Raw genomic sequence first — 60,948 nt, forward strand, 5'->3', positions numbered from 1 at the left:
AAGGTGCTCAGGAACTTTTACTCGTGCACCATAGAGAGCATCCTGGCGGGAAACATCTTAACCTGGTTCGGGAACAGCACCATGCAGGACAGACGAGCTCTACAGAGGGTTGTGCGGTCAGCTGAGCGCACCATCCGCTCCGAGCTCCCTGACCTGCACTCAATCTACAGCAGGCGGTGCTGGACCAAGGCCAGGAAGATCGTGAAGGACCTCAGCCATCCCAACAACAGACTGTTCTCTCTGTTGAGGTCAGGAAAGCGATTCCGCTCCCTGAAGACCAACACAGAGAGACTGAGGAGGAGCTTCTTCCCGCAGGCGATACGGTCTCTCAATCACACCACCACACAGTACTGACCCACACATATGGTTCTTACACACACACTGGACTTTCTGGACATTGTTTTTGCACAACACTGGTCACTATATTCTTCATTTCCAGTTAATACTTGTACAGCTGCTGTTATTGTGTATATATTTATTTATATTTATATTTCTTCATACATTCTTATATAGTTCTATATTGTGTATTTTGTTGTACAGTTATTTTATTTTCAACTTTAATTTATATATTTTATCTTATTCTTCCCAGTTAAATTTACCCTTCATTCTAATTTGTGTTGTACAGTTATTTCATTTTTAACCTTAATTTATATTTTATTCCTTCCTAGTTAAATTTACCCTTTTTAATTTTGCATATTTATTTCCTATCTTATTCATAGCCTTTCCTTTTTTTGTTTTCTTTAGGTCACGAGCAGTTGTCCAAGCATTTCACTACATATCGTACTGTGTATGACTGTGTACGTGACAAATAAAATTTGAATTTGAATTTGAATTTGATTTGATGTCGTGTGATGGGATTGTGTTCTTCAATTACATTTATAATGCGCCAAATTACTACAACAAACAGCTCAAGGCTATGCCATTAAGAGTAAGGATTTTGTTAAACACCATGTTTCTAAGATTTATATGACAGAGTACAATAATCTCATTTTTATCTGAATTTAGAAGCAGAAAATTAGAGGTGTTTAGGTGTCTAAGACATCCCTGCAGTGTCACTAATAAAAGTGGGTATTAATTACATAGCTGTGAAAATGGATGCTATGCCTTATAATGATACTGCCTAATGGAAGCATAAATTAATGTCTGATTATCTTTTCTGTGTTTCTTCAAGTTTGTAATGCTGCACATATTAAAGGATGAATTAGGGCTGTTTGGGACTGAAAGTTCACTGGAATAGTTTTAATTAGACACACGTTCACTGTTTTTCATCAGATTCTTGCTTCCATCACTGGTTTGTTCAATATAAAAATTATATCAGATAAGAAAATAAACCCTGTGTAGTTTAAAATTTTAATCAAACTGAAATGTCGCTGAACACTGTTGGACATATCTTTTAATCTCATCGACAAAATCTTTAAACACCTAAATGTGCCATTTACCATCTTGTAAAACTGTTCCCTCTGCTTCTCTTGCACATCTCCACTGACTCTTTCTTCTTCACCACTCCTGTGCACCCAGTCCAACGCTCTGGACTCCCCTGCCTCCCTAAACTGGTGTGTTTAAATCTCTCTAGCTCTGTTGTGAACTTCACACGAAATTTGTGGTAACAAAATCTAACTGATGCAGATATCCTTGGAAAAATACACACTGATGAAAAAAAAATAAAAAAATAAAAAAAAATAAAAACAAACTGCTCAAAGTAAAAGCAGAGCCCTCCCTTTGCACTGTGTGCTCTTTTAAATGCTGGTAGTACAAAATACAGTACCAACTCATTCCAAAGGGTGAGGCAACGTCTCACAAGAGGTTCACCCGAAACCTTGGAAGATTGGACCAACACCTGTTTCAAACCTTGACTCAAGTGATTAGGCGAAAGATCAATAGGGGGACACTCCCCTAGGGCTCAAAATCTGGGGCTCTCCACCAATTGTTCTTAGAACTGAAGAAGCTTCTTGGATGAGAGGTGAAACATCTTCAAGCAACTCCAGATGTCGTCCAGATACTTTTTTTTCCAAGCTCCTTAGACTATGATGAACCTGCACAGACATAATCTTGTATCGTTTAACACATTTTCTCTCTCTCTCTCTTACACACACACACACACACACACACGCATGCATGCGCACGCACGCACACACACACACACACACAAAATTAGACACACACACTTTTTGTCTCCAAAGTAAACTTTTTTTGCTTAAAATGACAACAAGACATCATTATAAATTATTGCTCCTTACCTAATTTAATTTCTATTACATATCTCATGTATGTTATAAATATTAGAACTTTATGACATGGGATAAAACGTATGACTGTCATAAATCTTTATTACTTCCAATCATAAATCATAGGGCCGTTACGCATTCTTTGACACAAAGTATTTCACATCACCCTCTTGTGGAATTTAATTTTCACAGTAAAATATAAGATGAAGTCTGTGTTTAGAACAGCTGTTCAGCTCACCACATGTCCAATAAATATGAGACTTACTTTAACTATACAGTCACGTGAGAGTCCTGTGAAAAACTTAAGCACATCCCATAAGTCATAAGCGCAGGACTTAAAGTTATTGTTTTCTGTGTTCTGTGTTTATAACATGGGTAACAAAGAAAACAGATTTTCTGCCAGTTCTCTGTGTTGGAAAATGTACACGTGGTAAATATTACAAGCACTAAAAATGATACTTGTCATCTTTAAATGCTTCAAATGGCTCACACGCCACAAATTCGAGCATCCTCTTTGTATTGGTTTAGGACTGGTAACGTCTCACAGTCACAGAGGGGCTTGTGCATGAATGAGCTTTGTGCTTCATCCTCTGTCTGTGATTTAACTTCAGTGTTTTCTTGAACTTATTAAAGAAAGGATCCAACACAACTCAGGAATCTCAATTTCAGCCTTTTTATTTTGTTCTCACTGTTTCTGTGATTGGTGCTTCTTATAGTAAGGCACTTTGCAGCGCTCCCAGTTCCGTCTCTCTGCTGCAGCTGCTCTCCTCCTCTTCCTCCTCCTCCCCCTCTCCGGCCTGGCCGCTACTGAAATAGGAAAGGCATAACTAGAAGATTCTCACCAGCTGCAAAACCCTGCCTTCCCTACCACCACGCCCTGAACCTACTGCTCAACTCCTTCCCTGCAGCCAAATCACCAACCTCACTCCACCACACTCTTATGTCACCTCCAAGCAGTAGTGATGACACTCATACATTCACATTTAGGAAAACACAGCAAAAGTGGAATCCATCTTTGAACGTACTTCACATATCATGTTCTTGTCACGTCATTTTAGGCTAAGTTGCATAACATATTTACTGTACGTAAGAGTGAAAATTAAGTTAGCAAGCAACCGAGTATACTCACAGGCTAGTGAATACACCTTCTGAATGTAGAGAACAAAGTTTTCATCCCGTCACACATAAAAACAAATGGAAATAAACTAATTTGGTTGAATAACAAAGCAAGGTTAATGGGGAAAAAATATGTCTACTGTAGTGACACTGAGGCATGGAAGGATTTGAATCATGTGAACTAAACATTCAAACTGGTGATAGTGATCATGATGTTTGTAAAAACAAAACAAAACAAAAAAACTTTAAAACACATCAGATCTCAGTGGTGAAACAAGTCATGCTGGATATCTAAAATAATATCGACGGGGTAATTTTTTAGCAATGAAAGGATAACAAATCATTGAATGGAAATGAAAATGGTCACCCTACAGAGCTCTAAACTAAAAGAAAACCCACAAATCAAAGTAAGAAATAATAGAGCAGGCTAGTCTATTTTACCGAAACTTCACTACAGTAACTCAAAATGTTACTAAGTAGTTTGTTTGGCCTTCACATGTCTGTATGCATGTCTGGCAACATTGGGGCATGCTCCTAATAAGATGATGGATCGTGTCCTGGGGAATCGCCTCCCAGATCTGGACCAGGGCATCACTGAGATCCTGGACAGTCTGAGATGCAACCTGGCCCAAAACGTAATGTCCCAGCGGTATTCTGTGGGATTTAGATCCCTTCATCCTGCACAAGCTGCCTGCATACTCTCACCACTGTAGCCCACTGAACCAATGTAGGGTCTAACAGTGGGTCCAAAGATTTCGTCTTGATTCCGAATGCAGTGAGGCTGCCGTTGCAAAGCCTGTAGCAAGGCCTGCAATTCTGCTATTCAATGATTTTTTTCATCAGAGACATTCACACCAGTGGCCTACTGGAGGTCATTTTGAAGCCCTGGCAGTGCTCACCCTGCTCAGCACTCCAGCTCTCCTAGAGTCCCTGTCCGTCTCCTGGAATCTCCTCCATGCTTTTGAGACTGTGCTGGAAAACACAGGAAATCTTCTAGCAATGGCACTTGTTGATGTGCCATCCTGGAGGAGACTCATCTGTGAAACCTCTGTAGGGTCCAGGTATTATCTTATGCTACCAGCAGCTAAATGCAAAACTAATGAAAAAACAGTAAGAAAAGATGAGGAGGTAAAAATGTGGCCTCCACCTGTAAAACCTTTCCTGTTTTGTGGGCTGTCTCATTGTTGCCCCTCTAGTGCACCTGTTGTTAATTTCATTAACAACAAAGCAACTGAAACTGATTAACAACCCCCTCTGCTACTTAATTAACCAGATCAATATCACTGAAGTTTAAATCACTTGGTACTATAATTAACTCATTCACTGCCATTGACGTCTATAGCCGTCAATGGCAGTGAATGAGTCAATGGGTTTAACTCATTCACTGCCAATGGCTGGCAGTGAATGAGTTAATTCTTTTGAGCAGTGTATAAGTTAAGGTAAACTTATTAAATTAATGAGGCAGTTAAAGGTTGTAAACCTTGAATGGAGAAAGTGCGGGACGTCCTGCTAATTGTGGTTTACCAACTTTGTCTTTCTCTGAAGCTGCTGTATTCACTGTTATTTATATTTACATATATATATATTTTTAAAGATTAAACAATTGAAAATATGGTGTGCATATATTATACAAACACAAATATTAAAACAATGTTTGTACACTAACGTTTCAGAAATTTTTTTAAGGCATATGTGTCGTCTTTCACGCTATTTCAACAACACTCAAACACAAAAATCCTCACCTTTGACAGTTTTCTGTCAGTAGGTTGTGGTGGTTTGCATGTACACGATCCCTGAAGGCTCTAGAAAGGGACTAAGTAAATATCCAGAACAAATTGAATTTGAATGCTGCTGCTTTGCTTCTGATTTAAATGACTTGGGGGGGGGGATGCCACACCAGAGCTATCCATCAATTTAGTTGGGACATAGATGGCAGGTTTTGCATGAAGCTCTGAATCACCACTGGTATCTTTTCAGACTTGTTCAGACTTGTTGCAGAGGGATCATAACCGGAGTGAATTTCAAAGCTTCCCTGCTAACATCTACCAAGGTAAGTGCTGCTGTACAAACAGGTCTGAGGAATGAATGGGAGAGACTAATATTTATAAAGAGATTAAGAGAAAACAGTGTGATAGCCACGTAAGTTTGGCTGATTTCAGTTTAAATCTGCTGAAACATTATGTTAAAAGCAGTTTAACTTCCTGAGACTAGCATGTATGCATGTACAACTCATTCTCTATTTTTTCTTTAGTCATTTTAGAGCAATTTCACTAAAACAACCATCTGAGACTTAGGTTAACACATTACGTCTTTGTCTGATTTTGATTTTGTTGTAATGTTTTACACTGACTGACAGCAAATAGTAGTAAAATTTATAGCTGACAAAATATGTAGTGAGCAAAGTGACAATAAACACAGCTCAACTGAAAGAGAACTGAATTGGTTTAACTCCTGTTTTCATGTCAGTGATTGAAAACCATGATTAATTAAACTGTCACATAGATATAGGAACAAGTATAGATAAAAAAATAATAATTAAAAAAGGCAGCTCATTAAAGAAGTATTCCTGTATAAACTGGACCACAGTCACTGTAGTGTCTGAAAGTACTTGGTGTCACACAACTGAACATAGTCTAACTAACGAGACACGGAACCAAGACAGATCATGACACTTAATTGCTAAAGAGTTATTATATCTACATTTTTGAAACAGCCGTTTATAGAGGAATTAACCTGAAATAACCAAAATGCTATTTATGTCATCAAAGGGTTAGTAGGGATAATTACAAAAGGCTCTCAAGATACAGGTTGGCAGATACACAAGTTTAACTGACGCTGATAGCTCAACGATCCAGCGAAGACTAGTGCAGACTCGCCATCTAAGTGGTGCAGTAATCAGCTGGGATCAGTGGCTGGTGCGGTGATGAGCAGGTGTGTGGGCTAGCAGCGGGAGCCCGCAATGAGCATCGCCGCGGCGAGAGAGAGAGTGAGAGAGAGCAAACAAACCACAAACATATTGCCCAATAGAGTATCGACCAGCGGGGCACAGGGACCATGACAATTTGTCATCAAAGATCCATTTAGACTGGTCTACACTGTTAGTGCTCTTTAAACATCAAAATAAACTAAAACTCAATACGATGGGTCAGATGACCCAAGATCGTGACAAAGGGATCAGACACTGAACACAGTGTATGATCCGCCAAAGAAGAACAAAAAACCAAAGCTATCTCACTATTCAGTTTGATCTCACTCGCGCTCTTATTTTGTAAATGTCATTACAACAATTTATTTAAATTAGTATTTCTATTGTTTTGTGTTCTTTTCTTTTTAAATAATAGGACATTTCACTTGAAATTTGAAATGTTTTATTGATTTCTTTAAACACACAAGCACCTATATCTGTGCAATTTACTCTAGTTGTGTTTAATGAAGAGTTTATTGTTCCCAGCATTTATCAGTAGAGCATTATGTGGACACAGCAGACGCTGCTCTTCCTCACTATAAAATTTCTGTTCTGTGTCCTGTCTGTGCAGGCTTTTTGTCCACTTTTCTCCTGTGAAAAACACAATGATGAAGCACGTTGCCCTCTTGCTCATTCTTTTCCCCGTGTGTGGACATCTGCTGGACATCAAGTTTTATAATAACCCTTACGAGTATACCTGGGAAGAGGCAGTAGCATTCTGCAGGAAGAACCACACTGACTTGGTCCGAGTGAGAACTGCAGAAGAGAATGAAGCTCTACAGCACTCTGGATGGATCGGTTTGTCCCGGAAGGATGCAACAAGTCCATGGAAATGGTCCAGAGGAGGCGAAATAGCCATCTTCACACCATGGGATGGTACATTTTCATACTATGTTTCTTACTCCTTAGATGTTACAAGATCAAACTTACTGGTAATTATACCAAACTTATTTGCATTGTGACCTGAAATCAATTTGAGACATTTTGAGCATTCAACAATTTGAGTGGTGAGAAAGGATCAGATTTACAGTGTGGAGCAGTGTTGTCTATCACAGTGTTGACTGTAGTGAGTTTCACGAAGTCCCAAACCAACTGTTTCAGCTGGAACTTCAGCAAGGAGGGTTTGTTACACACATAAACACTGTACTGGTAAAATGATTTGATACTGAATCTAGATAAAAATAGACCTTTAAAACATCTCTGAAATCCAGCCGTCTTTTTTTTGTCTATTGTACTTCGACTTCTTGCAGCACCAAAAGAGGATGAAAACTGTGTGAACAGAAAAAGCGACGGAAAATGGGAAAGCAAGAAGTGTGATGAAAAAAAAACGTTCCTATGTTATGAGGAAAAGCTGATTCTGGTGAAGGAGAATAAAACATGGGAGGAGGCATTAGAACACTGCAGGTCTCTGGATGGAGTGGTCACAGAAGATCCAGCCTCTTCATACAGGAACCACGGCTATGACCTAGCCTCCCTGATCACTCCAGATGACTACACCACTGCACGAGAGACCGCAAAAGAGGCTACCACTGATGAGGTTGGGCAGTTTTCTGCATGCGTTTGTGTTGGTGAGAGACTCATAACTATACTTACTGTAACTTTGTTTGTTTCTCTTTGTTTACTGTTGGCAGGTGTGGACAGGCCTGTGTAACCTGGCTGGTGAGTGGCTGTGGGTGGGTGGAGAAGAAATGCAATATGAGGATATCCCAAAATGCCCAACCGAGGGCCTCTGTGGCGTCCTCGAGAAGAATGGTAGTTCACCCTACGGCATAAGAAACTGCCAGCAGAAAAGGAACTTTCTCTGTTCCAAAATGAATTAAGTGCTGTACTTAAGTAAAAATTTGATATATCTGTACTTACCTTTCCATCGTATGATACTTAGATACATGTGTGTCAAAGTAAACAGGAGAAATAATCCAAAGCAGACTCCACAGACAGGGTTAAACAAAAATGAACCGTTACTCAGGTATATGAGTGAGTCCAAAATTAGAAATTCCAAGAACAATGGGAACCTGACCAACACTTTACACTACCAGTTAAAAGTTTTTGAGTTAGAATAATTGTACCTTCATTCATGATGCATGTTACAAATATATCAGTTAATATAGTCAGTACATTGAAAAGGTGAGAAATAGTGATGAGATGTTTTCATACTGTTAGATTATACAATGATGATAGATTAATGCAAACCAGAAAAATCATAACGTCTTGTTATATGTGTTATTTTCCTAATGTAGTTGTGTGACATGTCAAGTAAATACTGGACTATACATAATTTAAAAGTTGTCTCAAGTCAATAAAGATATTAAATAAAGATTAATGTGCAGTTAAGCAATTATTTTTGTCTTTATAAGCAGTGGTGAGGGAACCATATGGTTACTTTCACTGCTATGAGGCTTTTTTTACATCTAAAACAGGCCGTCTTGTATTCCTTTTGAAAAGAATGTTTTACAGAATTCGAGAAGTACACTCTAACTACGTACATAGGAATTAAGAGGGAAAGTCAGGTAATCAAATCATTTTGACTAACTGATTATCTGGAGGTAATCACCGCTAAAAGAAGACATTTTCGCAATTTGCTGCATCTTGCAGTCATTAAGTTGACTATAAATTTCTCTGCATACCAAAGTATCTTGAGGTAATTATAAAGCTTGGCTGGAACTGGGTCAGGCAATAGGAGAATGATTCCAATGATGGGTCGTACACGTGCACATTCATGCTCAGGCACGTGCAAAGCCAGCACTAATATTCTTCTACCTTCTTATTTCTTTATTTTTACTACTTTCTTCATTGTAGATACAAACTGAAGACATCAAATATATCAAGCAATATATATGGAATAATGTAGCAAAGAAAAAATTTAAAATACGTTTTATATTTTAGATTCCTAAAAGTAGCCACCCTTTGCTTTGTTGACAGAGCTGCAAACCCTTGGCCTTCTCTCAGTGAGCTCCATGATGTAGTCACCTGAAATGGTTTTCATATCACAGGTGTACCCTGTCAGGGGTCATTTGTGGAATTTCCTTAATGGTGTTGGGACCATCAGTTGTGTTATGCAGAAGTTGGGTTGGTACACAGCTTACAGCCCTATTTGAGAATGGTTAGAATTTATACTGTAATATGCAAGAACCAATCAGCTAAGTAAAGACAAACAACAGTCCATCATTACATTACAGAAGGTCTAGGTCAGTCAACTTTGAATGTGTCCCCAAAAAGCATTTGTTTGGGCCAAGAAACACAAGTAATGGACATTAGACCTGTGGAAATCTGTGCATGGTTTGATGAGTCCAGATCTTTGGTTCCTAATGAGATTGTTGGAAAACCATTTCAGGTGACGACCTCATGAACGTCATTGAGCAGTAATCAAATCAAAGGATAAGAAAACATAAAACATGTTTTGAGGTATTTCACACATTTTTGTTTACTACATGATTCCGTGTGTTCACTCAAAGTTTTGATGCGTTCAGTGAGAATCTACAATATAAGTAGTCATGAAAAGTAAGAAAAACATTAAATGAGAAGGTGTGTCCAAACTTTTGGCTGTTAGTCTATGCTCCGTCTCTCTCTCTCTCCTCGTCTCTGTGCCTATATCATGCTGTATTTCTCATGTACATGCAGGCAAAGTGTAAGTGAGTCTTTAGAGTTAATGCTGAACATCTTGCTTGGTGAGGTGGCTGAGAAAAAAGACGGAGGGAGAAAGGTCAACATTTAACTGCAACCAAATGCTAAAAAAAATAGGTGAAAGTAAGAAACAGGTCAGTCTAAAACTCTTATAATCTAATTAACATTGTTTCATGTTTATGTATGTTTTGATGCGTTAATGTTTAAATATATATAGATGTTCATTTCAAACTGTGTTCTCATTCTGTCATATTCTGTTTAAAAAGTGAAGACTGTTTGTTTTGTGTGCTTGATCCTGTGCGTTAGTGTTACATCCTGTGAGGCTGTGGGAGCGTGTGGGCGTGGTGTTGTCCTCCCCCTCTCTCTGCCCCTGCCTTCTCCTTTAGGACACACCTGCTGCTCATCTGCCCTTGTTTACCACCAATTACCCTCCAGAGGTGATATAAGCTGGAGGAGAGCTGTGCCGGTGTGGGAGAGGCTTCTGGTGGATTCGGTCGGTCGTGGCTCTTTGTGAGTAACTCTCAACTGAGCAGCAGTTTTTCTTAAGTGACGCAACCTCCATTTCTTGGTTTGGCCTACCTGGTTTTATTGCTAAGAACAGCATAGCAGCTTCCTAGTTGAAGCGGCCACCGTTCCTTCGGCTGGCCTGTCTGATTTATCATTAAAGCAGTGTTTCTGCCTCTTTCTTTTGTTACTGTTTATATGGGTTAATTGATTATAATAAAGATTCATTTTGTGTTAAACACCTCCGCCTGGCGTCCTATTCATTCCAATCCGGATCCAATTGTTACTGTCCCCCACCCTCTTTGCCTAGCTTTCATGTGGGGATGTAACAATTAGTTATTCTGTTTTCTCTGATCTACAGCCTGAACAGACTTTGAAACCCAGAATTTACACCTACTTATTCTGTAAATTACATTTCTATCCTGGATAGTTTCCCTCTAAGAAAAAGTAATAAATAAAAAACAAAGGTGTAATAAGGGTTTGCAAGTCTATGGGTGTCTAAGACCATAAACTCAGCAGGAAAAGTTTTGAAGATAAAAAGAAAGGAAACCTTTTCCAGCAGAAACTTCTGAAGGACTGTAGGTCTTTGTGAAATCACAAACATCACAATCTGGTGGCCTTTAGTAACAGTGATATGAAAAAAGTATACAGTGGGGCAAAAAAGTATTTAGTCAGCCACCGATTGTGCAAGTTCCCCCACCTAAACTGATGACAGAGGTCAGTAATTTGCACCAGAGGTACACTTCAACTGTGAGAGACAGAATGTGAAAAAAAAATCCATGAATCCACATGGTAGGATTTGTAAAGAATTTATTCGTAAATTAGGGTGGAAAATAAGTATTTGGTCAATAACAAAAATACAACTCAATACTTTGTAACATAACCTTTGTTGGCAATAACAGAGGTCAAACGTTTACTATAGGTCTTTACCAGGTTTGCGCACACAGTAGCTGGTATTTTGGCCCATTCCTCCATGCAGATCTTCTCGAGAGCAGTGATGTTTTGGGGCTGTCGCCGAGCAACACGGACTTTCAACTCCCGCCACAGATTTTCTATGGGGTTGAGGTCTGGAGACTGGCTAGGCCACTCCAGGACTTTCAAATGCTTCTTACGGAGCCACTCCTTTGTTGCCCAGGCGGTGTGTTTTGGATCATTGTCATGTTGGAAGACCCAGCCTCGTTTCATCTTCAAAGTTCTCACTGATGGAAGGAGGTTTTGGCTCAAAATCTCACGATACATGGCCCCATTCATTCTGTCCTTAACACGGATCAGTCGTCCTGTCCCCTTGGCAGAAAAACAGCCCCATAGCATGATGTTTCCACCCCCATGCTTCACAGTAGGTATGGTGTTCTTGGGATGCAACTCAGTATTCTTCTTCCTCCAAACACGACGAGTTGAGTTTATACCAAAAAGTTCTACTTTGGTTTCATCTGACCACATGACATTCTCCCAATCCTCTGCTGTATCATCCATGTGCTCTCTGGCAAACTTCAGATGGGCCTGGACATGCACTGGCTTCAGCAGCGGAACACGTCTGGCACTGCGGGATTTGATTCCCTGCCGTTGTAGTGTGTTACTGATGGTGACCTTTGTTACTTTGGTCCCAGCTCTCTGCAGGTCATTCACCAGGTCCCCCCGTGTGGTTCTGGGATCTTTGCTCACCGTTCTCATGATCATTTTGACCCCACGGGATGAGATCTTGCGTGGAGCCCCAGATCGAGGGAGATTATCAGTGGGCTTGTATGTCTTCCATTTTCTGATGATTGCTCCCACAGTTGATTTTTTCACACCAAGCTGCTTGCCTATTGTAGATTCACTCTTCCCAGTCTGGTGCAGGTCTACAATACTTTTCCTGGTGTCCTTCGAAAGCTCTTTGGTCTTGGCCATGGCGGAGTTTGGAGTCTGACTGTTTGAGGCTGTGAACAGGTGTCTTTTATACAGATGATGAATTCAAACAGGTGCCATTCATACAGGTAACGAGTGGGGGACAGAAAAGCTTCTTACAGAAGACGTTACAGGTCTGTGAGAGCCAGAGATTTTCCTTGTTTGAGGTGACCAAATACTTATTTTCCACCCTAATTTACGAATAAATTCTTTACAAATCCTACCATGTGAATTCATGGATTTTTTTTTTTTCACATTCTGTCTCTCACAGTTGAAGTGTACCTCTGGTGCAAATTACTGACCTCTGTCATCATTTTAGGTGGGGGAACGTGCACAATCGGTGGCTGACTAAATACTTTTTTGCCCCACTGTATTTGCACTACTCATATCAATGTGAACACAATATACAGAGGTCAAATAACAGTTCAATGATTTGAAATGCTTATTTCAAACTGTAAATGTGACAGGAAGGAGTATTTTTCAGAAACAAAGCAAAACCTAAAGGAATACCAGGGAACGTGGATCATGGTTGGATGATTGCAAAGGTCCCTAGATTAACATTTTGAAGTTTAAAACTAAAATCATACACGGATGTCATTCTTTTGCTGAGACTCCTCTTTTGTGAGCTGAACTTCATTGAATAACAAATATTGTTCATGTGCAGTTTTTAGTGTTCCTTCATTGTTTTATTCAGCAGGAGGAATACAGGAAACAAATAAAAAAACACATAAGTTCCCTGTCATCACCTATGAGAGGCAGACTAGCTGGCACAAACTGGATGGTTTGGCTGGTTCTTTCATACTGGCTCTGATGAATGAGATAACAATCAGGCATGTCCAGCTGAAGAGCAGGAAACCCCAGGATCCGCCCACATGGGAGGAGAGAGCCTGTAAGAACAACAATCTGTACCAGACAAACTAAGCCAACCTGTGCCCCTGTGTCAGGAACTTTACATGGTTTTGGGCTTATTATCATTGCTGGTTCATGTAGCACAAGGTTGAATATCCATTTTGTTTTATCTGGTAAACAATACTGAGAAACATTTTTAAGGTTATTGGTTTATGGTCAATACCATTAGCATCTTTTTTCCACCTTATTATTCCAGCATTACCACATTATTACTGTAGTACAAATGCTACTGAAATTTGAAATGATTTCTCATGATATCTTTGGGTTAATATCATTCTCTATTCATCAGGAATTTTTTGATTTTCACTGGCAAACTAGCCTTTGCCATCACTTTTAACAACATCTACATCAGAGGTGGGCAATTCCAGGCCCCGAGGGCCAGTGTCCCTGCAGGTTTTAGATCTCACCTTGGGTCAACACACCTGAATCACATGATTAGTTTGTTACCAGGCCTCTGGAGAACATCGGGAAATGTTGAGGAGCTAATTTAGCCATTTAAATCAGCTGTGTTTGTTCAAGGACACATCTAAAACCTGCAGGGACACCGGCCCTCGGGGCCTGGAATTGCCCACCCCTGATCTACATGAAGCTGTTTGGTACAGCTCGAGAGAGCAAACGTACACATCTCAAAAAGCTGCACCATCTTTTTACAGAGGCGCAGTGAGTGTGAAACCCAACTCCATTTCTAAACTGTGCTCACCTCTGCAGTAACTGTGTTGTGATTATCATACACATTTGAAGCTCCTCTCTGTATTTTCAGAGCTTTTGTCATTATTTCAGGTGTCACACTTTAGCATATCATGTCCAACCTCCCTTGGAAAGCTGGTGCTCATAGAGTTAGACAAACAGAAAAAGTTTCATAAAGATTCTTAGTATCCTGCCAAAGTGGAAGCGACCTCTCCCGAAGGAGACACCTCCCTGTGTACCACTGCATCATTGACAATGACGTGGACCTCTTCAGAGAGGGGACAGGTTTGTGCAAATTTGCTGAAGACTGATTATATAGAACTAAGACAGAAGACTGAGCAATTGGACTCAAAGACATTTGAATCATGGAGGGATCATTTTGGTTTATGGATCAAATCTGAACCTCGGCTGTCTTTCTTTTGGTTAATATTAGCGAACACTAACTATCCTACTAAGGCTCATTGTAGAAAGTGAAATGAGGAAGTTCAAAAAATCAGGCTCAGATATCCTGAATATGTTTTGCTCTGAGAGACTATTGCTATCACTACTGAAATCCTACATGTGAATGGACTCTAAGTCAGAACACAATTTTAAATGCTCCATCATGATAGCACATCGCCCTCCAGTGGCCATTCTTGTTATCCATCAAGTAATGTGTATAAGAGAATGACAATATTATTAATATGAAGCATTTTGTTAGCAATGTAGGTACTTGCTGGATGTTTCTTTCTTCACATTACTTTTAAAGGAAAGTAATCAGCTAATTAATGATTACTGTATTAATTAAAGAAAAAGAAAAAACTTGACAGTATTTTCTGCAAGGAAATCCTTTTAAAGAGAAAAATGTTCAGATTTGTGAGACTAAACTTAAAAGGTTTTGAGTAAATGATGAGTATTTATTCAGGCTTGGATGTACGCATTTGTGAAATTGTTTTACGTGTGGTCAGGTTGCGTTGTATTTGTGTGTGGATTGGAGCACATGTTTGTGAATCCTCAAAAGTTACAAACGCTTGTAGATCACATCGTACGCATTTCTAACACTTTTAAGGTAAATTTCTCTCCATATTAAAGTCTATACTCTTACCTCCACACTTCTGCCTCCTTCTTGGGTGATCTACATGTTTAATTCCTAACACAATCCTATTCATTTATCTGAGCTTCAGATCAGCACTATGGGTACACTGGCTCGCTCTAACTGACACTGCCACAAACTGCCAAATGTAAAAACAGAGACACTCACAGAGCTGTTCAACCTGTAGCATGTGATCATAATGGAGTATTTTTTTTCTGCAATGGAAGGAAGGACATATTATTCATCATTAGCTTTCTATAATTAAATATTTAATCTGTTCATATAAGAAGAACTTGTAATATTGATGTATTACTTGAAGGGAGTGTTTTCATTTTGTTTTTTGTGTGCTTTTTTTTTCCTGGAGGAGTGAACTGGTTCACATGGTTTCCAAACTTAAGTTTTCAAGCAACTTAAAGAAGTCCAGACACTTTTCTTTCCAAGCTCCTTAGACTACGATGACCTGGATGACTGAGAACCTTCACAGACATATCAAATATTGATGTAAGAAATGGACTGTTGACTGAAAAACTAACTAGGCACAGCACAGTAGGAGCAGCACAGGAAGACGTTCATTAGATCAAGAACATCTTCAAAGATTAGTGGTTAAAAATACCTGCTGAGTTGTGCACAAACCTGGTGACTGACTCAGGGGCAATTCTAGGATCAGAGCTTTGGGGGTGCTGTGCACCCAGAGAGCTGCCCATCCAGGCAAGGTAAACTTTACTCGTCACGATGAGACGTCTTCCCTGTCTCTGTCAGTCCCTGCATCCTTAAATGTCTCCAGTTGTCCCGAGTTCCCTCTGACTGTCTCCTTGGTGCATTTAAACCCCTGCATCCTCCCTGTCCTCATCGTCTGTTGTCTTCATCTCCATTATCAGTCATCATAATTTTACCCTCTCTGTGCAAGTCTGCAAATTTTTTTATTAAATCATAAGATTCTTAAATTCATCAAGTCTCTCTGTGCCTGGGTCCTCGTCTCAAAACATGACATCACTGTTTTGTACATTTCAACACAATTGAATCCCCACATTTGTGAAAGAAAAGCAAAACACTTTTTTGAAAAGTCTGTAACAAAGTCAAAGTCAAAAGTCAAAGTCAACTTTATTTGTCAATTCTGCCACATGTACAGGACATACAGAGAATAGAAATTTCGTTACTCTCAAACCCTAGATGAAATAGCAAATGAACATTTAAATATAAGAGAGTGATTAAAAAATGCAAATAAAATAATTAAAAAGTAAAAATTTAAATAAATAAAATACAATTTAACAAGAAAGCTATGCAATATACAATATACAATATTCAGGTAAGGGTAAATGACATTGAGTGTAAACCAGGCAGAGTAGTGCAAATAGGCAAATAGTGCAAATGGAGATTTAGTAATGTACAGTAAGAGATAGTATAACAACAAAGTCTTATGAGGTAATGGCAGTCCAATGCTCCACAAAGTGACTGGTAACTGGTGCAGGCCAGTGAGTGAGTCAAAATCATCAAATCCGATAAAGGTTATTTAAATGCTGCCAAAGAAGAATGGATTGGAATTTAAAATTTAAAAAAAAAAAATTAAATTTAAAAATATATATTTTTTTAAATTAAAAAAAAATTTAATTTAAAAATTAAAAAAAACAAAAAAAACATATACTAACCTTAATTACTGCGGGAGAATAATGAATGATGCTCATAGTGAGTAAAAAGTAAACTGAGTGCATTTTTTGGACAGAGATTCACTTTTAATGTGTATGTATATTATACGGGGCGATTGTGGCTACGGGGCGATTGTGGCTCAAGAGTTGGGAGTTTGCCTAGTAATCGGAAGGTTGCCGGTTCGAGCCCCGGCTCGGACAGTCTCGGTCGTTGTGTCCTTGGGCAAGACACTTCACCCGTTGCCTACTGGTGGTGGTCAGAGGGCCCGGTGGCGCCAGTGTCCAGCAGCCTCGCCTCTGTCAGTGCGCCCCAGGGTGGCTGTGGCTACAATGTAGCTTGCCATCACCAGTGTGTGAATGGGTGGATGACTGGATATGTAAAGCGCTTTGGGGTCCTTAGGGACTAGTAAAGCGCTATATAAATACAGGCCATTTACCATTTATAATACAGATACATAAAAAATACACTCCAAAAATACAAAAGACCTTGAAATGTACAAAATATTATTAAAAAATTTGAAAAATTGAGACACCTTGGGGGGGTGCTGAAGCACCCCCAAAAATGGGCTAAAATCGCCTCTGGGCTGACTTAAAGAAATGTACGAGTAGCAGCAAAAGTTAGTCCACCAACACTGAAAAAAGTGATATTGGCTCCTTTTAGATATAGCATATTTTATTTTGGTATATCTTTTTAATTCAAATGAGTAATTCCTGTCTATATAATTCGAGTAACTCCAGAATACATTCCCTGCGTTTTAATCCAATTAATTTTAGTTAATTAAATGTAGCTCAAAATGCTTAAGTATGTTTTTCATAGCATCCTGCTGGGCCATTTTGCGCATGCGTTAGGACAGGCCACCATTTTGCGCGCGGACTGAAAAAGCCGACGCTTTGTGTGCTGCAAGCAGGTTCAAGTTAATCACACAACTTTGTGTAAAGGTGGTCTAGCTTCGGTAAGTAAAGCTTTTACGGTCGTTTTTATTTTATTTTTTTTTACCTCAGTCAAAGCATGTTGACTCTTTAAGACGTGTGCACATGGAGAAAGAAGTCTAAGCAGTTGTACACCTCTGAACTTTGTCGTGATTTGACTTAAGCTAGCTATGTGCTCTATTAGCTACTGCTCTATTAAAAGAGTAATTGTATTGATGAAAACTGCTATGTTAAATTGTCATATATTTTTAGCTTAGTTCTGGTGGCACACTTTGTACTAACAAATTATGAAACGAGGCAATTTCTCTGTTGTAGTTAGCTGTAAAGTTCACTGTACAGACAGCCTGCAGTTTTAAATTGTGAAATCGTCCCTCCCGCCACAACATTGGCATTAAGGAATAGTCGGGCGGGGGCAAGGAAAATTTTAAAGTTGTAGAGCCTGTAGAGTATGTGTTGGATGAAAAAAATAAAAGAACATTTCAGTATGTTCCAGTTTTAAAGGTTTTATGGCAGCTTTTCAGTGATTGCCACCTTCTTGCTAAGGTTTTGGATGGTAGTCGCATAACAGAACAAAGTGGGGCAGAAGTGATTTACAGGTCTTTTAGGGAGGGGTTGTTTTTCAAAGAAAACAGTTTTTTATCAGCAGGTGAATTGCGAGTTTTACTGAATTTGTATATTGACGATTTTGAGATTTGCAATCCACTTGGAACTTCACGTAAAAAGCACAAAATTTGTGCCATATATTGGACTCTTAGCAATTTACCACCTGCTTGCCATTCATCACTGACTTCCATTTATCTGGCTTTACTCTGCAAGTCTGAAGATGTAAAGACATATGGATATGAAAAGATTCTAGAGCCGTTGTTGAGTGATCTTGTTACTTTGGAAAGTCAAGGGATTTTTATTGCACATCTTGGAGAATTTCTCAGGGGCACAATACAGTGTGTCATAGCAGATAATTTGGGAGCACACAGTATTTCTGGATTTATTGAGAGTTTTTCAGGTGAATACTTTTGCAAATTTTGTGAGGCCAAAAGATCTGATATTCAAGAAACAGAGGTTAGTTCAGGTGCGTTTACTCTGAGAAGCAAAGAGACACATGAAATGCATGTAAGTTCTGCACAGAGTAATGCAAAACCATGTCACGGTGTTAAAAGACGGTGTGTTTTCTCTGCACATCTCTCCCATTTCAGTGTTTGCAGTGGATATCCTCCAGATATTGCACATGACATATTTGAGGGCATATTACCAGTTGAGTTGGCATACTGCCTGAATATCTTAATTTTGAAAAAATATTTTACACTTGAATGAATGAATGAATGAAGGAATTGAAATTTATTTCAGTCAACAACAACAACAACAGATTATAATTTTACATAAAAGTACTCAAACAGAAACCGAAAAAGGAATAGGCTGAAGCCTTATGGCTTATACTTATCCTATCCCTTACCCCCATAGAAATAATCAAATCCTTAACCAAGAAAATAAATAGCATTGATAAATAAGTTGTATAACAGTTTGAAAAGAAATCAATGATAAATCAAGAAATTAAATCAACACAAAAAAATTTTAACAAACCAAATTTCTATAACCTTGTATAATACTAATTTTTAAAATCTTCCTGAAGAATGACAAAGAAAAACACATCTTCAGTTCATCATTAAGTCCATTCCATAATTTCACTCCCAAAACTGACACACATCTATACTTAACATTGGTTCTCACTTTAGGCCTTTCAAACTTATAAGCAGTGTTGGGTAAGTTACTTTAAAATAGTAACTTAGTTACTTCTCTCAAAAGTAACTCAGTTACTTCAAGTTACTCGTTACTTTCAAAGTAACTAGTTACTAGGGAAAGTAACTTTGGTTTTACTCAGAATTCTCTTGTTAATGTGTTTCTTCCATAACTTTGCCAGTCTTCTAGCTTGCTTACTTGCCACAAGTGCCACCTACCAATAGAAAGGAAAAGATAATGTGCATATTTCCACGAGAGAAATCCCACGCCTGGACCGTCATTGACTGCTGCCATGATTCTAGCCTACGTCACAGCGTCATGTGCGTCTTTTACATCCAACACAAAAACTGCAGTCGTGGTGCTTTCGATTGTACTCAGAACTTGGAAATTCTGCCTTCTGAATAGGAAGATGTAGGTAACACCAGACTGCAGATGAGCTGCATACAGGGCTGGACTGGGACAAAAAAATCGTCCTGGGCATTTTGACTAGAGGGGCACCATTATAGGAAAAATCATAAAGCCTTTGAATGAAAACAAACGCTGTTGTGACAGTGATGTACACTGTTTTGATGGTATATATGCATCAATCTATCAATCTTTTGTTGTAAGATTCAGATAATTATTTTTTAAAAGCTAGACATTTTAAATGAGAATAAGAAAGAAAAGTATTTCTTTGTGCCCCCCTTTCCCTGTTAATGCCCTACCTGGCCCCCTGGCAACACTTTGCTAGATCCGCCCCTGCACAGTTACCAGCTGTCAGCTACGTAGAAAAAGGATCCTGGGGTTATTTGTCTCTCAGAAACAGTTCATAACTTCCCTTCAACTCATTCATGTCACCTAAAAGGTAAACCTGTTTCTCCATCACCTGTTCAGCTCTGATGATTCAGTAAGGACATCTCCTGGTTTCATCTTCATGTTTCCCTCTCACCAGATAACCAAACCATATCATGACCAGCAGTTTTTTTGCAGCTGTGGCTCCAGCAAACATCAGCTGATACTAGAAATTAATATTAAATAAATTCTAACAATAGCTGATCAAGCTTAAACGTGCTGCTGTTGTTTAGCGCGACATCCGCTGGTTTCCTCTTTCGGCGCAAAGTGAGCGATAAACAAACAAGAGAGCCGATCAGCTGATCACTGATCAGTTTTCATGATTAAAGTAGAAACGGGAGAGGGAGGGGGGAGAATGAGAGAAGAAGAGGCAGCTGTGCAGCGTAAAGACACAGAATAACTCCAGCTTTGTGTCTTTTTCATTGTAGCTGAATTACGGGACAAACTGTTCCTTTTTACCTCAATAAGAAACGCGTAATATTTTCTCTGAATACCAGACGGGACGGTTGGCAACTCTAATAACTTATGAACAAAATAAAGTTAAAACATCATTAACTTCATAGCACCCACCCAGCTGTATAGAAACTCCGTCATGCTAGCTAGCACGCAGTACGGAAAAAGTCAGAATAACGAAAATAAACTCCACCTAAACTTGGTTCATATCTGACTCAGATAGACTGCAGCAGGGGCGGAGCGTGGGGGTGGCTTACGGGGCTTAAGCCCGGGTTGTTTTGTCAGAAGCCCGGGGTATTTTGGAGTGTAATTTTTTCATAGTTAGATGCCTGGCTGACAACTGTATAAAACAAAAAGTACACACAATATTCGAAGCACATAGTGCACACTGTGGGAATTTACGACTGTGCGTGAATCCCCCCCTGATATTGGTATGATCCAAGCTCAGGCACTAAGCGACTGAGCGAGGGGGCGGGGGGAGCTGCTGCCCGTGAGTGCGCTGTTTGAGAGACGGAGCCAGCCATACTAAGGAGAGCTTAAGTTTGAGCAGGTACCAAAGCAAATCATTCGTACCGTACAAATAATGTAAATATGACGGTGAACCACGAAAGATTGATATGAAACTGATCACTTGACCAATATTATTTTACTTGCTCTTCAAGTGAATCAACAAATGGCGAAATGAAAAGCCGAACAAATGCTATTTTTTAGAGAGTCTTAGCTTACGTGTGTTTATTTCATATTTTCAGTTCTTACCCTCCCCGACTAATTCGGTTTCAGTTATGTACTGAAATATAAGAATGGACATTAGAGGGTTCTTTCAAAGAAAAACTCAGGTAAATGTTATTTTATATATTATGCTTTGTATGTTGTTCAGTATATTTCTATGCAAAACAAGAGGGATTTCAGTACACAGCAGGATATTCACATTTGTAACCAGATATTTACATACACTTTAGGGAGAAAACATAAAACATTTTTACTGTACAACATCAATTTAGAGTAAACTTTTGTTTTAGATAAATATTGAAATATATTTTGAATTAGTTAAATGTCAGAATAAAGAGAGACAGAGCTGTCTATTTTTTATCACTTTCATTAAATTTAGGAGTACATGTACACTAAGTTTGTTAATTAATAAGAAAACTCCAGACGATTCCATTCTGAGCTGAAGAAGCTTCTGATAGGTTAGTAGAGTCCATGTGAGTAAATTGGTGGCACAGCTGTGGATGCATATAAGGCAAAACACAGAGCCTGTTTCTTTGACATGGGAAAATCCAGAGATGTCAACCAAAACACCAGGAAAAGAATCGTGGAGTTCCATAAGTGTGGCTCAATTTGAATACAATTTGGTGCCATTTGCAATTAAAAAACACAGACAGTTTCTCTCTTTACTCTTAAAGTTAACAAATATGTTTTTATATTTATCAATCTAAAAAAATAAACATTTAGTCTGATTTGATGTTACAATTAAAAAAGTGTTTGTGTTTTGATCTGAAGAGTTTGTAAATATCTGGTTTCAACTGTATATTTGATGATTGTCAGCACAAAGAGGGAGAGAGAGGAGCAGAGAGGGCGAGAGAGGAGCAGAGATTGAGATGGAGAATGAGGACAGAACAGAGATGAACAAGAGCAGGTGAGACACACATGTTAGTCAAATGGTTGCTTACTAAAAGTATCACTGTATCATAGGTACTCATGTATCTCGTACCTAGTGTTTCTTTTTAGGTTTGCTATTTTTCAAATTCTATATTTATTAAGTTCTGCAGGCTTGTTTGCACAACAAGGCTAAATAATTATATAAACTTTTCTCAGTCTAAATATTGTACTTTGGTAGAATTAAATAAATAAGTGTAGTGCAGGTCTATGATGATTTTTAGTGCTACTATCATCTAGTTCTGATTGTGGTTATGTCTTGGTTAAGTCCTCAGTAATCCTGCTTTTGAACTGTTGTAGTCCTGTTTTAATTCTGGATCAGTTCTGGGTCTGGTTGAATTGGGGTTTAGTCCCTGTGTCTTGATACAGCCCCGACTTCGTTCTGTCTTGCTGCTCAATTAAAAAACTAGTTTAAGGTGTCCTGCATGTGTGATATATATATTTCCCTATATGAAGTCATTCTTTTTTGAACAAAACTCAAAACAGAGCCTATTAATCTTTCAGTCATTTCTACACCCCCCCCCCCCCCCCCCCCCCCTCAAAAAAAAAAAAAATCCCACATGCATACTACCCTTTAGGGCTAAGCCCCGGGTGTTTCAAATGTCTGGCTCCTCCTCTGGACTGCAGGTCTAACTTCTTACCTGAAGTTCAGTTCACACTTGGACCGGAGGCCGCCTCGGGTCTCTTTTCCTTCTGCGTCCCTTTTCCTTCATCCACCTGCTGGCTTCCACCACTTGCTAATGTTACTGAATCTGTGGAAGCTCCGCGATAGCCACCACACGAAGTAACGAGTAACGAGCCTATCTAAATCCCAGTAACGACTAACGCGTTCCTGATTTTGGCATAATAACTAGTTACCGTGCTCGTTACCACAATAATAACGTAGTTACTGTAACGCGTTACTTAATAACGCGTTAGTCCCAACACTGCTTATAAGACCCCCTTAAATCATATGTTCCATCTCTTAGTTGAAATATACTTAAAATACAAATTGGAACATTCTTTTTCATCACACGATATATAATTTCTAAAGTTTTAGAATATATAATGTCCATGAATTTTAACATAGATGATCCTACAAAAAACTGGTTGGTGGACTCCCTATATCCAACTTTATTTATTATTCTAATAGCTCTTTTTTGCAATTTAAGTATTGAATCCAAATATGTTTTGTATGTGTTCCCCCAAATTTCTGCACAGTAGGTCATATAAGGCAAACAAAGGGAAGTATACAATAAATAAAGGCAGTTCTTATTCAAAAAATCTCTTGTTTTATAAAGAATAGAAATAGACTTGGATAATTTTCGTTTCACATGTTCTATGTGGGGCTTCCAACAAAGTTTATCATCAATAATTACTCCTAAAAATTTTGTCTCAATTTTACTTTAATATTACTTTTACTACCTCCAAATAACATAAATTTTGTTTTACTTTCATTCAATGATAGTTTATTAAATACAAACCATCTATTTAACTTCATGAGTTCTGTTTCCACTGTTTTCAGTAATTTCTTTATGTCAGGGTTCCTCTGCCTACCCGGTCGGCTCAGTATGGCTACATATGTTTTGTATTCTTTTTTTATTTTTTCCCTGCTCTCTCCCTTCCCCTCTTTCCCTCCTCCCTCTGCCTGGGCGGAGCTCACCTGTGGGCTCCTGCCCTTGGCCCACGCACCTGTGGCTCATCACGAGTGATCCAGCTCCTTTATAAGATGGCAGCCCCGTGTTTCTCGTCGCTGGACCGTTGCCAACCCTCGTCAGTGTAACCCCAGCTCAATTACTTCTGAAGTGTTTTCACAGCGATTTACCTTACTATCCCTTCGTGTCTCTGTGTACAGATTCCCTGGACCTACCTACCCCTGTGTTACCCGAGTGAGTGGAGTGTGAAGAGGAGTGGACGGAGTGTGTGTGTGTGTGACTATCGGCGTCTTTCCCATTCGTGTGTGGACCCCCGGAGCCCGGCTTTCCCCTCACTTTTGTAAATAATCACCTGGTGTATCATAATAAAGACTCTTGTGCTTTCAAGACCTAGAGCCTGCGCGTGAGTCCGTTCAGTCCTGTTGTGACACTTTATGTCTTTTCCAGAGCAAAATAAGTTTGTATCATCAGCAAACATCACAAATTTTAAAGTATCACTGGCTGTACAAATATCATTTATATAAAGTAAAAATAACTTAGGTCCCAAAACAGATCCTTGTGGAACTCCACAAGTTACTTTTCTAAGTTTAGATTTCATGTTATTAATACTCATATATTGGAACCTATTATTCAAGTAACTATTTAACCAAAATTGTACAACACCTCTTAAACCATACCTTTCACACTTCCGTAAAAGTAAAGAATGATCTATTGTATCAAAGGCTTTACGTAAATCAATGAACACACCTATTCGAAACTGTTTTTCATCCACAGCCGTTGCAATATTTTCAATAAATTCCATCACAGCTAGAGATGTTGAGCGATTTCTTCTGAACCCATACTGATGATCATTCAATAAATCATATTTATCAATAAAAGAATCTAGTTTGTTTGCAAATAGTTTTTCAAGAATCTTTGAAAACTGAGGCAGTAAAGATACTGGTCTATAGTTTGACACAATCTGTTTATCACCAGTTTTATATAGTGGGATCACTTTGGCAATTTTCATTTTATCTGGAAAAATTCCAGTTTGAAATGATTTGTTACAAATATATGTTAACGGCTGAAGGACACTATGAAGAACTTCTTTAATTAGTGACATGTCAAGGTCGTCACAATCCATGGATTTTTTACTCTTGAATTTACTCACCACTTCTACAATGTCAGTCTCACAGACTCCACCAAGAAACATTGAGTTACATTTACAAGAAGTAGAATCTACTTTATCATAATTTCCTCCTGGTACAGAAATTTCTTTTGCCAAGTTGGGACCTACATTAACAAAGTAATCATTAAATTCATTATCTTTGCTCTCAGTATTCTCAATCACTACATTACCTCTTGTTACAATACGTGTTGGAGAACATGTATTATGTTGATTTTTTATTATCCCATTTAATACACTCCAGGTAGCCTTAATATTACTTTTATGTTTTTGAAGCAGCTGTTCATAATATCTTTTCTTTTCATATCGCATAATAGATGTTAATTTATTTCGATATTTTTTATATTTGTCTTCATTTTCCTTTGTTCTATGTGCCAAAAAAATCCTGTATAACCTTTTTTTTTTTTTTACAGGCTCTTTCCAGACCTTGTGTAAACCATGGTTTTTTCTTTTTATAATTTTTAGAAAACTTTTTAATTGGACAATGGCTGTCATAGATTGACAAAAATATATCCAAAAACGCATTGTATGCATCATTAGTGTCTTCCACATAAACTTTTTGCCAGTCATAATTTTCTAAGTCTGTTTTAAAAGCCGCAATTTGTTCTGGTGTTTTTATTCTACCACTGTAATCCATTTGCTTTTCCTCTTGAAAATGAAGTTGATTGTTCATTTCAATCACTGAAAAGACAGGCAAGTGATCACTTACATCTGTGACTAACAGTCCACTATGTATCTTGCTGTTTATCTTATTGACAAAAATATTGTCGATCAAAGTGGCACTATCCATCATTATTCTGCTCGGCTTTAGAATCAACGGATGGAATCCAAAACGAAACATTTTGGATTCCACAATAAATTCTGAAGTCTTATTATGGTCGTTTGCCTTCAATAGATCGATGTTAAAATCACCACAAAAAAAAGTCACCTTCTCCTTGTGTTTTTCCAATATTACAGAAATTTCTTTAGTAAACTGATCTATACAGGATGCAGGTGTACGATAAATGCAGCTAACTAATATGTTTTTTGAGCTTTCAACCTGAATTTCAATGGTTAAACATTCCATCAATCACAGCAGTCATATTGTTAACAACTTTACATTTAAGATGTGAAAAAACAAACATAGCAACACCTCCTCCTCTTCTATTCTTCCTATTTTGCCAAAACATTTCATAGCCCTCTAGTCCATCTTGCAATTCTTTGTCGTCATTCAACCATGTTTCTGAAATTGCTACCACTGCAAACTTATTTTGGAATTGATCAAGATACGCTTTGATTTTAGAAAAATTACTGTAAAGACTCCGACTGTTAAAGTGGATTAATGAAAAACCTTTTATCTTGGGATCCAACTCTTCCCCATTATAATATTCACATGTCATATCAACATTCTGATAGAGGTGGATATCTGGATCAATACTGTTGTCCAACTCATAAAATTTATAATCATGAGATCCAAACTATTCCATTTTTTGCCTTTTTTTGTTCACACATTCACATGCATAGTTATTTTTCTCACACTTATCAGATATTGTTCATATCACAGTCAGCAACACAATTCTTTTCTACATTGAACTCTATTTCTTTTGTTTAAATCTCTCAAGATCTGCAATGTCTCTGACAACAATTACTTTAGCTTGTTCTGGTGTCCCATTAAGTCTTATGAATACCTTACAGTTCCTGGTCCAGGTATCTTGGATGTGCCTTTCCTTCTTCAATAGTCTTGCCTGTCGTGCAATTTCAGCATTTCTCTTGGTGAGATGCTCATTCACATATACGCCGGTTCCCTTTAACTTCTTTCCCATCTTTAACAGTTCAACTTAATATTTCCTGTTCACAAATCGTAGTATGATAGTTGGCATCTTGGTATGTTTTTGTGGAACAGTATGACATGCAGCTATGTTTTTGCTATCCAAAAGAATGTCTTTGTCTTTGAAAAACTGAATAACTTGCTGCTCAAGCAAATCCTTTTCAGCTCTTGGTGCATCTTCCCCCTCCTTGTCACCTGCTGTACTCCGTGCATAGGTGTAGTGATTTGTCTTCAGTCCAGAAATAATCACATCTTCCATTCATGTATACTGCTCCAAATCTTCAACTCTTTTTTCCAGCTCTTCAATCTTCTTGTCTTTTTCCTTAATCACAATCTTCAGTTGTCTTACTTCTTCAATTAAGTCCAGTAGTCCTGCTTGCTGTTTCACCACCTTACTCAATTCCTCTGACATGAAGTTAAGAGACTTCTTAACTTCTTCAATACAGTATCTTCTGTTAGCCTCTTAGTTGTCATGTTTCTTGATCACCAATTTAAATTCTTAGAAGACAAAATTAATTCCAGGCTCCAGGTAATCCAATGAGCCAGGTGTTACTTGTAGAGCACATGTGATGGAAAAAAAGGGACCCTAAACTTCAAAGTTTGTGGAAATACTCACACAAAATGAAGCAAAACTTCTTTGACAGCCTCAATGAGTCCATTCGGACATTTCCCTACAAATGGGCAGACAAGAGTAATCGCCCTCATGCTATTCCCAGGACTTTCATGCAGAACAAAATCATTGGAGGAAATGCTCATGAAAATTGGAGTCTCTTACGATTCCTTTCATTGTTGGTAGGACACTTGGTACCTCCAGATGAAACAGCTTGGCAGGTAATTTTGGACCTAAAGGACATTGTTGAACTAGTTGCTGCACCAGTACACACAGAACAATCAATTGCTTTCCTTGAGTCTAGAGTCTCTGACCACAGATGTAGGTTGAAAAAGCTGTTTCCAGGACTGAAGCTGTTACAAAAACATCATTTTGTGGAGCATTATCCACAGATGATTAAATTCTTTGGGCCACTTGTTGCCATGTGGACCATGAGGTTCGAGGCAAAGCACAGTTTTTTCAAACAGGTTGTTCGTCACACACGGTGCTTTAAAAATATGCTACTGTCACTGCTACTAGCTCCTGGAGAAAAGCTCCAGAGAGGCGTGTTTCATGTTAAAAGTTAAAATATAACAAAAGAGATTTTACTCAACAAAACAATACCTTTCAATTGCCGAACCCTATCTCTCCCCTCAACTGGTTGTATGCTTCAATGTTTCCTAATTATTTTGTCATCAAAAAATGTATGCGTTTGTGAACTAACTTTGACGGTGTCTAACGATAAGATGACCGAGTTTTGTCGATTCAGGGATGTTTTCTGTGCACCTGGTCAAATATAAATGTCTCAATATGTTATTTCTGTGAGTCAGACTGTTTAACCCGATCATATGGAACAAAAACTTACTTTTCGTATATTTAGAGATATACATATATATATATATACACACACACACACACACACACACACACACACATATATATATATATACACACACACACACACACACACACACACACACACACACACACACACACACACACACACACACACATATATATATACATACACACACACACAACCTTTTTAAACTGGTGATATGTTGACGATTTGTCACCTAGCGTAAAATGTGACGCTTTGAGAGTGAGAACGTGTTGTCTATCGCTAAACGACAATAGTATAAGTGACAGAACTGATCATATCAGCACCACACTTGAACTATGCAGCTGATGTTTTTGTTTGTCATTGTTATCCTGCTCGCATACTGTTACTGATATAAAGAGTGTCAGCCCCACAACTAAAGCAGACATCTTATCTGCACTTAATGTTAGTCTAAGAAGCCAAGTAAGATAGTGAGATAAGATAATTATGATAAAATGCAATAAACAAAAATATTCCTTAAAAAATAAAAAGAAACACCTCAGTGGTTGCTTGGACTCCTGCACCCACCACTTATCTAACTGCACTGACTTCACCTATTAAGAATACGTCTATGAACCTGACCTTGCCACCATAGCCTTATCCCATCATTAAAGAAGCTGTTCAACTTGAAATCTGTCTCAGGTTTGAATGAGATAAAATGGCTCAATAAATTAAGACTTTCACTGTTGTTCAGCTACATTCACAAGTGCAGTTACCATATTGAACATCCCAAGTTGTTCAGAAATGTCTCTTGGAGCCATAATGAACTCAATAAGAAGAGGAAGTCAGGCATTTGGATTTTACAGAATAAAATTAATACGATTTAATAATTTTTCAGGATTTTTACTTATCAAACTCCTTCTGGAACATCAATATTTCAAAATACAGATCAACGTAAAGATGAAGGGAATAAAAACTAACTTAAATGAAAGGGACCTCTAACAGGACTCAGGAAGGAGCAGCCATCTGCAGCAACCAGTGGAGAGATGAGAGGGGAAGAAGGAGAGAAAAGAGACAAGGATAAAATGCATAATTCATTCTAATTTAATAAAACAGTCCTTGACGATAATTCCCTTCTAACTCTGTAGTATGCATAGTTTTTGCAGGTTCTGCCGGTTCATACTTTTGTGATCAGCAATGACTGATGCAGCTTACTGAGCAGTCCTATAAAACATAAAGATATTAGCGGTGACTTTTTTCATATCAACATTTCTTCAGAGGATGTTCTTGGTCTCATTTGCTGAGATAAGGCAGATTATTTATGAAACTATTTCAATCTGCAATAATTGGACTGCAACTTATGATGGAATAAAGTACTAATTTGAATTAAATGTTCGGTCAAATGATGCTGAGAATGGTTATTAAAATTCTCTCTTCATCTGGGTTTTTCTACTTTAAGGGTGACAATGATTAACTATGAAGTGACCGTGTTCACTGGCAATCTGGCCTTGGCCTCCACTTTCAATAACGTCTACATTACACTGGTCGGGACAGATGGAGAGAGCAAACGCATTGATCTCACAAGCTGGAAACCATCTTTCTTCAGAGGGCAAGTGAGTCTGAAACCCCTCTGCATATTAAAACTATTTAAAACTACATGTGATGTGGATCTTTTGTTTTTATTTTTGTTTTGTTTTTTCCAGGTATCTCATTTTATTGTGTCCTGCCCCAAATCCCTTGGAAAGCTGGTGATGATAAAGTTAGACAAACAGAAAAGGTTTCTCCAAGACTCTTGGTATCCTGCCAAGGTGGAAGTGAAATCCCCTAAAAACAAAACCTACCTGTGGCGGAGGCGTGGCCCCGGGCGCAGCTGCAGGGGAGGAGTGGAGCGGAAGGCTCAACGGGGCGGCGCCGCGAGGCTGGTAAGAACAGCTGATATTGTTTATGGACTAATGATGGTCTCCTCCGCTGTGTTTATAGTGAGACGAGGAGGAGCGGCCAAGAGAGATCAGCTGGGCTCGAGCTGTCAGACGGTGCGACTGAGTCAGCTGTCAAAATACAAATATATCAATAAACGTGGAAGTTGGCTATACCTGCCTGTGTGTGCGTGTGTCTGTGCTGGGTGTACTCTACAAGTGGTGCCGAAACCCAGGAAGAGTGCCGGTGGGGGAAATGTCCGACCCACAGGCCACGCCACCCGCCCAGCCTCTGCAATTCTTGGCGCAGATGCTGGCGGAGATGGCGACGATGAGCCGGGATCAGGCGGCCGACCAGCGTGCCCACCTGGCCGCGCTGCGGGAGCAGACGGACCGACAGACGCAAGTTCTGGAACGGCTGGTCGGGGCCGCTGCCACGCCGAAGCCCTTGCCGCTGTCGGTGTCGGTGCCCCGGATGGGGGACGGGGACGACCCACAAGTTTTTTTGGAGACCTTCCGGGCCACGGCGGAGGCTTGCCAATGGCCGCGGGAGGAGTGGGCTCCGCGGCTGCTCCCCCTGCTGTCTGGGGAGGCACAAACAGCGGCCCTGAGTCTGCCTCCGGCGTCGAGGTGCAGCTTCCCGGACGTGAGCCGGGCGGTGGTGGACAGGCTGGGGCTCACCGCCGAAGACCATCGCCGGCGGTTCCGGGCCTGTCGGCTGGCCACAACAGACCGACCATTCGCCTGGGCCCGGCAGCTGCGCGACGCGGCGGTTCGCTGGCTGCAACCGGGAACATCGGAGGGCGAGACGAAGCTGGTGGACAAGGTGGTGCTGGAACAGTTCACGGAGGGATTGCCAGCGGAGACGGCGAGATGGGTCCGGTGCCACCGGCCCGCAAGCCTGGAGGTAGCGGTGACGCTAGCGGAAGACCACCTTGCCGCTGGAGCAGGGGAACCTGGGGACGCCGGACGGAGGCCGAACAAACAGGCCCCAGTGCCGGCCCCGAGACGCCGTGTGCCGGCACCAGGGCAGGCAGAGCGGCTGCCGGCGCTGAGCCCCACTAACCCTTTCGCGGCGTTGGTGCCGTCCAGGGCAGCCGAGCCAAGTGGAGCCGCCCCCGAGCCACGGAGAGCAGCACAGACGCCGGGGCCGGAGTGCTGGAAGTGCGGGCAGCCGGGGCACCTGAGGAGGGATTGTCCGCTTATGGAAGTGGGGCAGGTGTTTCGTGTTGCTGGCGCCCCAGCACCCTCCCCCGGTCCAGGAGGGACATACAGTATTCCGGTAAGGACTCGAGGGGGTATACGCCAGGCGTTGGTGGACACGGGCTGCACGCAGACCCTCGTACACCAAAGCTTGGTTCGCCCCGGGGCATTGCTGGAGGCAGAATGGGTGGAGGTGAGGTGTGTGCATGGTGACGTTCACAGGTATCCCATTGTGCCGCTGTTATTAAAGTATAAGGGCAAAACGCATAGAGTAACGGCGGCGGTTAGCCCGCGCCTGTCGCACCCCCTGATTCTGGGTACCAATTGGCCGGGGTTTCATCAGCTACTGGGGCAGTACGCGGGGGTGCGATCACGACCGGAAGCGGGGTGTAGCGTGTGCGCGGCATTCAGCGGTGACGCGGGGTCGTCCGACACCGACTCCGGGGGGGAGGAGCTGGCGGGTCCCTCACGGGACGTCCCGCCGGCCCCGGAAGTGTCCCCCATGGGCGATTTCCCACTGGAGCAGTCTCGTGACGGCACCCTACGCTCAGCCTTTGACCAAGTGATGGCTATTGATGGTCACGTGGTGCGCCCTGAGGCCGCGCAGACCTACCCGCGTTTCGTCGTATTAAACGACCGATTATATCGAGTGAGTCGTGACACTCAGACAGAGGAAACACACACCCAGTTGTTGGTGCCGCAGGGCCGCCGGGAAACGCTTTTCCAGGCGGCCCACTATAACCCCATGGCAGGGCATATGGGCTATGAGAAAACTCTGGAGCGAATAACGGCCCGATTTTATTGGCCGGGCATCCGAGCGGATGTGCGCCGCTGGTGCGCGTCCTGCCCGGACTGCCAACTTGTTAACCAGCCGGCCATACCGAAGGCGCCGCTGCGCCCTCTCCCCCTCATTGAGGTCCCGTTTGAGCGCATCGGCATGGACCTCATCGGGCCGTTTCACCGGAGTGCACGCGGCTACCGCTTTGTGTTAGTCCTGGTGGATTACGCAACGCGGTACCCGGAAGCAGTTCCGCTGCGCACCATCTCTGCAAAGAGTGTGGCGCAGGCACTGTTTCAGGTCATCTCCCGAGTCGGAATCCCGAAAGAGATACTGACTGACCAGGGCACGTCGTTTATGTCTCGTACACTGCGGGAACTGTACGAATTACTGGGCATTAAATCTATTCGGACCAGCGTCTACCACCCTCAGACTGATGGGCTGGTGGAGCGGCTGAATAAGACTTTAAAGTCCATGATTCGGAAGTTCATTAACGAGGATGAACGCAATTGGGATCACTGGCTAGACCCTCTGTTATTCGCAGTGCGGGAGGTGCCCCAGGCCTCCACGGGATTTTCTCCCTTTGAACTGCTGTTCGGCAGGAGGCCACGTGGGGTGCTCGACCTGATTAAAGAAAGCTGGGAGGACGGTCCGAGCCCCGCCAAAAATGAGATTCAGTACGTGTTGGACCTGAGAGCAAAACTCCACACTTTGGGGAGGTTGTCACGGGAGAATTTGCTCCAGGCTCAGCAGCGTCAGCAACGCCTGTATGACAGAGGGGCTAGGCTCAGGCAATTTTCACCGGGAGATAAAGTGCTTGTGTTACTCCCTACCTCCAGCTCGAAGTTGCTCGCCAAGTGGCAAGGACCCTTTGTGGTCACACGGCGAGTCGGGGACGTGGACTATGAGGTCGCTCGGTCGGACAGGGGAGGAGCCACGCAGATTTATCACCTCAATCTCCTCAAACTGTGGCGAGAGGTTGAAACCGCTTCTCTGGTGAGCTTGGTGAAGGAGAGAGATGAGTTGGGGCCGGAGGTGCCAAATTCTATCGTTCCCGCCTCCCTCCCTTGTGATGACCATCTCACACAGGCCCAGAGAGCGGATGTTGTCGCGTTGCAACAGCGTTTTGCGGACGTGTTCTCCCCCCTGCCCGGCCGGACGTCCCTCATCGAGCACCATTTCGTGACGCAGCCTGGCGTGACGGTGCGTTCACGGCCCTACAGGCTCCCGGAGCACAAGCGAAAAATCGTGCAGAGGGAATTGGCGGAAATGCTGAGGATGGGAGTAATAGAAGAGTCGCACAGCGCCTGGTGTAGCCCCATCGTTCTGGTGGCGAAGAAGGATGGGTCTATACGGTTCTGTGTCGACTATCGCAGGGTGAACGAAGTGTCACGCTTTGATGCCTACCCCATGCCTCGGGTCGACGAGCTCCTGGACCGGTTAGGCACGGCCCGCTTTTTCACGACACTGGACTTAACCAAGGGCTATTGGCAGATTCCCTTGTCTGCCGAGGCCAGGGAGAAAACGGCCTTCTCCACTCCGTACGGTTTGTACCAGTTCGTGACGCTTCCGTTCGGCCTGTTCGGGGCCCCGGCCACTTTCCAGCGTCTCATGGACCGGGTACTGCGTCCGCACGCAGCGTATGCTGCCGCCTACCTGGATGACGTGATCATCCACAGCGACACCTGGGCGGAGCATGTGCTGCGGGTGGCCGCGGTCCTGGAGTCCCTGAGGGGGGCGGGGCTCACGGCCAATCCGAAGAAGTGCGCGGTTGGACGGAGGGAGGTGCAGTATCTGGGGTACCACCTGGGGGGCGGGCAGGTGCGTCCACAGGTGGAGAAGACGGCGGCTATCGCATCCTGCCCGCGCCCCAGGACGAAAAAGGAGGTGAGACGGTTCTTGGGGTTGGCGGGTTACTATCGTCGCTTTGTGCCGGGGTTTGCGCAGCTAACCAGCCCCCTGACCGATCTCACTCGAAAGGGTGCCCCGGATCTGGTCCAGTGGACGGGGCCGTGCCAGGCGGCGTTTGTGCAGGCGAAAAAGGCTCTCTGTGGGGAGCCGCTGCTTCACACTCCTAACTTTTCCCTCCCTTTTGTTCTGCAGACTGACGCCTCGGACAGAGGGCTGGGAGCCGTTTTGTCCCAGCAGGTAAGGGGGGCCGACCGCCCTGTCCTATACATCAGCCGGAAGCTGGCAGAGCGCGAGCGCCGGTACAGCACCGTGGAGAAGGAGTGCCTGGCCATCCGGTGGGCGGTCGGCTCCCTGCGCTATTACCTCCTGGGACGCTCATTCACCCTCTGTTCGGACCACGCCCCGCTGCAGTGGCTCCACCGCATGAAGGATGCCAACGCCCGGATCACCCGGTGGTATCTGGCGTTGCAGCCCTTTAAGTTCAAGGTGATCCATAGGCCGGGGGCGCAGATGGCAGTGGCCGATTTCCTCTCTCGCTCGCGGGGGGGGGAGTTGGCTCGGCCGGACGGCTCCCCGGCCTCGAACGGGCGGTGGGGGTGTGTGGCGGAGGCGTGGCCCCGGGCGCAGCTGCAGGGGAGGAGTGGAGCGGAAGGCTCAACGGGGCGGCGCCGCGAGGCTGGTAAGAACAGCTGATATTGTTTATGGACTAATGATGGTCTCCTCCGCTGTGTTTATAGTGAGACGAGGAGGAGCGGCCAAGAGAGATCAGCTGGGCTCGAGCTGTCAGACGGTGCGACTGAGTCAGCTGTCAAAATACAAATATATCAATAAACGTGGAAGTTGGCTATACCTGCCTGTGTGTGCGTGTGTCTGTGCTGGGTGTACTCTACACTACCACTTCCCCATCTACCACTGGATTACTGACAGTGAGGTCTATTGCTTCAGAGAGGGGACAGGTTTGTGGAAATGTGCTTGTCTTATTTATACGTTTCAATGACACCCAAAAAGATAACCAATAAAGAGGCAATAAAGGTGATCAAGCAAAACTGCAATGATACTGTATTTTAAAAGATGATAATATACTATTTTTTATCTTTTTCAAATCTTTTATGAAGCTCTCAGAATCTTTGATGACAGCAACAGTCATCTTGGTGGGTGCAGTCGGCAGCAGGAACTTAAGCAGCGACAGAAAGTCTTTTGGTAAGAAATTAGAGAGTATTTTTACATTTTGCATCTTAACATTAAGTTGCCTGAAATCAAAATTTGGTGTATATTAATGAAATATGGAAACAAATAAATATCACATAAAATCCACCAGGATTTATAAAAAATATCATGTAAAATTTAAGTGTGTTAGGTTTATATATAATCTTCATTGAGACTGCAGATACATTGGTAATTAGGCTCTCCACTCACCACTCTGTTATCGCTATCGTGCCCAGCTGGGATGTATATGCACAGGGGATACCGCACTGCATTAAGGGAAACAGCATTCAGTCTCTGCCCTATGATGTCCATTTTTCCTTGACCAAGACAGCAGAGATGAAATACACTGCAGTCACAGGGTGAAGTATTCATGTCCTGTTACACATCTCTTTTTATCTCTACACATCTAATGAAATTATAAGCATCATAATAAGTAATGTTTTTCTTTTCTAGACTGGTAGAGTTGGAACTGATTGAAATGGCTGAGTTAAAGAAAAACTGGACTCACATAGATGATATTAGTCATCTTTTATGCGCTCATCGAACTCAAGTAACAGGTAACAAATCATCAGAAGTTCATTCACTCAAACATTGCTCATACTTCACGATGTTATATAATAATAATAATAATAATAATAATAATAATAAATTTTATTTATGAGCGCCTTTCAAGTCACCCAAGGACACTTTACAATAGGATAAAACACTTAGTAAAACAATGGCAGAATAAGAACAATAAAATAAAAGCACAAGATGAAATTAACAAACAGTGGATTCACAGTGAATATTCAGATTTGGACAGATGAGTTTTGAGTTGGGATTTAAACTGGGGGAGAGAACCAATGTTTCTTATTTCTGGGGGCAGAGAGTTCCACAGCCTGGGAGCAGAGCAGCTGAAAGCTCTGCTTCCCATGGTGGTGAGGCGGAAGGAAGATACAGTAAGCTGGATAGAAGAAGAAGAACGAAGTGAACGGGCAGAACAGGTGGTGGTTAACAGGTCAGAAAGGTAAGGATGAGCGAGGTTATGAATGACCTTGAAGGTGAGCAGAAGAAGTTTGAAAATTATCCGGAATTTCACAGGCAGCCAGTGAAGTTCCTGAAGAACAGGGGTGATGTGCTGGTAAGAGGGGGTTCTGGTGATAATGCGAGCAGCAGAGTTCTGAACCAGTTGAAGCTTATGGAGGGATTTTTGGAGGAGACCATGCAAAAGAGAATTGCAGTAGTCAATACGGGAGGTAACAAGACTATGTACAAGAATGGACGTAGACTAGGTGGAAAGAGAAGGAAGCAATCTGTTAATGTTACGTAGATGGAAGTAGGCAGAACGGGTGAGATTATTGATGTGAGATTTATAGGAAAGTGAACTGTCTAGGATGACACCAAGGCTCTTAACCTGAGTAGAATGGAAAACTGTGGAGTTATCGATGGTAAGTGAGAAATGGTTTGCCTTCAAAAGGTTGGATTTGGTGCCAATAAGGAGGATATCAGTTTTATCCTCATTGAGCTTTAGAAAATTAGAGGTACACCAGGATTTTAACTCGGATAGACACTCTGTAAGGGAAGAAGGTGGGAGGGAGGAATCAGGTTTGCAAGAGAGATATAACTGGGTGTCATCAGCAAAACAGTGAAACTGAAGATCAAATTTGCGGAAGATGGTACCTAGAGGGAGGATGTATATTATAAAGAGAAGAGGGCCTAAAACTGAGCCTTGGGGTACACCAGAGGTGACGGGGAATAGACGAGAGCGGAATGATCTTAGTTGAATAAACTGGGAACGGTCGAGGAGACATGATTGAAACCAGGCGAGGGGTGTGTCAGAGATGCCGAGAGAGGAAAGTCTGCTTAGAAGGACAGAGTGAGAAATGGTGTCAAAGGACGAGAATGGTGAGAAGACCAGAGTCAGCTCCGATTAAGAGATCGTTAGTGACTTTAAGTAGAGCAGTTTCGGTACTGTGACATGAGCGAAAACCAGATTGAAATCTCTCGTAGATGTTATTATTAACCAGGTGTAAATGAAGTTGAGCTGCAACCACTTTTTCGAGTATCTTAGAAATGAAGGGTAGATTGGAAATCGGACGGAGGTTGCTAAAGTTGTTAGGATCTAAAGAAGGTTTTTTCAGTATAGGAGTGACTAGAGCAGTCTTCAATAAGGAGGGAACGATACCGGTAGTGTGAGAAGAGTGAATGATAGCAGAAATGAGTGGGAGTAAAGAAGAGAGGCAGGATTTCACAAGCCCTGTGGGCATGGGGTCAAGATGACATGTGGCAGGCTTTGATTTACATATGAACTCGGAAATATCAGATAAATCAGGAAGATGAAAAGTGGAAAACGGCTCAAAAAGGAGAAAAGGTTCTGGAGAGGGCGTAGACACAACATTTGATCTGAGTTGCTGGTGGATGTTATTGATTTTCGTAGTCCTGAACAGCATCAAGGAGTTGCAGGTTTCAGAGGAATAGAAGTGTGGTGGTAAAGCGTTGGGGGGTTGAATTAGTTTGTTGAGAACTGAAAACAGAGTCCTTGTATTACCCTCATAAGAACTGATAATACCAGAGTAGAAGCTTTGTTTGGCCTTGTTGATGGAGTCTTTATACTGAAGTACGTGGTATTTATAGATTTCTGAATCAACAGTTAAACCAGATTTCTTATATTTACGCTCTATCTGCCGAGCTTTGGCCTTCAGAGCTCGGAGGTCAGAGGTAAATGTAACCCACATAAAATGGGGGTACCACTTTAAGGACTGATATGAGGAGAGATGGACAGCCTGCCCAACCAATCGAAATGCACAGGTCCCAGTATGTTTTGACCAATGGGAGAGCAGTCTGCCGCTGTATGTCCCACCTACGTGCTCTGTGTTTGCTGCTATGTGTGGAGGTAGTCGCGTGCTGGCAGGAGAAAAGAGAGACTGAAGCTTTTGAGCTGGAAAAAAAGTATTAGATATAAGTTGCAACCAACTGTGTTGCACATGAGTTCACTGGTTATCAGCTACCTTTCATGTTAAAAGTAGCCACAGTGAGTAAGCAGGCAAATGCTGCATTTTTCTGGTGACTTTAAAAAGTACCGCGTGGAGCTAAACTGTTAGCCTTTGTTAGCTCTGGTTGCTATCAACTGCCTGGAAGTTCATCTCAATCTGCTTCCAGAAGTAAGGTAACACTTGAAGCGCAACTTATGTTTATTTTTCCTTCATGTCGTATTACGGTTATTAAAGAGAAAACATGTCCTGTTACGTTATTTAGAGCCCTGCATTTTCCGACCGAGAGACACTATGCCATTGTCTTCGGCCGTGATGCGCTGAGATCGGTGAGCACATGTTGTATGTCTCAGTTAGTTCACGTCTGTTTCACATTTTATTGTTGAGAAAATGAATTAATCTCAATTGTTTGATTAATAATTGTCGACTATGTGACATATATGCATATGCACTGACTTTACTTGGTTTAATGCATAGTTTGTGTAAGAGAGATGTTTTATTTTTGCAAATTTGAGTATTTTTATTGCAAATTTATGTTGAATGTGATTTAAACAAAATCCTAAGTTGTGAATTATAGCTAGAACAGCATAATTAATATTTGAATTGCTCTTCTGACCCTGTCTGTTGACAGGTCAGGTTTTTTTTGTATGCTGAATTGTTCCTGAGGTGGATTCCTCCGGTGAAATAGATGGCGAGCCTTCCCACCTGGACTTAGAGAGACTGAGATTCGCTTCTTTTCCACTTGATGATCTGCTGCACCTTGCGGTGTGGTAGGACTGTATCACTCACACTTTCACGCACAGCTGGTTATACATAAGACCACTGACTGACATTCTTTCATCCCTATTTTCTTTCACACCCTAGGAATTTTTTGGACTTTACCCCTTGGACATTTTTTATTTGGGACTTTAAATAATGAGCTGTTGTGTAGAGCATTCTCCACATGTGAAAAGAGTGTGAGATTTTCATTTGAATGTACATTGGATTTGTGTAATCTGTTTCTATAAGAGTTAAGGAGTCAGGTTACTAGGGTGCACCCGAGCATTGAAACCCGAACATTGAAAACCAAAAATAACACTTGGCCAAGTCATTGCTTTAGTAGTTTGTGTTTTACTTTTCTTTTAATTTTTGTAAGTTTCCTTTCTACCATTGTAAAGTGTCTTTAACCTGTGCTTGTCAACCTTATGGTTTATGTCACTAAAGTTGGCTGGTTCTTTTGAGTTACATTCTTGTCTCTGTGTCTCATTTGAACACACCCCTGTGCTCCTATAGTCGAGCCTATTGGCCCATTGATATATTCTTTTCAACAATTCCCCTTACTGTGTTACATAAACCAGGGAGCAGAGCGAGCGAAGGAAACAGAGTGGGTTTTTACAGGAGCCAGAGAATCAAGGACAGTGCATAGACAATTATTATAATATAACAACAAATCATAAGGAGTAGAATAGAAGTCCGGAATCTGAACATTGTCCAAACTGGTAGTGAGAATGTCCATATCAATGTTCTTGATGTTGCGGAACAAGATGAGACGGGTTGGCTTGGTAGAAGAGCAGCAGAGAGTGAGGTTAAATGAAAGGAGGAAGTGGTCAGTTATGGGGATTTCAGTAGCAGAAAGATTCAAGGGAGTAAGACCAGAACAGCAGACCAAGTCCAGGGTGTGTCCTTTAGAGTGAGTGGGAAAGTCGATAAATTGTTTAAATTCAGAGCCTTCGAGACAGAAGGAAAAGTCTCTGGTGAGCAGAAGGTCATTATTGTCCATGTGAATGTTGAAATCTCCCACCAAGATCACATTTGGGGAGAGAGATGAAAGATGGGTTAGTAGATTAGCAAAGTCACTGAGGAAGACAGGGTTAGGTTTGGGGGGGCGGTATACAGTAGCTATGATGGTGGGAATGGGTCCAGTCAGCTCACATGCAAGGACCTCTAGAGAACTAAAGGTATCAACGTTAACTGGCAGGACTTTCAAGTGCTGGCGAAAAAGGATTGCGAGACCACCCCCACAACCTGAGCAGCGGGGTTTAGAAAAGTAAACAAACCCCAGAGGAGCAGATTCTTTTAGCTGAGAAAAGTCATCAGGTTGTTGCCAGGTTTCAGTTAAGCAGAAAAAGTCAAACTTACGGTCAGATAGGAGGTCTTGGGTGAGAGGTCCCTTACTTGTCAATGAACGAATGTTTAGAAGACCGAAGTTGAGTGGAGTATCTTCTTTTTTGCTAATCGCGGTGGGCGCCCTGGGCAGGTGGGCTAGAGATCGATGGTTAACAGCCCGATCAGGGTTCCTGCGAGGGCGGCGAGTAGCAGACCAGAACGATTTAGTTCCATTGGAGTTATGGAAAATCCTGCGGGACCCGCGATGGATGTATCTCCGGCGAGGCTGGAAAGTGATGCCGGGTGGTAGTGGAGCTCCGCCGGCGACGGGAGCGATAGCTGCCCGCGAAGGCGCAGGAGCTCAGCGGCTGTATAGCGGAGCAGTCCAGCCGTAGGATGGTAGACGAGCATCAGGAGAATCCAAAATAGTGCCGACCAGCTCAGGAACATCTTGGTCCACATCTTCGATTATGTGGAGGAAAAGGAGCCAAGCCGGCCGGAGCAACGAACAGGTAGGCTAAAATAGCTCAAACAGTTACGCTAGTGCAGCTCACTGAGAAGAAGACGTGAGAACACATTCAGCTGAAATAACAGAAGTTGAGTACAAGCGTTGCAAGTCAATCCCTGGCAGAGATCGATCTGGTCCTGAGTGTGAATGTTCCTGTTCATTCAAATCTGAATCCAAATAATCCAATTAATCCAAATAAATCCAAATAATCGAAAAATGTACCGGTGAGTACACCGGAAATCAAATATATTCAACTACACTTAAAAACAAGAATGGTTTCTAGTCTGCTTCTTGTGTTGATTTTTGGACTCTTAGTCAATGTATGTCAGTTTCCTGTTTATTATTCTAGTGTTTGAACGTTTTGATCATTTTTAGTCTTTTTCAGTTGTGCTTTTATCATACAAGTAAATCTGAGCATTAGTTCTTGTTGTATTTTTTGACTTCCTGTTCACAGTTCAGTTTAAAATGAGCTTTGAGTACAAACCTAGATTGCTCTACCGTTAAAATATTAGTTTTGAATTCCTTATTTGTATAGCCTGAGAAATGAATAACCTCACAGGACACAATTACTGGGGTTCTTAATGTGCAGTCTTTTGTTTTCGGTGAAGACAGAATAATCAAAAATGGACCAGACAAATAAAAGAGGTAAAATAAATGAAATATATACAAAGAAGAAATATGGCAGTGGCCTCTGGATTCCACAGCAATATTTCAGCTCACCTGGATACTGGAGAACACATATGATATCACAACTTATCCCCTACACACAGAAAATAGCCGCCCTAAGGTGCACGTGCAGGTCCTTTGCATCATTGATTTCTTGCCAATGATATCACCTTTTTGTAAAAAACAGTAATTCCCAAGATGCATTTTTTCTAAGTTTTGGTAAAACTGCAGTAAACTCTTAAGCACTGCCCCCTGGTGACCAAAATATGCAATGACACAAATCACCAAAATGAACAAATTAAAGTGCACACTACATGCAGAAAACAGGAAACTGTGTAAACAATGAAATTAAACTACTCAATAACATTTTTGTTTTAACATAAATATAAACAAAGAACATGCATTCAAAGAAATTTTTAGAGCTCTTTTTTCACCTTAAACTGATATTTTTTTAAACTAAAGTAGAAAATATTATTATCTGTATACTTGTACACTTGGCTACATTTGTATTAAACCACAGTTTATTGTTTGAGTTTGTAATCTTTTGAGTGTTCAGCTCCCTCAGTGTGTTATTATCCGCCCCTCCTCTGCCTTCTGTTCATCCTCAGACTCTTCATGTTTATTTTATTCTGTACTTGATGTTTGGCCATCTGAATTCAGGTTTGGGTTGTTCCTTTTTTTAATTTTGTTTTCATTTGTGTCCAACATCAGTTTGACTTCCTGCATATGCTTTGTGTTAGTTTTCACTTGTTATGTGTGTTTATGTGTGTGCTTGTGCATAAATAGGCCTGACCTCCCTGTAGACTTTGCTGGATCATCTGCTGTTAATCCTCTGTGCGTTTCTTTGCATGTGATTTTGAAGTTACCTCTATCTTCATCTTAATGCAGTGATCTGTGCAATCCATCCTTTTCTGACTGTGAACTATGGTTTCAGAGTTGGAAGTTCCAATTCTGAGCCCAACCCCTTTGTACTAAGCTGTAGACCACCCCAGTGCAACTTAGTGTTTGTTGCAGCTAGAAGTTTTTTAACAACAGACAAAGGTTTTTGGAGATCAAAAAACTTCCTTCAGGGAAATCCCCAATTGTCCCTGTGTCATCGGAGATTTCTGGGCACTATGTTGTCTTTAGGTAGGATCAAAAAGTTGATTCTGTTCATCTGGACGTAGCGTTTTCAGTGGGAGAAATGTTTCATCACCCATCCAAGTGACTTCTTCAGGCTCAGCTGACTGCAGATTTCCACAAACTTATAAACAGTACTTTTGCACCGCGACTGTTCATTAAGTGGTCATGACAATTTGCATAGTAATGATCATGATCAAGGAACTGAGTCAGCCAATTGTTCATTCAGTGGTGCTAGTTTCAGTTATTGTGCAAATGTACTGTTTAGTTGGGGAAACCTGCAGTCAGCTGAGACTGAAGAAGTTATTTTGATGAGTGGTTAAACGTTTCTCCCACTGAAAACGCTATGAACAGATGAACAGAATCAACCTTTTGGGGATGATATAGCATGCATCAAGACTCTTTAGGTGGTGATTCCTGTATTCCAAAATCAAGTAAAAAATATTATTTTTCCAGACTTTGTTCGTAAACATTGGAAGGAAGACTCTTTATTTGGCTATCAGTTTCTCAATGGTGTCAACCCCATGTTGATCCGATGCTGTAAAGCACTCCCAAAGAACTTTCCTGTCACTGGTGACATGGTCTCTCTCCATGGTCGGGGAAGTCTGGCAGACGAAATGATGGTAAGTGTTTAATTCTCTTGAACTAATGATGACTGGCTGATCTTACTGGTACATTCACTTCATAATTGTAATATTCAAACTGCATGCATGACATAAAATCATCAGTAATGCTTTCTGGAATTCCAAACAGAAGGGCAACATCTTCCTGTGTGACTACAAGCTTCTGGATGGAGTGCAACCAAACACCATCAACAAAAAGAAGCAGTATCTGATGGCTCCTCTTATTCTGCTTCAGAAAACCCCTGATAATAAGCTGATGCCAATTGCTATTCAGGTGAGTTCAACACTCAATAATACTAATGCTTGACAAAGTTGACAAAGTCAAAGGGTGCATCTTTCATCATCTTACAGTGCTGTGATTCCATTCCCCAACTCCCTGAACAGCAATCATGGCTGTAATTCAGTGGTCACGACACTTTGCATATTAATGATCAAGAAACTGACCTCGCAGCCCATCGTTAGTCAGTGGTGCTAGTTTCAGTCATTGTGCAAATGTACTGTTTATAAAGTTGGGGAAACCTGCAGTGACTGAAGAAGTCACTTGGATGAGTGATGAAATGTTTTTTCAGACCTGAATGATTTAGCATGCATCAAGAGGGCACACTTTCTTCTTAAGATGCAAAAAAACCCATAAAAGGCAAAGCAAAAAAGAACACAAATGGATTTCTAAAAAGAAACAGAACACACGGCAGAAAACTAAACAGCAGCAATGTTTGTAGCATTATTGAAATTGGGCTAGCTGGCATATAATGGTTTGCTACGTGGTGGCTACCTATAGACCTATGGTTAGAAAAATATAAACAATAGCACATTGAGGATGGAGGATGAGCATCAGCCCCCCCCCCCCCCAAAAAAACCAAAAAAACCAAAAAAACAAAACAAAAAAAGACAATGTGAGGGTCCCCGATTTCCCTGCTGGGAGAAGATACTGAACATTGCCTAAATTTGAGTCAAGAGAACATCTGAGATTATCCATGCCCAATCCAAGGTTAGCCAGTAATATCTAACTACTACATATTTTGGATGACTCACTATGAGAAATTGAAAAATTGCTGATCCTGAGCTCTGACTCTTCTCTGAAGCATTCAGATATTTGGTGTATTGGTAAACTGTTAGCCCATTGACTGTAGTTACATCATAAGGTTTTAAAAACTGAGCTTGAACATGTGCTGCATATAAATGATGCTAATAAAAAACCAGAGAGGTTGCCAATTACCCCAATGATGAGGCTTCATTATATTAAATAAAACAAGATACAAAGTGTTACAGCACATTAAAAAGAGCAGCCTGAATGAATGCATTAAGACCTTGGGCCCAGAAGTATGGAAACTTACAGAATCAAGGGGATAAACACCACATCTTACTGAGACACATATTTCTGAGAATATAAGCATCCGCAGGAAGTTTCTACAAAAGCATGAGCAGAATCAATCAGCTACAGTGTAACCAATACAGACTGAGGAAGCAGCGGCGTAAACATGACTCCTACCTGTGACAGCTACGGAAGCCACATGAGCAGAGACCTGGATGTATAGGGCAACAGGTAAGTAAGAGAGGGATGCTCAGATAGCAGCTATTTATAATGTGACTGCATAATTTAATTGGCCATCAAAAAAGCAATCAGCAATACATTATTAAACGAAAAATTAATTCTGCTAAACTCAAACAGTATGGGATGAGTTTAACTATATGCCAAGCGTCCGGAGCGGGACACAGACAAAAACACTTAACCCTCTGAGTCAAGACCCAGGAACATGACAAAACTCACCTAAATAAGTAACCAAAATATGGTTATTCATCAAATAATGAGGATAATAGATCAAATGCAATGAATTAAAAGCATATCTCTTCCTTCTTCTTCAGCTAAAGCAGAAACCAGCAAAGGACAACCCAATCTTCCTTCCTACTGATTCTGAGTATGACTGGTTGATGGCCAAAATCTTTGTGAGAAGTGCAGATTTCAACTTCTATGAAGTCAGTGTTCACCTGCTACGCACACACCTGCTGGCTGAGGTTTTTACAGTCTCACTGCTGCGTAACCTGCCCATGGTGCATCCACTGTACAAGGTAACTGAGGCTAAACAGTCTAAGTCTTTTGTGCCTTGGAGTTGAATATAGCACTAACTAGTGCCAGTCAATTTCTCAAAAAGGAAAAGATGTGGAAAGTCAATGCAGCAGCACTAATGTAGTGTCCAGTTCCTCTGGCTCATCACTTCTCCATCACTCTGCTTAACAGTTAGTACAAGGTCTTTGTGCTGACAATGCACAGCACCACATTTTGTCAAATGTGGTGCTGTGCATTGTCATCAAACATCTTTACTTTAGTCTCATTTGCCCAAAGAACATTATAAAAATAACTCAAGTTGAGAAAAAAAAATCAGGAACTCTCAAACAGCCAGAGGGAGAACACAAGGCACCAGAGACAAAAGACCACCAAAATAAAATGGGAAAAAACCGAATGCATGAACAGAAACATAGACTTGAAACAAAAACAGAAAGGTAAACAAACACTGAGACGAGAGTGACTTCACAAGAATGCACAAGGAACACGGGAGGCATTATAACAGAAATATGAGATCGAATATAAACAAAACTAAGACCTGGATAACAAAACTGAGAAGTCCAGAGAAAACAAACAGGAAACACAGAGCTGTAATAAAGGACTGAACTAAAAAGAATTGCGACTATACTGAGACCAGAATCCTAAAACAAAGATAATCCAAAATACAATGCTTAAACAAAATTCAAAAACATCTCTCAAAACCTCTTGGCTTTGTGCATTTCATCAGCAGCAACTGGGTGCCACTGGCCCTCTTATTAAGAGGTAACAGTGTAGTAAGAATTTCACAAGACTGCATAGAAACCTGTTTAAAAATTCTTTTTCACATGACTGCGTTGAAATCATCAAATAAGCAAGGATCAAATAAGTAATTTTCTTACTAATAAATTTCTCCCTTTCTGCCAGCTTCTGATGCCTCACACTCGCTACACACTTCAGATTAACGTCTTAGCTCGGCAACTTCTAATATCTAAGACGGGAGTTTTGACTCGGGTACGAAAAGACCAACACACTGAACAGACCAAAACCTAAACAACATTTTCTTTTTTACTATTGTGTACAGTATTTGCTTCTCACTTGTATTTGTTGTATCTGTTCTCTAGTATGCAGCTTCTGGTGGAAAGGGTGTAATCACAATCCTGCAGAAATCGTTATCCTCCCTGACCTACAGCTCCCTCTGTATCCCAGATGATATTGCAGAACGTGGGCTGAAAGATGTACCAAATTTCTACTACAGGGATGATGGATTGAAGCTTTGGGAAATCATCTTCAGGTTCTCTAATTCTCCCTCTGAGTGCTTACTCGGGTCAACTTTATTTTTAGCGTTTTCCATTAGGTGGTATACCAGATACTTTGTTTAGTACCTACTCGGCTGGCGTTCCAAGCAACCTGAGTTGATCTAAAAATGTGACATCAGTAGACTGCAAAAATCAAAACTTCCATATTTGAAACCTGGAAATGAGGGAAAGGGCAACACAAAACCCAACACCGTGGTTTCCTCAGTCTGACAAAAAGAAAAGTCAGAGGGGCAGTATACCATCGCCTTGACATCCTCCATTGCTTTGTTTGTGTTGAATACATATTACATAATGGGAGCTTCTGCCACATTGCTCAACCCCCCCCCCCCCCCCCCCCCCCCCCACCCATCCACCCACACACTGTACTCATTTGCGAAGGAAAATGACCAAGACAGAGTAGAATCAAGTCGGTAAAAGGGGAAAAGAGGTATTAGTCTAACTATCAGGTTAGGCCTAATTGGTCAGTTTGTGGAGCAGTGGGGAAAAACTCACTTTTTTTTCAAATAAAAAGCCTTATCAGGATGCTCATGTGTTAAATTTGGGTCAAACAGTTTATTACAGTATGGTGGTAAATATAGAGCTATGTCTAGAAATATATGGAGTGTAACAACATTTTTATAATATTGTCTTACTACACCACAGCAATGGATTTTAAATCAGTCCATCAAGATGTGCAGACTTTCAGCTTTAACTCTAGGGGTTAAGCACAAAGTATTGAACTAGCTGTTTATACATATTTTATACATGTTTAAACATAGTAACTTGTTGTCAGGGGCTTAAAATTAATTTGAATAACTTAATTTTAAACACAGGTGCAGATTTTAATGCTTGGGTCCATTGCTGCCAATGACTGCCTGAAGATGAAAAGCCATGGAGATCACCAAATGCTACGCTTTCTCCTTGAGATGCTCAGGCCTTTACCACAGTCATCTTTAGTTGCTTCTTGTTTGTAGGTCTGTCTACATTCACTTTTGTCTTCAGTAACTAAAAAAGCATGCGCTGTTGGCTTAGGATCAGGTGAAGGCTGTGGTTAAGGAAGAAAATCTAATTTCTTTAGCTTAAAATAGTTCTGGGTTTCTTTTGTGATTATCTATTTACACTGTGAAACTGTCTGATCAGTTTTGCAGCATTTAGCTAAATCTGAGCAGCAAGCACAGCTTTATACATTTCCCAACTCATTCTGGTACTTCTATCAGCAGTCTTATCATAAATACTAGTGCTCTGGTTCGGTTGGCACCAAGGTTATTATTGTTAACGAATACTAACCAAATAACAAAAACTAGAAGTGAAAAAACATTTTCGTTAATGGAAATAAAACTAAAAACGAGACTTTGCGAAAAAAAGGAAAACTAACTAAAACTGTAATGAGTGTTCACAAAACGAACTAAAATTAATTGAATTTATAGCAAAAATGTGTTTAGTTTTCATTGATGTGTGTGTGTCATACAATAGTCAAGGGTGAAAATGAAGTTTAGTTTCCAGGTTTTTCTCTTGCTGTGTCTCATTATGCCAGCAGGTGGCAAGTACGTTAGTCAAATCGTCTGTGTTGCTGCTCCGTCCACGCGCAGAATCATGTCAGGAAAAGTCAGGAGAAAGCGCAGAGGTCCAATTTGGGATTACTTTGAATATGACTGTGTTTTGGATAAAGCAAGTGTCTTGTAGTGGAAAGCGACAAATTATGAGTAGGGATGGGTACCGGTGTCGGTTCTGACATAAACGGTAGTAACCAGACCGAAAAGCAGCGCACATTTCGGTGCTTTATTTCGGTGCTTTTTTTTCCTGAGCTGTGATACACTTCTAGCCAATCATTTTACGTTTCCGAGGATAGTAGGTGGGCCAGTTACGTACGTTCCTTTAGAGCAGAGCTACAGATTAAAAATGCCCAAGGCGAAGCGGTCTGGCTGTACTTCACAGCAAAATATGCAAACTCAGCAGCCTGCAACAAGTGCTTTAAGGTGATACTGTGATACTGTCAAAGGAGGTAACACCTCAAATCTGATGAAACACCTGGCGACGCATAGCATTTTTTTTAAAAGCCCAGAAATGTGCCGTATTTGATAGCTTGCTACGAGACCTCACACCGAGCACATCTACTGCGGGTGGGTTGCCTGTTATGCAACATCCCCCAAAAACACGAAGAGGAGAGTCCTGGCCCCTAGTCCTGCCAGTGTAGCAGAAATGATGAGGATGATGATGATGATGGCAGCAGCAGCCGTTCTTCTCTGCGTGAGTAGCTTAATGTTGTTCGTGTGTAATTTACGTTGAGTAGGCTAACCACGTTATTACATTAATGCATGTAAGGTGAACTAGCAAACATCATCATAGCTACATGCGGCTGTCCTCTTGTTTGATGGCAGATACTCCCTTCACCCTGGCCAAAAAGGCTAAAATGACCAAAGAAAAAGTGGAAAACAGTTAAACATGAGAGGTTTTTGGACAAAGTTTGTGTTTTTTCCATTGTTTAAGCACTGCTTCCAGCCAAGAGTGATGCCATATATGCCCCATAGCTGCAGAAAAGGCTAACATTGTTATCTTTTTACAAAAAACAGCTGAACATGAGAGGTTTTTGGACCAATTTTGTGTTCTCCATTCTTTAAGCACCGGTTTGAGCACCGGTTTGAGCACCGGCACCGTTTAAAAAGTACCGATTTGGCACCGGTATCGGATAAAACCTAAACGATACCCATCCCTAATTATGAGGGACATTTCTATAAGGAAAAAAAATCCCACAATCCTTAAACTGCACTTGAAAAGCTCGCACAAGAAGGCTAACCTAGCTTACCTTGAGAAGGTAAGGGAGCACACTCAACCCTAATCCCCAGAAACAGAATCTAACCCCAGGCCAGGCAGTGTGATGCATCCCGAGACAACAGGACGGGGATATCTACACAACTGTGTGAGCCTTCAAGAAGTTTATCAATTCACTTGAACCAAAATATGAACACCCGGTGCTGCAAGAGTTAATAGTCTCATTCGGGCTAAGATATACCTTTTATAGTTCAAATCAAATCAAATCAAATCACTTTTATTGTCACATCACATGTGCAGGTACATTGGTACAGCACATGTGAGTGAAATTCTTGTGTGCGAGCTTCACAAGCAACAGAGTTGTGCAAAATACAATAATATAAACAAGTTGCCTGGTATCAATGGTTGTTCATCTGCCCTAATTTATTTATTTATTTATTTAAAGAACCCATAGGTGGGAATGTGAGTTGTCTGTCTCTGCGTGTTAGCCCTGCGACAGACAGGCGACCTGTCCAGGGTGCAGGGTATGGTAGCTGGAATAGCAACATACCCAAGGATAAGCAGAAGAGCATGACTGATATGATGAAACTGGGATTTTGTTTCACTTAATTATTGCAAACACAGCTAAAACTATAACTGAAACTAATCAAAACTAAACTGAAACTAAGGATTAAAAAAAAAAACGAATCTAGCAAACAATTGGTAAAAACTAATTAAAACTGATATAAAATTGAAAATCTGAAGTCAAAACTAAATAAAATTAAAAACTAATGAAAATTGCAAAACTATTAAAACCCTGGTTGGCACCCATAAATGCCCATGCTACAACGCTGTCAATCAATCAATCAATCAATCAGTCAATCAATCAATCAATCAATCAAGGCTTTATTCGCCACGTGCAGAGTTCAGCTGAGACAGTGTCCTTCGCCCTGTTAGGCTAAGTAAACAGTCTTCCAGCCAGCCCAGGTGGCCTTGCGTGGACTGGGAAGGAACAGTCTAAACACAGTCATTATCAGGGTGTTTTTGTTTGGCTCCAGCCTTGAGACTGCAGCTGGCGCCGAAAGGGTATCCGCATGAAGTGATGGTGTTTTTTACTTTAGTGCGAACAACTCATATGAATTTCAAAGCTGTTCTAACAGTCCAACACTGGTCTCTCAATCTCCCGTTGGAGAGCCATGAGCTTCTCTATGATGTTATCAAACTTGCTCTCCTTGATGTTGTCATTCTTGTGCTCAAAGAGCCAATTCTGAGAACTCACGACCACAGTGAGCTTCTTCAAGATGTAATCCAGTTTGCACTCAGAGATCTTATTGTGAGTATTCACGGCAGCCGTAAGCTTCTCCAAGATCTTATCCATGCTGCACTCAATGAGCCCATTTTGAGAAACTCACACCTCTTCCCATCGTTTCAATCCCAGCCTGCAGCCTTGTGGGGGTTTGAACAACCGGTTCCGCTTTCTTAATTCTTCGATAAGTCAGGGCCAAACCAGCTCCGATCAGCAAGAACCCTGTTATCATGGTTCCGAATAGGTAGATATCTTCAGCACTCAGGCGCACCCAAGCCCAAACTTCTCATTGAGAAAGGGGTGTCAATTGCATTTAGGGACCAGTTGATCAAATCCATGATTCCACTTTTAGGTTTTAGAGAACAGACTGTGAGAGAGTGTTCCAGGGAAAAGTAATACAAAAAACACGAGACTAGACAAGGACATAAGAGGCTAAGCAGGGAAGCTAAGGGAGAGGAGGAGAGGAGAAAAGTGCGACCGCCTTCGTCAAGAGCAAGAGCAGAAAATGTTTGGCAGATGCTTTGGATCAAGAACCGTTCCATTCCTTCTCTGAAGGCCATCTTGTAGTCTAATGCCTTTCTGATCACCAGCCTCTTCCTTGGCCACTGCATGGAGTATGCCTCAACAGCTGGTTCCTGGTTTTTCCTGCCTTGTTGTTGCTGGCCACCATGATAAACTGCCCCACTCCACCCACTGGCTTTTAGACCACCTGTGAAGCCTCTGCAACTAGCCATTGCCAAACCTCTGGAGGGGTCCAGTCTCCTTGACCGTCACTAGCCCCCTATCAAGCCACAGGAGGGGTTCCATCTTCTCTTCTGGTCTCTTGTCTCGAGGCCATCCACAAGGACTGTGTCTATTATTGCAAGCCTCTAGTGTGGCTTCCCCACCTTAGCTGGTCTCCTTCTCAACCTCCAGAGAGGTTCTCCTTTGCTACTCCTCCTTAAGGCCAGTCCCCAGAACTGTCTCTCACATTATTCCTCCTCCAGACCGTCCATTTGGGACTGCATTCAGACTCAATCTCCCTTTGTGTTTTTTATTTGTGGCTGTGTAACTGGATGTAGAGCAACATTTTGGAAAAAAAAGAAAAAATAGAACTCAAATCTATTTGTTGTGGTTGAGAATGGGTTCACTGGCATGCATTAAAAAATCCCTCAGGAGATTCTGATACACTTTTTATTACATTTTTTAAATCAAGAAGAAGATAGATGAGCAAGTATGGTTATTGAAGTTATAATTAGAAAACTAATTTCTTTCTATCCTTCTAGAGAAGTGGTTCTTAACCTTGTTGGAGGTATCAAACCCCACCAGTTTTGTATGTGCATTCACCGAACCCCTCTTTAGTGAAAAATAAAATCTGATTTTTTTTTTCAAATTCAAGACATAGATGTGTTTTTTTACTGGTGCACACAATGATCCGTGCATGAACATCACCTTGTTCAAAGAACAATACCAACACAATGAACAAACTTACAACAAATTACATACCTGCAAATCAGTGTGACTTCTGCTGTTGCCTTTGAGAGACCAGTTCAGATATGCGTGGCTTTACCTTGGCAAGTGCCAGTCTCATGTCATTTTCACAGCAAAGTCTGTTCCTTTTCTTTGTTTTTATGTCCAGCATCCTCGAAAAGGATTGCTCGCAAAGATATGTTGTAACAAATGGCATAAAAAAATCCAGGGCTTACTTAGCAATAACTGGATACTTGTCCATTTGTCGACACCAAAACTTTGAGAGCGTTGTTGTTCTGAAGAGTTGCTGTTGAACCTGGCTCTGCTGAAATTTAATGATTTCGTCAAGGTATTTATCATTGACATCTGCTGTCTAATCAGCAAAAGTGAATGGCTGTCTCACCCATGCTGGATATGACTCTCTCGTAGGAAAATATCTGTCGAGAGACATTGCAAGCTCATCTAAGTGCGTTGCAATAGTTTGCTTCAGTTCCGTGAATACAGAAATATCTCCGATTCCAGACACATCTTCGATCTTACTTACACAGTTGTCCAGAAGGGGGAAGTTTGCGAAGTTGTTGTTCTCTGTTCGTCGTTTCCATAACGGTAGCTTTTTTTGAAAAGCTAATCCGGCTTAGATTAGCAACGTCTGTGCTCTCATCGAGTTGATGGCTGAATTTTGCTGGGCTTGAAATCAGATCTGCGAATACTTGAGCCAAGATGTCTTTACTCATGTCTTCTATTCTGTTGCTGATGGTGTCATTTGAAAGAGGAATTTGGAATCATTTACCTTCGGCCGCTGTTCAGAGTATCAGATTCGACATCTTTAATGCAGCTGGTTTCACGAGTGTTTCACCAATGGTGTGTGGCTTGCCCTGCTTTGCGATCAGGTAAGCAACTTCGTACGATGCTGTGAGGATCGGTTTGTTAACAGATACAAAATTCAAGAGCAGGCAGAGTGGGCCTTTCATCGAATCTGTCTCTCTTCATCCTTGAATTCAGCAAGTGTTGTGTTCTTGTATTCAATGTCTCCTTGCAGCTTCAAGAAGTGTTCCTTTAGTTTTGCTGGTGCGAGACTAGAGTTGTTCAACTTGGCGTTGCAAATCATGCAGAGAGGACGCTCACTCCCATCACGTTCCGTGATACATGTGAATCCATATTGTACATATTCGTCCAACCACTTTCTTCTTTTTCCCGACATAGTTAGTATGGATTAAAATATTAACAAAAAAATCACACGAACTACTACCACGACAGTCACACGTTGACTACTGCGCGCTAAATTCCGCCAAGCAGTGTAGCATGATCATCTGCAGCCAGTGATGGCCAAAAGGGGCCGTGTCATCACAAATTTACACGATAATTCGGGTGTGTCCGGACCCCGCGGTGGAGGCTCTGCCGAAGCCCTGAGACCGACTCACCGAACCCCTATGGTTCGATCGAACCCAGGTTAAGAACCACTGTTCTAGAGTTAAGGGAGTTTGATAAACAGGAATAGCCAGGCTGTTTTTCAGGCCTGTGGCAGCACCAAAACAACTGCTCCAAAATAGATGACAATTAAATCATTGGAGTCTAAAACGCCCTGAGTAACCTTTTCAGACCTCCAAAAAATAGTTAGAGTCCTTTCACACTACCATTGATCAATGGCAATGTCACTTTACTTCTTAATGATCATGAAAGTGACCTGACAGCCCCCAACACATGTGATAGTCAGTGGTACAAGTTTCGGTCACTATGCACAATTATTGTTTGGATGAGTGACAGAGCGATTCTCCCACTAAAAACGTCACAAGAAGATGATCAGAATCAGCTTCACGAGGGTTCTTATAAGACTTTTGTTTTTAGGTTAAGGTTAGGGTCTAGTAGACTTGAGGTACTCCCATGGCTTGGTTTTCTTGAAAACAACCTTAAAAAATTCATACCCTGCCTCCTTTACTGTCATCCATTACTATGTAGAAAATAAAAGTTTTCATATAAAAAAGATCCAAAGGTTGGGGAAAAAATAGCACATTTTATACACATTAACAAATTTTATGGTCTAGTGTGTTTAAGAAATCTGTATTTAAATTGGGATTGTGCTTCATTGCTTATGGCTCTATATTTCAAAGGTTTGTGAAAGAAATTCTCACCTCCTACTACAAGACTGATGCTGAAGTCCAGAAAGACTCTGAACTGCAGAAGTGGATTCAGGACATTTATGAACATGGATTCCTTTCACAAGCAAGCACAGGTGAGCTTTATTTTGGACTTACTCTGCTCATTTAAAGCTCTGTGATTTTAGATTTTAACTCTACTAGAATTTAAATGCCTGATTTGCAGTTCAAATATATAGATCCAAGTCGTTTGGTCCATGATCTATTCGAGTTCACAGGTTATTGTAATACCTACCAAAAAAATAACATCAAAGTACAGAAGCAAAGTTATAGCTTTTTTTCTGTCATTCACTGGCTATAATGCACAAACTAATGAGAAATAAAATCCTGTAAATCAATTTAGGACAACTGGTTCTCATTCACCAACTATTATTGACCACTAAGATATACTTTGTCAATGGTGTGGCCCAAGTTTTTGACCAGCTCTAAACTATCTTACATTTTTATACCATAACTAAACTTAATGATGGCATTTATGTTTCAGTGGTAAAGGGGTGCAAGAATGCATTCATTTTCTGAACATCACAGTCCAAACTAGAACTTTTATCAGTACAGATTTTAGTGAATGTGAAAAACTGCCTGTAAAAATGACAAGAAGATGACCTTGACATTGAGCAGAATTTGGGTGAAAACCCAACGTGATTTACGGTCCCACAAATGTGTCCGTCTGTGTACATGTTTCAGTTTAGAAACCACTGCAAATAAGCTCCCATGCAGTCAACCAAAATCCCATAAGCAGTTTGCTGAGCATGAATGGCCATGGTCAAATTCTGATTGGTTCACAAGGGGCTGGGAAACAGAAGGGGGAGACAGCAGAAATGTAGAAGAAAAATCAAAGACTAAAAATATAGAATGAACAATACAGACACTGGCTGTGGTGGAAACATTTTTTTTAACATTTTGATCCACTTCAGCATTTTGTATGTCATAACTTCACTTGTCTCTTCCACTGGCTAAAAGATCAACAACAGCAAAATCAGGAGTACCCTACTTCCTTGAAAACAACAGGTAGATGCAGGTAGATGGGCAGTCTGTTACTGCCTGTGGATTACCTTTGTGCTACTCCCACTTTAGCATTAAAAAAAGTGTAAGTAGTGTTTAGTTTAGTAGTGATCCCTACTATTGGACACTTTACCCCATCCTAAAAAATGTGTGAATCTGAGCATTTAGAGCAGTTTAAAGTTTTTGGCATATTTGGACTACCTATATATTATATACACTGACCAAAGCATGATGTGAGACTTTATTATGATAATAGAACTTTATGTGCACCTACAATATTGTAATTTTGATACAACTTTACTTTGGTTTCCCCAGTGTATTGAAGTAATGCCATTTCTTTTTGTTCTGATCATCAGGAATTCCACAGAAATTCAGCACTGTGGATGAGATGGTCAAGTTCGTCACCATGGTGATCTTCACTTGCTCTGCCCAGCACTCAGCTGTCAACTCTGGGCAGGTGAAACCTTCTAACATCATTTAATTTCATTTATTTAGGTTGTAATAGTTTAAGGCCATGCAAGAACCTTCAAGACCTTAAAGTGGTAAGATTAACCACCTTACAATATATCAGAAATAAACTACAATCACTTTACAAATTTCAATTGCTAAGCCCCAAAAGGTTGATTCTGTTCATCTGGACGTAAAGTTTTCAGTGGAGAAACGTCACTACTCCAAGTGACTTCAGTCTCAGCTACCTGAACACATCCTGGACAGGGAGGAACACAGGGAGTCAAGGAGGCCATTTACACAAGAAGGGGAAAAAACATCTCTGAATCGAGAAGGAGGCCTAAGGGTACATCTTTCACCGCCTTACAATGCTGTGATTGAAGCCATTCCCCAACTCTCATTAAATAGTGCTCATGGCCATTGATCAATGGTCTTAGATCAGTGGGCTTTGAAAAGTTGCCTTTGATCAAAGGTCATGACAGTTTGCATATTCATGATAAACGAACTGACCTCACATCCCTTTCAGTTGCACTAGTGTCAGTAATTGCGTAAAGGTTGGGGAAACCTGCAGTCAGCTGAGACTGAAGAAGTCACTTGGATGAGTGACGAAATGTTTCTTCCACTGAAAATGCTACATCTAGATGAACAGAATCAACCTCAATTTACTTACCTGGATGATATAGCATTATTCAAGACATTAAAGGCAAAGGAGCATTGTTTAGTTAGCAAAATAAATTATTGCCAACTCCATGAATACTTTTCTCTCAATTTGGGAAAACACTTCAGTTAACAAGTGTTCCTTTGTTAGTGGCAGGATAATTTATAAAAGGTAAGTATACTTAAGTCCTAAGAGAATATTAATTTTAGAGTCTGGCTTGACTGATGATCTCAGGTCCATCTTGCTTTTCACATTAAATTTTTAGTGATGGCTGAAGCTCAGGTGGTAGAGCAGGCTCCGTACTAGTTGGAATTTTGGTGGTTCAAACCCTGTCGAGTTCGAGTTTGTATGCCAAATATCCTTGGGCAAGATGCTAACCCTAAGTAACTCTATGATGCATCCAGTGGAGTGTGAATGTTAGAAAGCACTTATGGAGACATAGGAAAATGTGCTTTGAGTCTCCAGGAGAGTAGCAAGTGCTACATAAGAACCAGTGCCCACTCACATCCTGGGCCATTTGACCTAAGGCTATGTCCACACGAATGCGTTTTCAAACGAAAATGCATCGTTTTCCAGACTGAGCCGGCATTTTCCTCAAGGAAAAACACAGTGTTTTGGAAACGCTCTCGAAAATGGATACATTTCAAACTGGAGGTGTCCTGTCGCAGTGTGGGCGCTGGAAAACGCAGACTTTCTAAAACGATGAAGCATTTTAGTCATGTGATGCAGTCATGTGACCAATTGAACAAAGGGCATTATACAGCAGTTGTTTTGATTGCTCTCAATTTTAACAGCCCTATTAAAGATTAATATCAGTATTTACATGCTCCAGATAGCTTTTCTTCAAATTGTTTAATTCTCACTCGCTTTTGTGCTTGAATATAGGCGTTTTTGGCCATTTCAATGTGGATGCACAACTCTTTGAAAACTACTGAAAACGGTAGTGTGGACACAGAGCGTTTGCTATATGTGGAAGGAAATCGTAACCTAGGACAAGCTGATGGCATAAAATGTAAGCACAACTCCTCCGGTTTCATATGCAAAAAAAAAAATTTTGCGGTAGCTTACGTGTTTCCAGTTCTACAGGGATTTAAAAATAGTTAAGCAAAATGGAGCGTGCCCACTCTGACCAATTTAAGATGGTTAAAGTGTCTGGGAAGGAATCTCAAAATTGGATTATAGATGGCAGACAGTTGGTGTCATAAACCACCACCTCTGTTCAAGGATGATCATCCACAGTGGACAAAGATGAATTCTTTCATTACTCATCTGTCTTCTCTGTCCAAAATGCGAACATTGGCATCCTCAAAAGAGTGACCTTTGTTGTTCAGATGCAGAGGAACATCTTGAACGTCTTGCCTGTCGACGTGACTCTTCTATGTTGTCCCATGTGTTTATGAAGTGGCTGTAGAGATCAAAAGAGTTAGGGTTGATGGTATTCACATTTTGGACAGAGAAGACAGAGATGGTTTGAAAGAGGAGTGAAAGAAGCCATCAATGTCCACTGAATGACCAATAAACAGGGGTGGTGTTGGCTACCTACAATGCAATCTTGAGATCCCTTTCTAGTCCAGTCACCTTCATTCAAGCTCTTAAAGATCTCTTCATCAAATATTTCTAGTTTTTGGGTCAGCAATTTAAGGATGCACTCTTTTCCTTCATGTTTGTCCTTAATCAAGTTAGAGCCTAATGTGTATTACACCCCTTGACTCTCCAGGCTTGACCAAACACCAATATCACACTGCTATGTGCTTCAGAGCCTATTAATGACCTTTCCTTTACTCCTTCAATGCAGTACGACTTTGGGGCCTGGATGCCCAATAGTCCTGTCACCTTGCAGCTTCCCCCACCAACTAAAAAGGGGAAAGCAAGTGAAAAAAGCATGATAGATACATTCCCCAATATTCAAACAACAGTTTATGGCATGGCCGTCATGTGGCTACTCAGCAAGCAGTCCTCTGACTCTGTAAGTGTTCAAGTTATGTAATGTACATCAAAATGTCAAATTCAAAAGTCATACAACTATGCATTTTGAGTGGAAGAAGCAAAACATGCCAGTGATCTCATATCTATCTCATCAGATCTTTCTTGGCCAGTACCCAGAGGAGCATTTCACTGAGGAGGTTCCCTGCCAAAAAATAAAGGATTTCCAAGTAGAGCTCAAAAGGCTGAGTGCAGAGATCAAAGCCAGAAACTCAGTGTTGGACCTGCCATACACATACTTGGATCCTGACGTGACTGAAAACAGTGTGTCCATTTGAATATTAGAAGGCAGCTTCTCTTCCTTTAGTTCAGTAACAAAAACAGAAAAGAAAGTGAAGTTTGAGCTCTGCCTGAAACTCATTCTATTGATTTAACTTTAGTTTACCAGCAATTTCTAAAATATTCTTCTGAGTTAATACAATGACCAGGTTTTATGTTTCAGGTTTTATGTTTCATAATTAGAAAATATATCAGTGGAAAGAGTGTTTCTGATTTATAATGATTTCTACTTTTTTAATCATAATTTTAAAGCTGTTTCTCTCTTTGATAATGAAAAGGTAAATACGTAGATAGAAAGCTGCTAGGGTGAGAAGGGCTTTAAGAAATAAGGTCTCCTTTGCACTTCTCTGGTTTTTAATTCTCAATTTTGTTTCAATACAAGCTTTATATAATCAATATTTTTGTCTTATTGCAGTGTATTGCATGAATCCATAAAAAGTGTACCTACTTTGAAATAGGAAAATTAATAGCTATCTATATCATTTTTAGAGATCATAGAGATTTAACACAGATATAGACAGACATGAATGCATAACTTTGTTTCATTTAAAATTCTTAGAAATTTCTGCCTGTGAATACATGATTTAAAGGGTGAAGAAGGAGCTTACTATGTTATTTTTCTGTGTGAACTATACTTAGGCCCTGTTTATATCAACTGATTTTTAAGCTTGCCTGACATAAATGATGATAATTTGATCTCTTTCTGAACTGTTTTCTGTATGTAAAAGATGGAATATAAACACTGACCCAGTCAAAATCCTTGTTTTATTGCAGATTGCTTTTGTCATATTTAGATGAAGGCGTGGAGTCCTAAGATATTAGTAAATACTAGCAGTAAGGACGAAATTAATAAGAATTTAGCGATTCTGATTCCATTATTGATATCATTTATCGACTGGATTCCTTATTGATTCTCACTGACTCCACTTTGAGAGTCACCACCACCACTAAGCAGAATATCAAAGACATTACTTACATTCATGCAAATTAATTCTGTGTGGTCAAATATTTGTGCATGTTGGAGGTATGTCCCTCTTTGTTGCGATCAGTGTTGGGACATTACTCAGTAAAGTAAAGTAAAAAGGTTCCTACACAAAACATTTTTCTTAAAAGTAATGCACTTAATTACACCCAGGAGAAAGACATTCATTATACTACCTGTTACATTACTTTCATATTGCTTAAAAAAAACAAAAAACCTGAACCACACTCATAATTACTATTTGACAGTATATACCTGAGGCTCCAGCCCCACACAACAACACAAATCCCTATAATAATGAGGACACACATGATTTTTCTCTTAGTACTTAGGTATGAAAACAAAGCCGACAACACTGTATTCAACACTGTATTAACTGTATTCTAGATATAAAATGGCAGAAAACTTTTTGCAGCTTAACCAGGGCAAAAACTGAAATTTTAATCATCGGTCCTGAGGCTCAGAAAGAGAAACTCTTGTCTAAATTACAGGCATTTTCACTATGTCCTTCACTACAAGTGAAAATGCCTGGGTGTTATTTTCGACTCTGAGCTTGGTTTTATCCCACATATTAAACATGTAACCAAATTTGGATTTTATCATCTAAAAAATATAGCCAGAGTCCACCCTATTCTCTCTCGGGCCAACACGGAGATGCTGATGCATGCTTTTATTACCAGTCGCATTGATTACTGTAATGCCCTGCTCTCTGGTCTTCCCAAAAAGAATATTTCACCTTTACAACTTTTACAAAACAAAATAATTCTGGGTTCTTGGCTAACTTAGCATTAGCAAGTGGAGGCGAGAAGCCAAAATTGTGTTAACAGTATACTGCAGTTGTTTCTGTCCTGGAGCAGTCTCCACTTCATACTCTCATCCTTTTGTGCAATAAAAATAAAAGTATTGTCCATTGTTTGTTTGTTTGTTTGTTTGTTTGTTAGAGAGAGAGAGAGAGAGAGAGAGAGAGAGATACAGAGATACAGAGAGAGAGGATGTGTGAGTGTTAGTAGCAGAATGTACTAAAGGAGACGCCGGCCGCCCACAGCAACCAAGAGAGCTGAATAGCCACTACAATATTCTCCTGAACGATAGGTGTTGCCACTCAGAGAGTACCACCACATAAGCGCTGATATAGCAGGAGAAGAATCTTTTTTTCCTCTTTTCATCTCCCTTTGTATATTTTAATATTTCTCAGCTTCTGGAATGTCATTAAAATGGCTATAAAAACTGACATGATCACACCATAGGATATGACATCATCTTCGCCATGCTGTGCTGTCCAACAGGGGCTCAGAGGTGAGAAATAAAACCCTACAAGGCTGCCACCTGAACTGTGTAGCATCAGTTTCACCCGCGATAGCTCTGGCAAAACAATC

At 40.9% G+C, this 60,948-nt stretch overlaps 2 protein-coding genes across 3 annotated transcripts; both read left to right on the plus strand.

Annotated features, from left to right (window-relative positions):
* The first annotated feature begins 6,911 nt into the window (after positions 1–6,911).
* On the plus strand, positions 6,912–8,534 carry LOC146641595 (secretory phospholipase A2 receptor-like). The gene is made up of 3 exons (XM_085399278.1): positions 6,912–7,182; positions 7,557–7,843; positions 7,938–8,534. The coding sequence occupies exons 1-3, from the start codon at positions 6,912–6,914 to the stop codon at positions 8,124–8,126; spliced, it is 747 nt and encodes a 248-aa protein (XP_085255404.1). The 3' UTR covers positions 8,127–8,534.
* Positions 8,535–29,711: 21,177 nt separating this feature from the next.
* Positions 29,712–60,417, plus strand: LOC146641596 (hydroperoxide isomerase ALOXE3-like). 2 transcript variants are annotated; one of them, XM_085397497.1, is made up of 15 exons: positions 29,712–29,858; positions 29,949–30,088; positions 34,951–35,009; positions 35,169–35,253; positions 35,496–35,618; positions 35,713–35,816; positions 43,063–43,229; positions 43,360–43,503; positions 45,093–45,296; positions 46,195–46,281; positions 46,392–46,561; positions 54,177–54,298; positions 55,580–55,680; positions 58,124–58,294; positions 58,410–60,417. In XM_085397497.1, exons 1-15 carry the CDS (start codon positions 29,712–29,714, stop codon positions 58,587–58,589), a joined length of 2,004 nt encoding a protein of 667 aa, XP_085253623.1. In that variant the 3' UTR covers positions 58,590–60,417. The 2 variants fall into 2 exon arrangements, with proteins under 2 accessions (XP_085253623.1, XP_085253622.1); XM_085397496.1 differs by having other exon boundaries at positions 29,949–30,082; positions 34,945–35,009.
* The last annotated feature ends 531 nt before the right edge of the window (positions 60,418–60,948 follow it).

Source organism: Rhamphochromis longiceps, linkage group LG23 (genome assembly GCF_057381845.1).
Source record: "Rhamphochromis longiceps isolate RC_006_pf linkage group LG23, R_longiceps_female_GT1.1, whole genome shotgun sequence".
Classification (NCBI taxonomy): Eukaryota; Metazoa; Chordata; class Actinopteri; order Cichliformes; family Cichlidae; genus Rhamphochromis; species Rhamphochromis longiceps.

What these genes read in the sequence shown, in the direction of transcription:
- LOC146641595 (XM_085399278.1), top strand. Translation starts at nt 6,912, where the DNA reads ATGATGAAGCACGTTGCCCTCTTGCTCATTCTTTTCCCCGTGTGTGGA. An exon ending in CATCTTCACACCATGGGATG is followed by an intron (nt 7,183 to 7,556) that starts GTACATTTTCAT and finishes GACTTCTTGCAG; the next exon opens with CACCAAAAGAGGATGAAAAC. An exon ending in AAGAGGCTACCACTGATGAG is followed by an intron (nt 7,844 to 7,937) that starts GTTGGGCAGTTT and finishes TACTGTTGGCAG; the next exon opens with GTGTGGACAGGCCTGTGTAA.
- LOC146641596 (XM_085397497.1), top strand. Translation starts at nt 29,712, where the DNA reads ATGATTAACTATGAAGTGACCGTGTTCACTGGCAATCTGGCCTTGGCC. An exon ending in TGATGCCAATTGCTATTCAG is followed by an intron (nt 43,504 to 45,092) that starts GTGAGTTCAACA and finishes CTTCTTCTTCAG; the next exon opens with CTAAAGCAGAAACCAGCAAA. An exon ending in CTTTGGGAAATCATCTTCAG is followed by an intron (nt 46,562 to 54,176) that starts GTTCTCTAATTC and finishes TATATTTCAAAG; the next exon opens with GTTTGTGAAAGAAATTCTCA.